General features: G+C 36.5%; 1 protein-coding gene across 1 annotated transcript; it reads left to right on the forward strand.

Annotated features, from left to right (window-relative positions):
- The first annotated feature begins 24595 nt into the window (after nucleotides 1-24595).
- Nucleotides 24596-46357, forward strand: LOC140842995 (UDP-glucuronosyltransferase 2B31-like). The gene is made up of 6 exons (XM_037026612.2): nucleotides 24596-25353; nucleotides 34368-34516; nucleotides 40941-41072; nucleotides 42987-43074; nucleotides 43533-43752; nucleotides 43927-46357. Exons 1-6 carry the CDS (start codon nucleotides 24630-24632, stop codon nucleotides 44204-44206), a joined length of 1593 nt encoding a protein of 530 aa, XP_036882507.2. The 5' UTR covers nucleotides 24596-24629; the 3' UTR covers nucleotides 44207-46357.
- Nucleotides 46358-72089: the final 25732 nt, after the last annotated feature.

Here is a 72089-nt window from a genome sequence, read left to right on the forward strand (position 1 = left end):
AATAAAATTATGATAATACTTAAGCTGGAGGATCCAGCTAGGTTCAAAGTCCTATGCAGATTAAGTCCATGGCTCACCCATTCCACAGGCAGTCAGTAGCTGAATATGTAGGGAGTTCAGAGCAATCATCATGTGGCAGCTGTAACCATGGGGCAGGTCTATGCCACAGGGACTGTAGAGGAAAATAACCTTAAAGGCAATAAGATACATGTTTTAATGATATAAACATGGGCTAATCTTGTCCATCAGGTAGGATGCATGCAAGAGAGTGGTCCTGTTGTAGGATAGTGGCAGGAATGGGAATTCACCCTGGTCAGGTATACCAGACTTTCACCCCCCTCTCTGTGGAAGTAAGAGATGGGTCACTATATAGGGCTACAGGAGGTATATGCATTGGCCATAAAGATAAAACAAAACTTCCCCACAAGATGCTCTTACCTTCTGGTTGTTTTGAGTACACTACCATGATCTTTGGGGGCCACTCTGGTGCTACTCCAGGAATACACACAAAGGCAAGCTTCCAGACCTTTTCCACAAGGTGCTAGAAGGGTGAGCCATCACTGGTGCATGTGTCAAAATACACAGGGCCATGTCTACTTAACAGAATCTCCAGGATTTAATGCATTTGGGTACAGCAGCAGGTTGATGGTCTCCTGGCCATATCCTGGCTTCAGTAATTCCTCTTTGGTTTGCAATTACCACTGTATAGGAGAGGCAGCAAGGTGTGTTAGCATGTCCACAGGGCTCAAGGCTCCTTTATGTGCTTCTCATTCAATGCCACAGCATTGTCCATAAATAAACTGACCAGTGCTATAGAATATCGGTGCCTGACTTCAGGCCAGATTTCAACAAACAATTGTACCTCTCTATCATGCCTGACCAGTAGGGTTATATGGTACAGAAACCCATTTTATTTGTAATTGCTGCACCCATTCTTGTAAGTCATGTCCAGTAATGTGGATGACTTGATTGCTCTCAATCAACTGTGGTTGGCCATGGGCTGCAAAAAGATGGTCTAGGCCCCTTTTGGTGGCTTGCTGATCTGCACAACATGCAGGAAAAGGAACCAACAGACCAGTATCTGTGTCCACACAAGTTATGGCATACTGATATCCTTCTCATATGGGCAGAGACCTAATATAGTCTATCTGCCACCTGACGAGGGGTATCGAACCCTTTACAATAGTCCCATGTTGCTGTGGGACTCAGTGTAAGTAACTCAGAGCATGCAAGGCACTCCTTCTGGGCTCTGCTGACTTCTTCAAAGGTCAACAGCAAGCCACTCCAGAAGTGACTGATTACTAAAGTGTGAGAGGCACTTTGCAACTGCTGCTGAGGGAAGGGTGATTGTCAGGGAAGCCATCTACCCATTTCAGAACCTGACATAACAATGTTTTCCACCTCCATTTTCCTGAGATGCAAAGGCCATGTAAGCAGAGGTTCCAATAGCTCCTGCCTGTACCAGATGCTCATGTCTACCAGCTCATCCTAAGTGTAGGGACAGAGTATGGAGTGCTTCACAACCTGGGAAGGGGTGACTCCTCTCCCTGAGGAACCCGCAGTTGTTGTGCTTTTATTTTCTTAACTACAACCAGGTGGTCCTTTAATACAGGAGAGACTGGTTCCTCAAGCAGTGGTCCTTGGCAACATATTGGCCTTTGGCCCCACTTCCTCATCCTCTTCCAAAATCTCCTCTACTATCCTGGGATTGAAGGCACAGCTCTTTCCTTCCCCTCCCCATGACCTTCTGTTATGTAGCTTCTTCTGCTGCCTTCTTCCTCATTGCTGCTAAGGAGTCTTCCAGCACCATGACCCATCTTCTCAATAACTCTCTCTCTTTGTTAAGGGCATCCCATAAGTCATCTCTGAGCTCCTCCAAGCAACGCAGCAGTGTGTCTCTCCTTCCAAAGTCTCTCTCTCTCCTCAATAACACTTCCCATTATCTCAATGAAAAGAGTTCTTACAATCCCAGCTGCTACACAGCCCCTCAGGGCCTCTAAAAGCACTCTTCTATATGATGGAGGGCTAGATCTGCAGCTTCCAGTGTCTCCACCCTTCCCCATTTCTGGGAAGGTCCCACCCCTCTAGGAGGTGCTTTACCCTAGGAGTTGCCCAATTGGAAGTCCCACAGATAGAGGGCAGCTCCCAAGTAAAGTTGCACCTTCTACCACTGTAGCCACTGGGGCCTCCCGACTATCCACAGTGTGCCTTCCAGGCATCTCCCCATCATCTTTAGGGGCAGCCCGCCAAAGTATCACACCCTTGTAGACAGATTTAGAGCTCAGAAGTCCTGCTGACTACTGCGATTGCAACTCTGGGGGTAAAAAACATGGGCAAAATACCTTTGAAACCAAAATCAGTCAAAGGTAGAAATAAAGTGGGAAAAACTGATTTATTTTTTACTAGAAGTCCACTTCTGCTCTCCCATGTCTCTCGCGATCCAGGTGCAGAAAAAGAGACCCCACCCAACATCTGGAGTCCAGATATGCCCTGCTCATCCTTGTAATTACCTACTGATGTGGAGATGGACTACTTCTTTCCACTCCTAGGAAACACCTATTGATACGGAGATGCACTAAGGCTTGGCGAGAGATTCTGGAAATATTGCAGTTTTACCCACAGCATTGTATATTAAAATAATGTTAAAACATGTCACTGAAATTTAATTAGCACTTTGATTAAAATTGGAAGGAACAACTACAGGAAGTTCTGAAAAGCTAGTATCTTAATATGAGATAAGATTAATATAATATGCCCAATGTTAACAGTGTATATATATCAGAAAGAAAAAGAATATCAAACTTTAATGAAATTTATTTTCATAAATTACTGTCTTTCTGTCAATTAAGGTAACATCACCAAAAGAAGGTTAATAGATCAGAATCTTAGCTGAAGCTTAATATAGGGATCCTGTCAGTAGTGGGAACTTACACCACCAGAAATTGTTCTGGGTAATAAATTGAGGGCACTTATTTATGTATATATAGGTGATTTAACAGGAGTATTTTCCTTCTTATATCAAAGCAACTATTTGTAACCTCATAATCAGGTCATATTATCATATGTAGGCTTCATAATCAGGAAAACCTACATACCAAAAGAGATTTCTGGAAAAATTGCCAGGAAAATAAGTGGATCAATTCAGTAACAAATAGATATTAGACATGAAGTGACATACAAATTCAAATTGTATGTCTAATTATATTTGATATACAAGTGACATACAAATATACATTAGACATGCAGTAACAAATACTTTCAAGGAATTCTGTCAGAAGTTCAGATCCTTTTGAATATTTAAGTCAATTGCCAGCTCTTCAAAAGAACACACACACACGTACACACAAACCTATTGATAAAGCAAATCTAGGTTTATTTGACTTACTTTAGGATGGGTAACAGCACCTTCATGGGGCTTTATTACTGTTTCAGAGGACAGAAGTCAGAGATCCTTCTAAGGTGTTGGGGCCTGGGTGGGTGATATGAAGGAGAGCTTTGTAAAGGAAGAAACTGGCTAGAACTGAGCAACGTTTATGACACAACCTTGGACTGCTGATCACAGTGACATAACCCCTTGAAACTTGTCTTTTTGAGCAAACTACATGCTTTAATGACTGAACTATTTCAGTCAGTCACATCCAGTCATCCTAGGAAAATTGCTAAGCTACTTTTGCTAGGTCTCAGTATTATTTACCATAAGACCAAGGGGAAAATTCCTGGTCCTGGTATTGTTTAACACATGGGATAGAAATTATGCTGTTTTTAGTACTCATTTAAGAAAATTAAATCTGCATTGCCACATGTGAAAATTAAATCTACAATTGCTACATTACTGTCACCTTTTGCTGAGGATTGGTAAATAAATCACCAGACTTCATTAGTAATCACTAATTATACATTGGTTAAAGAAAATGGATTTCGTATCATACATCTCCCTCTAAAGGGATTCAATGGTTTGGCACGTTAGAAGATGAGACTATTCTAAGAATTCTTCTCTCGTGTGGGTAAAATTGTAATATTTCTAGAATATCTCACCCAGCTTAAGTACATCTGCATATAAATAGGCGTTCAGAGGTAGAAAGAAGTATGGCTTTAGTGCATTTCTATCATTCCTCAGGGGTGGAGAGAAGTTCATCTCCACATCAATGGGTAATTACCTGGGCAACAGAGGGCTTATCTGTACCTGAAAGGTGAGCGGGAGGGCTGGTTTTGCTTCTGCTGGAGCAGGAAAGAGAGAAGGACCTGGACTGCAGTTCGTAAGCAATAAACAGATTTTAAACTTTATTTCTCCCTTTGATTGATTTCGGTTTTAAGAGATATTTTGTCCCAGGATTTCCTCTCCCCAGATTTACACTCTTTAGAAATGTATGTATTCATTTCCTTACAAACTACAAGAATGAACAACTGAAACAAAACAAAAAAATACCTGTGCTGATGCCCTTTAGTAGTACAACAAACTATTTATTTTCAAGAAATCAGAGTTTGCCCAGAGCTCTGGAGGAGATGGCATTTTAGTATTTAGTTTGAGGTCAATGATCCAAAATCTTCCAGAATAAAAGGTGAACATGATTGCCTTGGCCCTTATCCAGATTACCCAGAAGGTCTGATAAATTGACTTTGTCCTATAAAACTACTACAGTGAGTCTGTTAAAAGGCTATTGAGTGAGTCAATTAAAACAGTTTCTGCAAAGGAGAGAGAATTTCATAATACAATTAGATCAAAATGAATTCGTATATATATTTTTCTTTCTATGTCAAATTCCAAAATAGTGCAAAGGGGACCTACTGCTTAAATATTCCAGCTTAAATTTTACTTTGCTCTTGGATTCATTTATATCTTAGAGCTTATATATGAAGTCTCACTGTTATTATAAGAGTTTCCCAGGAACATGGTATACCCAAATTTTATCCAAAAAATCAAAGTTTTTACCAAAAAGGTCCTGCAGGGCTGTGGAAGTTAAGATCAGCAGAGAGGCACAAGTTACAGATCAGTTGGCAGCTGCATAAGACTCAATATTCAAAATAAAATTTTGAAATAGGCCTAGTGGCAGCATAAAGACTCAGATCCTGTCTCTGTTCCTGCTCCCTCTTCTCCCAAGATGAAAACAGTATATATCTTAAAACCAGCTCTCTGAGAAGAGACCAAGCAAGAAGCCTGGTCCTCTGTGACTGCACCTGATGTAGAATAGCAGGGAGGGTCTAAAGAGCAGGCCCAGAGGGGCTAGGCTTTGTGTCCTGACAGAACAGAAAAGGGCAACAGGGAGGAGGAGTGTGACTTTAGGTCTCTTAGTTCTGCTCTCTAGTAACTTGGACTAATTAACATACTGTTCTGACCAGCCCCATTCACAACTAGTTTCTCAGAGCTGGACAGGCAGGGGAGAGGCAAAATTGCGAAGGTGTGGGTAGAATCAGGTTTAGCACAGAGAAAAGTACAGAAATTCACCCTCTCATAAAATCCTGTAGTTATTTTTATGAAATTGTAAGATCAGTCTGAGCTATCTAGATGGGAACCACTTGTCACCTCAGGTATGACTTAAACCGCCCCCAAATGACCCATACTATTTTTATCCCTGTATTCCTGAAATCAGGGTGACTTCCTTGATAGATAATAGCCATGTACTGCAAAAAATGTATAAAATGCCCCACTAACCCAGGATTCCTTTAGACTTCATCCCATAAAGAAATCAGGATTTTAGCATTGTCATTCCTTAAGGCTGGCTGTAACATCTTTTGATACATGAAGCATTCCAAATTAGTGTTTTCTATAGTATAAAATGTAATTAGATCTAATAGCACAAACTGCTAGTTTCCTGTTTTAGCTTATTATGGTCAATGAAAATTAATGTGGTATTTTGAGTTTCTTTTTAAAAATGTTATCACTTGTCATATTATTAATTATGTAATTCTTAACTTTGTATAAAAATATGTAAAACTGTACATGGATAGTTTCACTATTAATGCCTTTGGGGGGAAAAAAAAGGAAATAATGCCTTGGAAAATTTCTACTTAAAAGGTTATAGGAAGCAGTGTTCTTCCAATATGTAATCTAAATAATTATATTCCCTCTATAAGCAGAAGCCAAATTATCCCTTTGTCCCAAGTAGAAGAAAGTATAATATTGCTGACAATATAAATAAAAATATAAATTTCCATCAAAATGCCTTTTGGAGAAAGTGAACATAAGCATATCCTCACCTACTCTCCTCAGAAAATTCTAAGCAATCTAAGCCTTTTCTAGATTGTTATGAGATACCCCAATGAAATAAAGTTGCAGAAATTTTAGTTAACTTTTGGTTACACTACAGTTCTAATTGATCCTTAAATGCAGTTAATGATTAAAATACATAATTTACAAAGTAATATCCCTGAGCAATTTAAAACTAATAATGGTGTGTTGTAGTAAACACTGAAGAAAGATAATTGATAAAGAGGTAACTAGATTTTGGGAACTTTAATTTTTTTTCACTATATAATAGTACTCATTATTTTACATTTCTGTGCAGAAGTGTCCACATCTGTAAATTGAAGGAAGCTGGGAAAGTTATTTCATAGTGGACTTTAATTTCTAAAATGCTTTAAGCCTGTCATCTTATTAATCTTTATGGGTGTGAAATGGTCTCTTTGTGGTCTTGACTTTTGATTCCCTTACGACTAATAATGTTGAGAATCTTTTGATGTGCATATTGACCATTTGTGTATCTTCCTTGCTGACATTTTTCTTCTAGTACTTTATGCGTTCTTAATTGGGTTATCTGTCTTACTATTGATATTAGGACCCTTATCTATTACATATACAAGTCCTTTATTACACATATGATTTACAAATATATTCTCCATTAGTAGGTTACTTATTCATTTTATTTTCTGATATCCCATGAAATATAATTTTTGTGTATTATGTAGTGCCTAGTATGGCTACATCAATTGGGCATTTTTAAAATTATCATTATGATCATTATATAAGCAGAGGATCTCCTAAAGGAATATATTTTGTATGCATTATCAATTAAAAATATAGTAGGACAATTGAATGACAAGATACTTTAAAAGTAAACAAGAAATGATAAAATGTAAACATAAAGTATGTTGGACAAATAGATAAGAAAATATGGAATAAGATAGCAGATGCAAATATAATAAATCGGCAATAGACTAAATAATTTAAACACAAAAAAACTAGATTTCAAAAACTTAAGACTAGACTTTAAAAATTAACTGTATATATTATTTACAGGTAATGCTTAAATATGTATCTACAAGAACATTGTAAGCAAAAAAAGATAGGAAAAGATTTATTTAAGTAGTCACCATAGAATGATGTTGTGGCTATACTAATATGGGATACAGTTAGATAGACTGAAAGTACTATTAAAAATAAATATGAATCGTTCATAATGATAAATAGGTTAATCTTTCAAAACAAGTATGTATCTACTAATAAAGCCTGAGAATAAGTAAGGAAAAAGTGGACAGGAAGAAAAAATATACAAATCTACAGTCAGGAAATTTTAAAATGCCTTTCTCAATAACTTGGAGAAACATGACAAACTATTGTATAAGTACATAAAAGATTTAAAGAATGCAATTAACAAATATAACCTAACAGATATATATTGATATATAAATATATAGATAGGTAGGTAGGTAGATAGATAACAATTGGTAATACACATTTTTCAAAAGCATAAGTAATAGAATCTACCAGAATTGACCATATATCTGGCCATAAACCAAGAGCCAGAAAATTTGAGAAAATTCAAATTTAACAGAATATATACTCTTGGCCATACTGTAAAACGTTAGATATTACCCAAAAATATTTTTTTGATTTTTTAAAATTAAAAGCCACTAATGTATACCTGAAACTCTGGGTAATACTAAATCTTATATTCACTGTATATTCACATACCTATGATAAGTTTAATATATAGTCACAGTATTAACAACAATAACTTCTAATAAAAGAGATTAACAACATCAATAATAAAATAGAACAACTATATTATATCATAATAAAAATCATCTGGATGTGTTCTCTGCCCCTAAAATACCTTGTACTGTACTCTCTCTTCTTGTGATGATGGAGTTGATAAAGTGCCTGTGTGGTGAGGTAAAGTGAATGAATGATGTAGGCCCTGTGCCACAGCATTGGGCTGCTACTGAGCTTCTGATGATACGTCAGAAGGAGGACCATCTACTTCTAGATCCAGTTGACCACAGGTAACTGAAACCTCAGAAATCAAAACCACTGATAAGGGAGACTTCCCTTATGTTAGAAGGGAGAGATATAGAGGCACAGGACTGGTTAGGATTCATTTCACCCTCTATGACACAATTACTCTTTAAAAACTATAAAAGCATTATTTTAAAAGTGCATTCCTACAATTCAACTTATATATAGCACTTAGAATGGTTCACATAAATTCTTCTGCTGGAAAAGATTTAGTTTTCCCATCATATCTTCCCACCATATCTTTTTAGATATTTGTCAGTTAGAAAAATTCCAGTTTAAAAACCAAAATTTCTTTGACAACCCAAATAAAAATAAATGATTACCTTTGTAGTTCTATGACATTTATTCTGAATCATTTGTATAACATTTTTCAAAAACCTTTCAAGGGGGAACAGTGAGCTATCATACCCTGATGGTGGAAATGGAAGTTGGTGCAGCCACTGTGGAAAATAATAAAGAGGTTCCTCAAAAAATTAGAGAAACACCATATGACACAGTAATTCCACTTCTAGATATTGTTCCAAAGAAAACAAACATTAATTTGAAAAGATATATGTGCCCCTATGTTTATTGCAGGATTATTTACAATAGCCAAGATACAGAAGCAACCTAAGTGATAACCAAAGGATGAATGGATAAGATGCGGTGTAGACACACATGGAATATTACACAGATTGTAAAAGGAACGAAATCTTGCCACTCACGACAACATTAATAGACCTAAAGGGTGTTAGTATTAAGTGAAATAAGTAAGGCAGAAAAAGACAACTGACATATGATTTCACTCAAATGTGGAATCTAAACAACAACAAATGAACAAAAACAAACAAAACAGAAAGGCATATAAATACAGAGAACAAGCTGGTGGATGCCAGAGGGAAGAGGAACAGAGGAGTGGGCAAAATAGATGAAGACAATAAAGAGGCACAAAGTTCCAATTATAAAATAAATAAATCATGGGGATGAAAAGTAAAGCATAGGGAATATAGCCAGTAATATTGTATTAACTTTATATGTTGACATGTTAAATACATTTATCTTGGTGAGAATTTCATGATGTATATCATCATTATCAAATCCTAGGTTATGCACCTGAAAATAACATAAAGGGTATGTCACCTACACTTTAATTTAAAAAATCTAAAAGAAACTTTCATGGGAATGATATGCTTAGGCAAATTAGCTTCCTTTCCATGTTTGTGTCTTTGTATTTTTCCTTCAGATATGAAGAGAATGCTATGAAATGATCAAGAATTTATCATGACAAGCCAATGAAACCTCTCAATCAAGCGGTCTCCTGAATCGAGTTTGTCATGTGCCACAAAGGAGCCAAGCACCTGCGGCCAGCCTCCCATGACCTCACCTGGTTCCAGGACCACTCCCTGGATGTGATTGGGTTCCTGTTGGCCTGTGTTACCACTGCTCTATTTGTCATCACAAAATGTCTGTTTTGTTGCCGGAAGTTTGCTAAAACAGGAAATAAGAAAAAAAAGGGAGTAGTTGTATCTGAGGCCTGAAGCTGGGATGCCTCACAGATGGATTTCCTCCAGTTTATGCCAGCAAGAAATTGTGAGGTAAGGTTCCCTTCCTTCTGTGAAAAAATGACTTTTCTCAAATTAGCTTCTCAGATCAAATCTGTTTTCAAAGGATTTACTATCTGTTTAAGGGCTGGAAATACGTGACACCAAAGAAAAAAACTGGAGGAAATGAAAATAAATTAAAACTATGTATTTATATTGAAATTCATACTTTTAATACACAAGTTACAACCCCAACATATTGTGTTTCTTACATTGTGCATGGGCAGAAGAACATGGAGTCCTCTCACAGTATCAATATTATTTTGCAAATATTTTAACTGAATTTTGGTGCAGAATTTTTTAGTTCTATTTTTTGCTAAAGAAACTATTCAGTAAGTAAAAACTGTGTTGTAAGAGAGTTCAATTTTGGTAGACCATTAACTCTTGATTGGCTTTTATTGTGTATCCAGCCCCAACATCAGTTCTGGATGCTGAAAGACATGTGAGGCATTGCTTTCAACCAGCTTAAATAATTTTCAGTGGATTGTAAGTGGGTTAGAAATAGAACTGCTACAAGCTTCCTTGTATACAGTTGAGCCATTGACAAAAGTATTTGGTTTCACTAACTTATACTCTTTAGCTCACAGCCCATTAAAAAGATTCACCTGCCTGTTTTCATTCTCATTTTTAGTCTTTGCTAACGGATATAAAGGCTCAGTTGTAGGTTCTGATAATAGAGAATCTGTATTCTAAAGGGACTTTTCATTCTCTCCAAGTCTACTTCTTTCAAAACAAGACACTATCACCTAATTACTTGCAGATATGTTGTGAATTCATTATGTGAATTCAGTAAATATGTTTATATTCATTGTGTTTGCTGAAGATGATTAATGATTAATATAATATTTAGACAAGCATATCTAATTCTTTCTTTCTTCAGAAGCCTCTTCTCCTGGCCCTCCCATTAACCTCCTAAAAAACATGAAATCCCCTGGATAACAAAAAATACTACAATCCTCATTTCTTTTAAACCTAGGTGCACTATAACTGACCATAATAAACAACAATGCGAAGGGTACAAAATTATGTATTTTTTCTTAAAATAGGTAAATCAAACCACAGGGATTCTCAAGGCCCTCCTAAAACCAACACATCATGGAATAACTTTATGATCAAAGTGTCCAAGACAGAAAAACACATCTGTTTTTATTGGTCAAGAACACTATCATTGAAGTCTCACAACAAACATTCTCTACTCCAAGGCATACATTTATTTTAAAAACAAATTAAAACTTTGATGCTATGGAATTAAAGGAAATGTTTAGCACAGAATTTTCCATAAAATTCTAGATAATTAAAACATTTTTAAGGAAAAAGAGAACTAACATAACACCATAATAGAGAATATTGTTAAATCATCCATATTGACTTAATTTTCCTCAAATTTATCCCACAACCAATACAACAGAAAAATTATTGGTACTCATTGAATACCAAGAAATATTACAGATCACAAACAGTAAGACAGTCCAATATGAAAATAGATGAAGAATCTGAAGAAAAACTTTACATAAGTAAAAATGTTTATAACATATAAAAGATGATAAATATCGCTGATACTGAGGAAAATGAAAGTTAAATCATTAATTGTTTTCCCACATAAGATTTGTCAAATATAAGAATCTGATAAAACTGTTTTTGAGGGAGTAGAATGTAGAATAACACTTTCAAATAAAATTTAAACACACTGTCAAAACCTGCAATTTTATATCTAGGAATCCATCATGCAGAAAAATTCATGGAGTTACATATTTATATGCAGATGTTCCCTCAAGAACTTGAATGGCTATCAGTCAATAAGCAAACTTCCAGTGAAAGGTGTAGGTATACAACAATGACAGAGAACAGGTAGGCTACAGGCAGTATTATTGAATGCTCTCCATGTCATATTGCTAAATAAATGATTTCCAGGAAATTGTTTTATGCTTCTTTGGATACATATCCTTGGAGAGGAAATAAAATATATATAAATTTGTATAAACACAGAAGAAATCATTTGGAGGAATACAGAGAATATTGAATAATGGGAACTAAATTTTTACTTTGCATAAGTTTTCAATATTTGACTTTTCACAATACTGTTTTCATACATAAATTATGTGGTTTAAAAATGTATTAGTTGACCAGAGAGCAAGATGGAGGGTGAAAAATTTCTAACATTCATTTCCCACACAAAAACAATAAAAGCAATGAATAAACAACTATAAGCCATGAAAATAGCTCCAGGAAAACTCTGGATTACAATGGTTAAGCAATAAAAAAAAAAAAAGAAATCAAGGGAGGCTACATAGAAAAACATGGGAAGCATTTTCAGTGTCACACCGTCAACCAGTCCAGAACAGCTTGATACCAGGAGGAATGCCTTCAGAACCTTACCCCACAGGGAAAAGGAGAGCAGGGGGATGCTAGCAGGCCTCAGTGCAGGAGACTTTTGCAGGCTTTGCTTCCTAGGATTTCCCCATGGTCCTCATCAATGCCTATCCCAGCTGACAGAACTGCCCAGAATCCCTAGCACTGCATCTGTCCTCTGAGTCTGCCTCCAAGGCCCCTGCATCTGCCTCCAGGTGTCCCTGTCACTAAGGTGCCTTGCTCTCTCAGATCACAACATAGTGCTTCAACATATAAAGGACTGGAGCTGCTAGTGCTCTGTGCTGTACTCCCAGTCCAAGATAACGGTTCTGTCTGACTATTATCATTACTGGGGCAATCAGTGCTGCACTGAGCCCTGCCCCTTGGGTTCCAAGTATCCCTTAACTGTCATTATAGAGGCTATGATGCCACTGTTGTCAGCCCTATGCTCTGGATCCCATCTCACCCATCATGGCTCATGCCACACTGCCACTGCTCTGCAACTTGCCCCTGGACCCCAGTAGATGCCCTTCAATGGGCACACAGGGGATGGGATACTGCTGGTCTGCAACTGCCCCTTGGGGCCCTATTTGGGGCTTGGATCCACCATCCAGGCTATGCTGCTACTGTGCCCTACCCACTGGGTCCATGTGCCCACTGCACCCTCTCATCCCAGAATCCATCTGCTGCTGAATTCCACCACCACCCCACCCACTACCAGCATGTCCTCTGGCAAGCTCCAAACCCAGATGTTCATTACCTGGGAGATCAGCATATGCCAGCACTTTAGACACCAGGATCACTGTAGCAAGTGTACTTGTGCCCCAAGACCCATGTGCTGCAGTAGCTTCACATACATCTATCCCAGGAACATCTTTTCTATTGTTATGAGATCTCACTCCCCAGATGGTATGAAAAGACATAACCCCTAAACTAGAGCTTCCTACCACAGGCACAAAAGGAGAACAAGAATACCCAGCAGCCTTCACTTCCAAGGCATCCCCTACTCATCATGTGTGTCCACAGGAAACATCCACATTTTAGCCGCAGGAGATCCTGAAATCTGCACCAATGTTGGAATCAGCTGATAGATTTCACAGAGACTATGGCAATGGTCCCTCTAAGGAACCAATGATATTGCACAACACACAGCCAATAATCTCAGAGCCACCTCTAGGTGAAAATCCTCCCCACTAAAGCCAGTCTGAACAGGCTGGAAAAGGTGACTATACCTGCAAAGGCACAGATATCAATGCAGTGCCATTAGAAACATTGAAAAGCAAGCAACATGTTACTACCAAGGGAAAAAAATAATTTTCTAATAACTGATCCCAAAGAAATTGGAATCGATGCTACTGGCAAAATAATTCAAAATAATTATTTTAAGGAAGCTCAGTGAGATTTAAGAGAACAAACACATGTAACTCAGTGAAATCAGGAAAACAATACATGAACAAAAAAGGAAGTTAAAAAAAGAGATAGAAAACATTTTAAAAAATGGAAGTTCTAGAACTGAAGAAATCAAATGAAATTAAAAATGAAATAGAGACTCAATAGTAGGCTCAATCAGGTAGGAGAAAGAATATTCAAAACTGAAAGCAGATCTCTTGACATTATCCCATCAGGAGAGAAAAAAAGAAATTAGAAGGAAAAAAGGGTGAAGAAATACTGCTTGAATTGTGATACATCATCAAATTTACAATTTTCCATTATGGCAATATCAGAAGGAGAAGAGAGAAAAAGGGCAGAAATCTTATTTAAAGAAATAGTGTCTGAAGACTTCCCAACTATGGAGAGGGACATGGTCAGCCAGCTACATGAAGCTCAAAAATCCTTAAACATTCAATCCAAACAGGTCTTTACCAAGAAACATGATAATCAAACTCTCAAAAATCAGAGAAAAAATCTAAAAGGAGCAAAAGAAAAAGACACAGCACATACAAAGGAATCCCAGTAAATCCATGAGCAGATTTTTCAGCAAAAACCTTGCAGGCTAGGAGAAAGAGGTACAATGTATTCAAAATACTCAGAAAAGAACTGCCAACCAAGAACATTTTACCCAGGAAAGTTGTCCTTCAGAAATGAAGGAGAGATAAAGATTTTTCCAGAAAAATAAAATCTGAAGGAATGTATAACAACTAGGCCTGTCTTTCAATAAATGGTAAAGAGAGTTCTTCAAGCTGAATCAAAAGAACACTAATTAATAATATGAAAATATATGAAAGTATGAAATTCACTGAAAAGGTAAATATATAGTCAAATTAAAAATTAACTAATGCTACAATAGCAGTGTGTAAATCACTGTGAATCTAGCATGCAGATTATAAGACAAAGGTGTTAAAAATAACTATATCTAAGAAATGTTATTAATGGATACACAATTTAGGAAGCTGTAAATTGGTATATACCAACATATGTGGAGGAGGAAAAGTAAGTGTGTAGGACTGTTTATGCAGTTGAAGTTAAGTTGTTATTAGCATAAAATAAATTATTGTAATTATAAGATGTATTATTACAATCTGAATAGTAATGATAAAGCAGAAACCTGTAATAGATACACAAATAGTAAAGGAAAAAGAATAAAAGTATACTGCTTAAAACGTCACAAATTCACAAAGCCAGCAAGAAAGGAAGAAAGGAACAAAGAAACTACAAAACAACCAGAAAACAACCAGTAACATGGCAGTAATAAATCCTTACCTATCAACAATTATTTAAATATAACTGGTTGAAATTCTCCAGTGAAAACAGAGTGTCTGTATAGAAAAAGCAAAAGCCAACTACATGCTACCAGATAGAGTTTTACTTGATATGCAAAGACTCATAGGCTTAAAGTGAAAGGATAGGAAAAGACATTCCATGAAAATGAAAACAAGAAGAGCAGAAGTAGCTGTACTTATTTCAGAAAAAATAGACTTTAAGTCAAAAGATGTAATAAGACATAAAGAAGGTTATTATATAATAAAAATGGTGTCAATTAAAAGGATAAGCAACATAAAATATGCATGCATCCAATATTGGAGCACCTAATTATATTAACCACTTATTAACATATCCTAATGCAAAAATAGACAGCAAGCAATAATAGAAGAGGACTTCAATACCCCACTTTCAAAAATGAATAAATCATTCAGATAGAAAAATCAGAAAGGAAATAATGGATTTAAACTATACTTTGGAACAAATGGACCAAACAGACATATAAAATATTCCATCCAATAGTAGCAGAATGCACATTCTTTGCAAATGCACATACAACATTCTATGAGACACATTATATGTGAAGTCATAAATAATAAAACAAGTCTTAAAAAATTTAAGAATATTGAAATCAAATCACACATCATTTCCAGCCACAATGGTATGGCACTAGAACTCAATTACAAAAAGAAAATTGAAAAACTGACAAATACATGAAAGTTAAGTAATGTCCTGAAAACCAACTAGTAAAAGAATTAATGAAAACTTATAAAAAAATTATCATGAGACGAGTGAAACTGAGAAGACAATATACCAAAATTTATGGAGTGCAGAAAATCAGTTTTAAGAGGGAAGTTTGTAAAAATAAACGCTTACATTAAGTAAAAAGAAAGATATCAAATAAACAAGTTAAGTTTATCCTTCAATGAACTAGAAAAGAAACAAACAAAACCAGATGTTAGCAGGAGAAAAGAAACAATAAAGATTAGGGAAGGAATGAAATAAAAAGTGACAAGAAAGAAAATAGAAAAAGTAACTAAATTAAGTTGATTTTTTTGTAAAGATAAACAAACTGAAAAACCTTTAGCTGAACTAGGTACAAAAGACAGCAAACAATTTAAAGGATCTTCTTACATTGGGAAAAGAGACAAAAATGGCATGAGAAGTGAGACAAAAATCTCTTCCTAAAACCACATATAACACAAAAATACAGCAAATGCATCTAATCCTGAAAGAGTGGTCTGAAGACTGCTGTAGGCTGCCTATATATGGGGAAAATAGAAGACCTCACTGAAAAGGGTAAAGGAGGAAAACCACGATCCAGTGGAAACCAGGCCCTCCCCCACAAAGCTCACTGGTGGGAGGAAGAGAAATGGAGCAGGGAGAGAGCAGAAGCCCAGGACTTCTAAAGATGAAGCTCTGGAGATTGGCTTGGGAAGCCTGAACCCACGTTACATGGTGCTCTGGAGATTAGTGGTGTTGGAAAGCTAGGACAGGCATAAACTTGGAGAGACTGAGATTCTAGCCACTTGTGGAGAACAGGTATCCACAAAGGCAACTCCAGGACAAAAAGCAGGCAATATGAAAGACTTGCCAACAGCGAGAAGGGTGCTACAGGGCAAGGATTACACAGAGTTTGCTGTTGAGGAGAAAGGACTGATGGACAAAATCTTCCAGGTATATTCTTTGCAGCAGGATGGGAACTTTGAGGAGCTTCAGACATTACATCCCCCTGGATAGCAATGCAGTGCCGAGGGTCCCCACTATGATACACAGCCTGTCACTTTTTCCTCCTGGCAGGCAACAGTCCAGAGACGTGCTGTCCCAGCCATTGTGCCAGGCCAACTGGAAGGTGACACCATCTACAACAGTAATGGGCAAAATGCAGAGCTCGTCCCTGCCTGCTCCGCCCACAGGAACTGGCAGTGGAGGCAGGCACTACAGCCAGCGAGCAGGAAAGAGCTCTTTCCTCCCAACAGGCATCAGTATCACATGCCTGCTACCTCTGGCATCACTCCAGGAACTGGACAGCACAGAGAATAGTGCATCTGGACATTGGACGGCACTGCCTACACAAACTTATTATTCCATATTAATCATTAGAAATATGAAATGGCAAAAGAATTTAGGTCAAAAAAATTACAAAAAAGACCTGAAAGAGGGCTTAGTGAAAATGTAATCACCAATATTCTTGATAAAGATTTCAAAATAAAAATCACAAACATGATTACAGAGCTACACAAAAATATTCAAGATTTCAGGAAGGACTATAAGAAAGAGATAGAAACTTTGAAAAATACAGTATCTGAAAGAAAACATAAAATGAAGGGGCTTAAAAGAAGATTATATGGGGTAGAGGAGACAGTAAATGAAATAGAAATAAGAGAACAGAAAAACAAAGATGCTGAGACACAGAGAGAAAAAAAGGATCTCTAGGAATGAAAGAATAAGAGAACCATGCAACGAATACAAACAGAGCAATATTCACACTCTAAGGGTAGCAGTAGAAGAAAGGAGAGAAAAGGAGATAGAAAGTCTCTCTGAAGAAATAATTGCAGAAAACTTTCCAAATCTGGGAGAGGAAATAATCTCTTATGTCACAGAAGTTCAGAGATCTCCTAACACAAGGGACTCTAGGAAGACAACACTAAGACATATAATAATTAAAAAGGCAAAGATCAAGGACAAAGAGAGAGTATTGAAAGCATCCAAGAGAGAAAAAAGATCAGTACAAAGGAAAGCCATCAGGCAATCATCCGACTTCTCAGCAGAAACCTTACAGGTCAGAAGGGAAGGGCATGATATATTTAATGCAAAAAAACAGAAGGGTCTCTAACTAAGATTACTCTACTCAGCAAGATCATAATTTAAATTTGAAGCAGGGATTAACCAATTATCAGATAAGCAAAAGTTGAGAGATTATACCTCCCACAAATCAGAATACAGTGTATTTTGAGGGGATTTCTATAGACGGAGATGCTCCAAAGACTAAATAGATATCACCAGAGAAAATAAAACCACAATAAAGGAAGTAGACCAATTAATTACTAACCAACTGCAAAATTAAATCAACTAACCACATAGTCACACAAGGAATAAGCAAAGAATACAGAGTATGACACTAATGTATAAAGATTGTAGGAGAAAGAAAAAGAAGGGGAAAAAAAGAAACCTTTAGATTGTGTTGGAAATAGCATAATAAGCAAGGAAAATTGGACTATTAAATGGTAAAGAAGCTGCCCTTGAATCTTTTGTAACCACAAATTTAAAGCCTACAATGGCAATAAGTAAGTATTTGTGAATAATCACCTTAAATGTAAATGGACTCAATGCACCAATCAAAAGACATAGAGTTACAGAATGGATAAAAAACAAGACCAATCTATATGCTGCCAACAAGAGACTCAGTTCAAACCCAAAGACACACACACCCTAAAAGGGAAGGGTTGGAAAAAGATATTTCATGCAACTAAGAGGGAGAAAAAGCAGGAATTGCAGTACTTATATGATACAAAACAGACTTCAAAAAAAGAAACTAACAAGACATAAAGAAGGACATTACATAATGATAAAGGAGTCAGTCCAACAGAAGGGTTTAATCATTATAAATATCCATGCACCCAATATAGGAGCACCAAAATATGTGAAACAAATATTAACAGAATTAAAGGGGAAAGAGAATGCAATGCACACATTTTAGGAGACTTTGACACACCACTCACTCCAAAGGACAGATAGGCCAGACAGAAAATAAGTATGGAGACAGAAACACTGAACAACACATTAGAACAGGTGGGGCTAACTGACATCTATAAAACACTCCACCCAAAAGCAGCAGAATACACATTCTTCTCAAGTTCACAAGGAACATTTTCCAGAATACAACACACAGCAGGGCACAAAAAGAGCATCAATAAATTCAAAAGGACTGAAATTATGCCAAACAGCTTCTCAGACCATAAAAGTATAAAACTAGAAATAAATTATGAAAAGAAAACGAAAATTCCACAAACACATGGAGCCTTAAGAACATACTCCTAAATAATCAATGGATCAATGACCAAATAAAAACAGAGATCAAGTAATATATGGAGACAAATGAAAGCAGCAACTCAACACACCAAACCCTGAGGGATGCAGCGAAGATAGTTCTAAGAGGAAAGTATATTGAAATATAGGCTTTCCACAAGAAAGAAGAACAATCATAAATTAACAGTCTAAACTAACAATTAATGAAACTAGGAAAAGAAGAACAAATGAGGCCCAAATTCAATAGAAGGAGTGATATACTAAAGATAAGAGCAGAAAGAAATAAAATTGAGAAGAGTAAAACAATAGAAAGAATAAGTGACACCAGGAGATGGTTCTTTGAGAGAACAAACAATATAGACAAACCCCTAGATAGACTTACCAAGAAAAAAAGTGTACACCCATAAATAGAATCAGAAATTAGAAAGGAAAAATCACTATGGACACCACAGAAATACAAAGAAATATTAGAGAATACTACAAAAAATTAAATGCTAACAAATTGGATAAGCTAAAAGAAATGGACAAATTTTTAGAAAAACACAACCTTTCAAGGCTGACCAAGGAAGAAAGAAAATCTGAACAGACCAGTTACCATCAAAAAAATTGAAATCATAATCTAAGATCTACCTAGAACAAAATGCCTGGAACAGATGGCTTCATTGCTGAATTTTATCAAGCATTTAGTGAAGACCTCATACCTAACTTCCTCAAAATTTTACAAAAAGTAAAAGAGGAGGGAATACTTCCAAATTCATTCTATGAGGCCAGCATCAGTCTAATACCAAAACCAAATAGACCACAAAAAAAAAAGAAAATTACAGATGAATATCCCTGATAAACATAGATCCAAAAATATTCAACAAAACATTAGCAAATTGAATTTAAAAATACATCAAAAAGATCATCCACCATGATCCAATAGAATTTATTCCAGAGATGCAAGAATGGTACAATATTCAAAAAAGTCATCAATATCATACACCTAATCAACAAAAGGACAATAATCCCATGATCATCTCAATAGGTGGTGAAAAAGCATCTGACAAAATTCAACATCCATTCATGATAAAACTCTCAACAAATGGGTAAAGAGGGCAAGTACTACAATGTAATAAAGACCATATATGACAAATCCACAGTCAACATAATACTTAACAGCAAATAGCTGAAAGCTTTTCTCTAAGATTGAGAACAAGACAAGATGCTCACTCTTCGCACTTTTATTCAACATGGTACAGGAAGTCCTAGCCACGGCAATCAAACAACACAAAGAAATAAAAGACATAGTAAGAAGGAAGTTAAACTGTTGCAGATGGCATTATATTGTACATAAAAAACCCTAAAAAATACACCTCAAAACTTCTAGAACTAATAACTGAGTTCAGCAAATTTGCAGGATACAAAATTAATACACAGAAATGTGTTGCATTCCTATATACTAATGATGAAATAGCAGACAGAGAAATCAGAGAAACAATTCCATTTACAATTGCATCAAAAAGAATAAAATACCTAGGAATAAACCTAACCACAGAGGTGAAAGATGTATATTATGAAAACTACAAGACACTCATGACAGAAATTAAAGAAGACAACAATAAATGGAAATACATCCTGTGCTCATGGATAGAAATAATTAATATTGTCAAAAATGCTATGCTGACAAAGCCACCTACAGATTCAATGCAATCCCTATCAAAATACAAACAGCATTCTTCAACAAACTAGAACAAATAGTTCTAAAATTCCTATGGTACCACCAAAGACCCTGAATAGTCAAAGAAATCCAGAGAGGGAAGAACAAATCTGGGGGGATTATGTTCCCTAACTTTAAGCTGTACTACCAAACCACAATAATCAAAACAATTTGTTCTGGCTCAAAAACAGATGCATAGATCAATGGAATAGAATAGAGAGCCCAGATACAAACCCAAACATATATGGCCAATTAATATACAATAAAGGAGCCATGTATATACAATGGGGAAATGACAGCATCTTCTACAACAGGTGTTGGCATAACTGGACAGCTACATGTCAGTGAATGAAATTGGATTATTGTCTAACTCCATACACAAATGTAAATATAAATTCAAAATGGATCAAAAACCTGAATATAAGCCATGAAAGCATAAAACTTTAAGAAGAAAACATAGACAAAAATGTCTTGAATATAAGCATGAGCAATTTTTCCTGAACACATCTCCTTGGGCAAGGGAATCAAAAGCAAAAATGAACAAATGGGACTATTCCAAACTAAATAGATTCTCTACAGCAAAGGATATCACCAGCTGAACAAAATGACTTTCTATGGTATGGGAGAATATATTCATATATGACATATCTGATAAGGGTTAACATTCAAAATATATAAAGAACTCACATGCCTCCACAACCAAAAATCAAATAACCCAATTAAAAAATGGGTGCAGGATATGAACAGACAATTTTCCAAAGAACAAATTTAGATAGTTAACAGGCACATGAAAAGATGCTCCACAACACTAATTATCAGGGAAATGCAAATTAAAACCACAATGAGATATCACCTCACACCAGTTAGGATGGCCATCATCCAAAAGACAAACATCAGTAAATGTTGGTGAGGATGTGGAGAAAGGAGAACCCTCCTACACTTCTGATGGGAATGTAAACTAGTTCAACCATTGTGGAAAGCAATATGGAGGTTCCTCAAAAAACTAAAAATAGAAATACCATTTGAGCCAGGAATTCCACTCCTAGGAATTTACCAAAAAAAAAAACCAAGTTCTCAGATTCAGAAAGACATATGCACCCCTATGTTTATTGCAGCACTATTTACAATAGCAAAGATATGGAAGGAACCTAAGTGTCTATCAGTAGATGAATGGATAAAGAAGATGTGGTACATATACACAATGGAATACTATTCAGCCATAAGAAAGAAACAAATCCTACTATTTGCAACAACATGGATGGAGGTAGAGGGTATTATGCTCGGTGAAATAAGCCATGCAGAGAAAGACAAGTACCAAATGATTTCACTTATTTGTGGAGTATAACAACAAGGCAAAGCTGAAGGAGAAAAAACAGCATCATACACACAGACTCTAAGAAGGGCCTAGTGGTTAGGAAAGAGTGGTATGGGAAGGTGGGTGGGGATGGAGGGAGAAGGGATTAAGGGGCAGTGTGATCTGCACATATAATACAACAGTGGCATGGGGAAAGCTGTGCAGCACAGAGAAGACACCTAGTGACTCTGTATCATATTACTACGCTGATGGACAGTGACTGCAATGGGGTGTGTGTGAGGGGGACTTAATAATATGGGTGAATATTGTAACTACAATATTTCTTATGTGAAAGCTGCATAACATTGTATATATATATCAATAATATATTAATTTTTTAAAAAGGGTCATAAATAATAATAAAGTAGTATTCATCCCTGGGAAGAAAGGATGGTTCAATATTCCTAATTCAATAAATGTGATACACACCCTTAACAGAATAAAGAATCAACAGAAAATCATATGATCAACTTAATAGACTGAGAAAAAAGCATTTGAAAAAATCAAAGTCCTTTCATAATAAAATTCTGAGTTAATTAGGTTTAGAAAACATGTAGTTCAGTAAAATTAAGTTTACATATGCAAGCACATACCTAACATCATATTCAAAGGTGAAAATTTGAAAACCTTTCCTCTAGAATCAGAAACAAGACAAGCATGTCCACATATGCTATTTCTATTTAAGATGGTAGTAGAAATCCTAACCAGACAATTAGGTAAGAAAAGTCAATAAAAGCCATCCAAATTGGAAAGAAGAAGTAAAATCATCTCTTTTCAGGAAATATGAGATTATATAAAGAAAACCCTATGATTCCAACAAAAAATGTTAGAGCTAATAAATGGATTCCGTAAAGTTGTGAAATACAAAAGCAATATACAAAATCAGTTTCATAAAACACATTACCAAAAAAAAAAAATCTCACACAATCTGCTTTAAATATGGGGAGAGGATCTGAATAGACATTTTTTCAAAGAAAACGTATAGATGGCCCAAATGGTACATGAAAAATGTCCAGCATCATGGATCATTAGGGGAAAGTAAATCAAAACCACAATGAGGTATTGTTGCCTACCTGTTAGAATGGCTATTATCAAAAAGACAAGAAATAACAAGTAGTGGTGAGGATGTGGATAAAAGGGATCCCTTGTACACTGTTGGGAAAGCAAACTGGTGCAGGCACTATGGGAAACAGTATGGAGGTTCCTCAGAAAATTAAAAACAGAACTACGGTATGACTTGGCAATTCCACCTCTGGGTGTTTATATGAAGAAAACAAAAACTAATTTGAAAAGATATATGATATGCACCCCCTTTTTCAATGCAGCATTATTTATAATATCCAAGATATGAAAGCACACTAAGAGTCCATTGATGCACTCACAAAGAAAATATGGTGTGGAGATATATATATATGTATGTATATATATATATATATATATATATAATGCAATATTATTCTGTCATAAAAAGGAAGGACATCTTGCCATTTATGACTATGGTTGGACATTGAGGACATTATGCTCAGGAAATAATTCTGACAGAGAGGCACATACATTCTACGATTTCAATTAGTGTGGAATTTTAAATGATCTCATAAAAACAGAGAGTAGATTGGGGATTGCTAGAGGTGAGAAAATGGGAGAAATGGATGAAGGTAGTGAAAGAACACAAGTGTCCAGTTTTAAGATGAATAAGTTCCAGTGCTCAAATGTACACCATGGTGACTATAGTTAACAATAGTTTATTTTATACTAGAAAGTTGATATGAGTACATCTTAAAATTCACCATAAAAAGTGTTAACTAGGAGACAAGATTGGTGTGCTAACTGATCTTACTGTATAACAATTTCAAAATATGTATGTGAAAACAATCATCACATTCACCTTAAATGTTCAATATATCAATTATGTATCAAAGTTTGAAAATAAATGTTTAAATAATACATTCTGCTAAGAAAAGTAACCAGTCACAAAAAAGCACTCAATATATAAGTACATTTCTATGAAAGGTTCAGTTTAGGCAACACTATAAGGCACAAAATAGATTAAAGGTTGGCCAGGGCTGGAGATGAAGAAAAAAAGGAGGGAGTTCCATCCACAGGGTAAGAGTTTCTTTTGGGAGTCATGAAAGTGCTCTAAAATTGCTTGTCATGGTGGTTGCACAATTCAGTGAAGATACTGTGACCCATTGAATTGTACACTTCAAGTTTAGCAGTTGTACACTTTGTGAATTACATGTCATCAAAGTTTTTATAAACAAAGCAAAGCAAATATCTCGTGAACCATCATTTCCAAGAAATTTTGATTCATCTGCATCCTAATTTATCTCTAGTTCTTGATTTAAGGAGAATACAGACACAATCACATTTCACTTGCCACCATTCTTGACACACTTCTAAAATATACTACATAAGACAGACCATTTGCATATTCAAGGTAATTGACTCCTAGCTAAATTGTGGCTATTATAGTAATAACATAAACATGAATCACATTCGTGTACAAGCAAGATCTACCGTTTTTTGCTTTTTCCACTTTCCATCCAAATGCTCTGTTCATATAATGTATTTACTTGGAGGTGGAGGAGTTATATATTAACTTCCTGATTGATTTCTCCCTGATAAAAGCAGCAGCAATGGTACTAGGGGACAGAAATTTGAAGAGAGACATTGTTCTCCACCAGGATGTCTATGAAATGGATTTCAGTTCCTCTGGTGCTACAGCTGGCTTATTACTTCAGCTCTGGGAGCTGTGGAAAGGTGCTGGTGTGGCCCACAGAATACAGCCACTGGATCAACATAAAGACAATGCTGGATGAACTTGTCCACAGAGGCCATGAAGTGGTTGTTCTGGCATCTTCAGCCTCCATTCTTGTTGATCCCACCAAATCATCTGCTATTAAATTTGAGATTTATCCTACATCTTTAACCAAGGTTGATTTTGAGAATCTATTGTGGCAATTAATCAGTAGATGGACATATGATCTTCCAAAACAGTCATTTTGGACACATTTTTCACTAATGGAAGAACTCATGTCAACATTTGGTAACTCTATTGAAAAGCTCTGTAGAAATGTAGTCTTGAACAGAAAACTTATGATGAGGCTGCAAGAATCAAGGTTTGATGTCGTTCTTGCAGATGCCATTGGACCCTGTGGTGAGCTACTGGCTCAGCTTCTTAACACACCTTTAGTGTACACGCTCCGCTTCTCTCCTGGCTATGAATTTGAAAAGTACTGTGGAGGACTTCCTTTACCTGCATCCTATGTACCTGTTGTTTTGTCAGAATTAAGTGATAAAATGACATTCATGGAGAGGGTGAAAAATATGATATATGTGCTTTATTTTGACTTTTGGTTCCAAACATTTAATAAGAAGAGGTGGAATCAGTTTTATAGTGAAACACTTGGTAAGTCGTTTTTTTTAGTAGGTAATACGACGTTCCAACTTTCCTAGGGACTTGGAAGGTAAGTCTGTATAAATACAAAGTCAGGAGAATTTGTCTTTTATAATTAAAATGATGTTTCCATCTCACAAATATTATGGGAAGGCTTATATCATAGGTTAGGTATGAACCTTGGGGTCCATTATTAGCACAGGACATTCCAGGAAGTCAAAACGCACAAATCAAAGCACTGAGAACTTCTTGAAGCAATTACGTACCATTCTTTGTTTGTATTAAGCTTTACTTTTTATTTTTTTAAATTTATCTAGGTATTTGATTCTCCTTTTATTAAAAATGGGGTCAAAATTATTAACAATTGTATACTTTATTTTTTAGGGTAGTTTTGAGTTCACAGCAGTACTGAGTACATATTTTTCATATACCTCCTGCCCCAACACATGCATAGACTCCCCCATTATCAACATCTCCCACCAGAGGGGACTATTGTTATGACTGATGTCTCTACATTGATACATTAGCATCCGAAGTGCACAGTTTACAATAGAGCTCATTCTTAGTGTTGGACATTCTATGGGTTTCCACAAATTTATAATGACATGTATCCACCACTATTATATCATACAGAGTAATTTCACTGTCCTAAAAATCCTCTGTGCTGTGCTTATCTGACATACACATTTTACTAAACTTTTTCCATCTTTAAGAAGACACTAGAAATTTCACTAACAATCTTGATCAAAGTACACATGTAGATTGAGGAGTTATATTTTGCTAGCACCACTATTGCAGAGCATTGAAAATATTCTTTTATGTGTTCTTCCTCAATTTCTTTATTTAAAGATAAACTGTTTTGCCATATAGGCAGGATTCTTTCACAATGAAGAGATATAACAGTTCTATCCCAGACTCAGAAATCTGTAATTTGAGGTTTCTAATTATTATACATTCATTCATAAGTGCCTACAAATCATCTGTTTTAAAGGCCTAAAATCTTGACAAAAGGTAGCCATATACATTGTTAGTCTATATGTTTTGAAAATTGTCTTTCCATTAAATAAAAAATAATCCAAACTTAAGTTCTTATCTATTTCCATACTTTTTTCCACATTTTATTTGCAAATATATTTTTTTAATACACAAATTTTATTAAGCTCCTAACATGAACCAGTGTAGTCATAGGTACAAGGAACTGAGCCAGAGTTTCTTGGAAAAAACTTCACACTTTTGGAAAATCTAGGATCAAGGAAATAGCTTGCCTAACTGTAGAAACTAGACTGAGTACTCTAGGGAAAGGTGTTTCCATGGGTGTAATGGGGTTAACTGACTGAGGAAATGAAATTGTTTAAATTTGTATGCATTAGTTTTGTAGCTCATGGAGTCAACAAATGCTTGTTTAATTCTTTAGTGGCATAGAATTAATAATAATTTATGACTATGAATGTACTGATGTACTATCTGTGATGAAAGTGCCTTACATTTTCTCTTTTGTGTGTGTGTGTGTGTGTGTGTGTGTGTGTGTGTGTATATATATATATAAACATCATACATATAAAATGCATAAATATTTCTTTTCTATATATGTGTGTGTGATCAAGCCATATTTTTTGTTTTTCTTATTTTATTTATATATTTCATTTTTTATATTGGAGTATGTATTATACAATGCACACATCTTAGTATACAGCTTGATGAATTTTGACATGTGTATACACTCAGGTAACCATTGCCCAGACCAATATATCAAACAACCTCACTAATATTCTCCCTTCACATATTTCAACCATGCCTGCCCCCACAACACTCACCTGAAGGGCAATCACCAGTTTGTTCTCTGTGCCCATGAGTCTATTTCTGTTTTGCTTATTAGTGCCCTTGTTTTGTTTTTTATATTACACATCTAAGTGAAATCATGGGGTACTTTGCTTTGACTTATTTCACTTAGCATAATACACTCCAGGTCCATCCATGTTGTTTCAAATGGCAGAACTTCATTTATTTTTATTTTTTGTAGCCAAGTAATATTGTACTGTGTATATGTGCCACATCTTTTTTATCCATTCATCTTTGATGGACATATAGGTTGCATCCATTTTTTTAAATAAACCTAGGAGTTTATGTATTTTTTTAGGATTAGGGATTTTGTTTTTTTCAGATAAATTCCCAGAAGTATAATTGCTTGGTATTTCTATTTTTAGTTTTTTGACAAACTTACATACCGCTTTTTATTGTGGTTGCAATACTTTGTAAACCCACCTGGAGTGAATGAGGATTCCTTTCAATTCACATCATTGAAAACACACCTTATTTCTTATTTCTTGTTGATATTAATCATTCTGGAATGAGGTGATATATCATTTTGGTTTAGATTTGCAATTCCCTGGTGATTAGTGATAAGCATTTTTTCATGTGTCTGTCAGCCATCTGTGTTTCATCTTTGCGAAGGGTGTCTATTCAGGTCCTCTGTCAATTTTTTAAAGAGACTATTTGTTTCTTTGGTGTTGAGTTGTATTAGTTCAGTATATATTTTGGATATTAACCACTTTTTGGATATATCGTGTGAAAATATATTCTTCCATACAGTGGGTTGCTTTTCATTTTGTTGGTTTCCTTTGCTGTACAGAAACTTTTTAGTTTGATGTAGTCCCACTTGTTTATTTTTGCTTTTGTTTTCCTTGCCTGGGGAGATGTACCCAGAAAAACATTATTAGCACTGATGTTCAAGAACTTACTACCTATGTTTTCTTCTAGGACACTTATGGTTTCATGTCTTACATATGGGTCTTTAATCCATTTAGAGTTTATATTTGTATTATGTAAAACTGTAATCGTTTCATGATTTTGCAAGTAGCTGTCCAGTTTTCCCAACACCACCTATTGAAGAGACTGTCTTTAGCCCATTGTAATATTCTTGCCTCCTTTGTAATATTAGTTGACTATATAGGTGTGGATTTATTTCTGAGCTCCCATTCTTTTCCATGGGTCTATGATTCTATTCTTGTGACAGCAGAATATTGTTTTGATTATTGTGGCTTTGAAGTATAGTTTGAAAGCAGAGCATATACCTGCAATTCTTTCTCAGTCTTTGCCTATTAGGAGTGTTTTGTGGTTCCATACAAATTTTAGGATTATTTGCTCTTGTTCTGTGACAAATACAATTGGCATTTTGATAGGAATTTAACAGAATCTGTAGGTGGCTTAGGGAAGTATCGTTTTTTGTTTGTTTGTTTTGTAGGTATTGTTAGTTTTACTCATTATAGGTGTGGAAACGAAGGTACAGAGAGGTTAAATACATACCTCCAAGATTACAAGACTATCAGCAAGGCCAGTATATGAACTGGCTCCACAGCCCTTTTTCTTTTTTACATATACAATATTTTATTAAGGTATTATTTATGTACACTCTTGTGAAGGTTTCACATGAAAAACAATGTTGTTACAACATTCACCCATATTATTGAGATTTTCCCGTACCCCATTGCAGTCACTGTTAATCAGTGTAGTGAGATGCCACAGAGTCACTACTTGTTTTCTCTGTGCTACACTGTCTTCCCTGTGACCCCCCCAACACTATGTGTGCCAATCATACTATACCTCTATTCACTTCTCCCTACCTTCCTACCCCCAATCCTCCCCTTTCACAGCCACTAGTCCCTTCTTGGCGTCTGAGAGTCTGCTGCTATTTTGTTCTTTCAGTTTTGCTTCATTGTTATACTCTACAAATGAGGGAAATCATTTGGTACTTGTTTTACTCTGCCTGGCTTATTTCACTGAGGATAATACCCACTAGCTCCATCCATGTTATAAATAGTAGGATTTGTTTCTTTCTTATGGCTGAATAGTATTCCATTGTGTACATGTACCACATCTTCTCTGCCCATTTATATTCCAATGGACACTTAGGTTACTTCCATATCTTTGCTACTGTAAATAGTGCTGCAGTAAACACAGGGGTGCATATGTCTTTTTGAATCTGAGAACTTGTTTTCTTTGGATAAAATCCTTGGAGTGGAATTCCTGGCTCAAATGGCATTTCAATTTTAGTCTTTTGAGGAACCTCCATACTGCTTTCCACAATGGTTGAACTAGTTTGCATTCCCACCAGCAGTGTAGGAGGGTTCCCCTTTCTCCACGTCCTCTGCCAGCATTTGTTGTTCTTAGACTTTTCGATGCTGGCCATCCTTACTGGTGTGAGGTGATATCTCATTGTGGTTTTAACTTGCATTGCCCTGACAATTAGTGATGTGGAGCATTTTTTTCATGTGCCTGTTGGCCATCTGAATTTATTCTTTGGAGAATTGTCTATTCATATCCTCCATCCATTTTTTTAATTGGGTTATTTGCTTTTTGGTTGTTGAGGAATGCAAATTCCTTTATATATTTTGGATGTCAACACCTTGTCAGATATGGTGTTTACAAATATATTTTCCAATACATAAGGCTGCCTTTTAGTTCTGCTGATGGTGTCCTTCACTGTTCAGAAGATTTTTAGTTTTATGTAGTCCCTTTTGTTCATTTTTGCTTTTGTTTCCCTTGCTTGAAGAGATGTATTCAGGAAAAAGTTGCTCATGTTTCCATTCAGGAGATTTTTGCTTATGTTGTCTTTTAAGAGTTTATGGTTTCATAAATTACATTCAGATCTTTGATCCATTTCAAGTTTACTTTTGTATATGGGGTTAGACAACAATCCACTTTCATTCACTTACATGTAGCTGTCCAGTTTTGCCAATACCAGGTGTTGAAGATGCTGTCATTTCCCCATTGTATGTCCATGGCTCCTTTATTGTATATTAATTGACCATACATGCTTGGGTTTATATCTGGGCTCGCTATTCTGTTCCATTGGTCTATGGGTCTGTTCTTGTACCAGTAACAAATTGTCTTGATTACTGTGGCTTTGTAGTAGAGCTTAAAGATGAGGAACATAATCCCCCAGCTTTATTCTTCCTTCTCTGGGTTGCATTGGCTATTCGGGGTCTTTTGTGAGTCCTTATAAATTTTAGAACTATTTGCTCTAGTTCATTGAAGAACTCTGTTGGTATTTTGAAAGAGAGTGCATTGAGTCTGTAGATTGCTTTAGGCAGGATGGCCATTTTGACAATATTCTTCATATCCATGAGCACAAGATGTATTTCCATTTAATGGTGTCTTCTTTAATTTCTCTCATAAGTGTTTTGTAGTTTTCAGAGTATAGGTTTTTCACTTGGTTAGGTTTATTCCTAGGTATTTTATTCTTTTTGATGTAATTGGAAATAAAATTGTTTTCCTGATTTCCTTTCTGCTAGTTCATCATTAGTGTACAGGAATGCAACAGATTTCTGTGTATTAATTTTGTATCTTGCAACTTTGCTGAATTCAAATATAAGATCTAGTAGTTTTGGAGTGGATTCTTTAGGGATTTTTATGTACAATATCATGTCATCTGCAAACAGTGACAGTTTAACTTCTTTACTAATCTGGATGCCTTTTATTTCTTTCTGTTGTCTGATTGCTGTGACAAGGATCTCCAGGACTCTGTTGAATAAAAGTGCAGAGAGTGGGCATACCTGTCTTGTTCTTGATCTTAAAGGAAAAGCTTTCAGCTTCTCGCTGTTATGTATGATGTTGGCTGTGTGTTTGTGATATATGGCCTTTATTATGTTGAGGTACTTGCCCTCTATACCCATTTTGTTGAGAGTTTCTATCATGAATGGATGTTGAATTTTGTTGAATGCTTTTTTGGCTCCTATGGAGATGTTCATGCAGTTTTTGTCCTTTTTGCTGATGTGGTGGAAGATGTTGATGGATTTTTTAATGTATTACCATCCTTGTATCCTTGGAATAAATCCTACTTGATCATGATGGAAGATCTTTTCTTTTTGATATATTTGTAATTCGGTTTGCTAATATTTTGTTGAGTATTTTTGCATCTATGTTCATCAGGGATATTGGTCTTTAATTTTCTTTTATTGTGTTGTTTTTGCCTGGTTTTCATATTAGAGAATGAGATTGGAAGTATTCCCTCCTCTTCTACTTTTTGGAAAACTTTAAGGAGGTTAGGTATTATGTCTTTACTAAATGCTTGATAAAATTCAGCAGTGAAGTCATCTGGTCCAGGGGTTTTCCTCTTAGATAATTTTTTGAATATCAATTCAATTTTGTTACTGGCAATTGGTCTGTTCAGATTTTCTGTTTCTTTCTTAGTCAGCCTTGGAATGTTGTATTTTTTGAGAAAGTTGTCCATTTCTTCTAGGTTATCCAGTTTGTTTGCATATAATTTTTCATAATATTCCCTAATAACTCTTTATATTTCTGTGGTGTCTGTAGTGATTTTTCATTTCTCATTTCTAACTCTGGTTATGTATGTAGACTCTCGTTTTTTTCTTAATATCTCTGGCTAGGGATTTATCTATTTTATTTATTTTTTCAGAGAACCAGCTCCCACATTCATTAATTCTTTCTATTGTTTTAATTGTGTTGATTTTATTTATTTCTGCTCTCATATTTATTATGTCCCTCCTCTTACTGAGTTTGGGCCTCATTTGTTCTTCTTTTCTTGTTTCATTAATTGTGAGTTTAGACTATTCATTTGTGATTGTTCTTCTTTCCTGAGGTAGGCCTGTATTGCAATATACTTCCCTCTTAGCACGGCCTTTGCTGCTTCCCACAGATTTTGTGATGTTGTATTATTGTTGTCATATCTCTCCATATATTGCTTGGTCTCTGTTTTTATTTGATCACTGATCCTTTCATTATTTAGGAGTGTGTCATTAAGCCTCCATGTTTTTGGGCGATTTTTAGTTTTCTTTGTGTAATTATTTCTAGTTTTATACTTTTGTGTCTGAGAAGCTGGTTGGTACAATTTCAATCTTTTTGAAGTTTTTGGCTCTTTTTGTGGCTAGTATGTGATCTATTTTTGAAAATGTTCCATGTGCAATTGAGAAGAATGTGTATCCTGTTGCTTTTGGGTGGAGGGTTCTGTAGATGTCTGTTAGGTCCATTTGTTCTAATGTGTTGTTCAGTGCCTCTGTCTCCTTACTTATTTTATGTCTGGTTGATCTGTTCTTTGGAGTGAGTACTGTGTTGAAGTCTCCTAAAATGAATGCATTGCATTCTATTTCCCCCTTCAATTTTGTTAGTATTTGTTTTACATATGTAGGTGCTCCTGTGTTGGGAGCATAGATATTTATAACAGTTATATCCTCTTGCTGGACTGACCCCTTTATCATTATGTAATGTCCTTCTGTGTCTCTTGTGACTTTCTTTGTTTTGAAGTCTATTTTGTCTGACACAAGTACTGCAACTCCAGCTTTTCTCTCCCTATTAGTTCCATGAAATACCTTTTTCCATCCCTTCACTTTCAGTCTGTGTATGTCTTTGGGTTTGAAGTGAATCTCTTGTAGGCAGCATAAAGACAGGTCTTGTTTTTTTTTTTTTTATCAATTCATCGACTCTATGTGTTTTGACTGGTGCATTCAGATGATTTACATTCAGGGTGATTATCAATAGGTATGTACTTATTGTCATTGCAGGCTTTAGATTCATGGTTACAAAAGGCTCAAGAGTAACTTCCTTACTATTTGACAGTCTAATTTAACTCACTTAGAACCAAGGAGCTGAGCACACAGGTGTAAGCCTCTATGCTTTGCATTTGTAGCCACCATAGGTGGGACTTCTGTCAGGCTGTCCTGATGCCATGGTAGGGGCTGCCGGTATGCAAGCCGGTGTGGTCTTGCTTGGAGGAAGGCACAGCAGACTGCATATTTTGTTTGGCACCTTGGAGCTGTGTATCCAGCCAGGAGGATGGAGCGCTTGAAGATCATAATAGTTCCCAACCTGCTGGGCAGAGTGCACCAGGACAATTTTGTCCCCCTATCCTTTCTCCTGAGCAGTAAACTCTGTGTAATCCCTGCTTCTCACTTTTAGGAAGTCTCTCAGACTTCCACCTTTCTTTTGTCCCAGAGCAGCTGGATGTGGATGTGCTTTCCTCAAGTAGCTAGAGTCTCAGTCTCTCCAGGTATTCTGCCTGTCTTAGCTTTCCAAGCTCACTAATCTCCAGAGCAACATGGAATGCAGATCCATGCTGCCAGAGCAGATCTCTGGGGCTGGGTGTTCAGCAGTCTTAGACCTTCCCTACCCACTCTGTTTCTCTTCCTCCCACCAGTGAGCTGGGGTGGGAGAAGGGCTTGGGTCCCACTGGAACATGGCTTTGGTATGTTACCCTGTTCTGTGATGTCTGTTCTTTTCTCCAGGTATATGCAGGCTAGTTCATCCTTCTTTCCTGTTGCCCTTTCAATATTAGTTGTATTAATTATATTTGTGTATTGTATGTGTATTGTATGTGGTTTTTGGAGGAGGCCTCTGTCTCACCTCTCATGCCACCATCTTTTGGAACTATGGCTATTTTAACCACAATAATTCTTCCTATCCATGAGCATGGAATAAGTTTCCATACATTTGTGTCTTCAATTAATTTCATCAGCATCATAGTTTTCAGGGTATAGATTTTCACCTCCTGGATTAAATTAATTTTAATCAAGGGATTTTATTATTTTTGATATAATTGGAAATGGGACTGATTTCTTAACTTCTCTTTCAATTAGTTCGTTATTTGTGTATAGAAACACCAAATATTTCTGTATATTGATTTTTCTGAATACATTTATTAATTCTAGTAGTTTTTTGGTGGAGTCTTTAGGGTTTTCAAAATATAGGATCATGTCCTCTGCAAATAATGACAATTGTACTTTTTCCATACCAGTATGTATGCATTTTATTTATTTTTCTTATCTGATTGCTATGGATAAAACCTCCAGGGCAGTGTTGAATAAAAGTGGTGAGCATGGACATCCTTGTCTTGGTCCTGATCTTGGAAGAAAAGATTTCAGCTATTTGCCATTAAGTATCATGTTAGCTGAAACCACAGATATTTTTTAACATTTTTGGCTACAATTATTCCAAATGTTTTTCAGTAAATTTCCTAGTTTATCCATATTACATGCTCTCATTTTCTTTACATTTTGTTTGCTTTATCCTTTCAGGAAGACCCACTACACTTTCTGAGTTAATGGGGAAAGCTGATATATGGCTCATTCAAACCTATTGGGACTTTGAATATCCTCACCCAGTCTTACCCAATTTTCAGTATGTTGGAGGCCTCCACTGCAAACCTGCTAAACCTCTGCCTAAGGTATCTGATTCCTTTTTCCTTTTTTTTTTTTTTTTTTGTTGTATTTGCTTTGAGGAATTTCAACAGTATTCTGGCTTAAAAGAAAAACCACTCCTCAACAATATGAAGGTGTTTCCTAACACTATTTGGAGACAAATCTAACATTTATTTTCTCTCATTCTAGTATTTAAACAATTTATCATTTGTGACCCCAGAGTCTGACATCCTACAGCATTAAAGGCATTGCTTAGCCTATTGAAGCAGGTATTTTCTACTATAAACCATGTCTGGACAAAAATCTCTATAAAGATTTATCCCTTGGGGTACATGGATTTCATCATCATAGCTGACTGGTAAAATGAATACAGAGGAAATGTAACTTCATGTATAATAAGAACCATTAATTCTGAATATTATATAAACACCAAGTAATTTCTACTCCTCATATCTGTAAACCATCATAGTATAAAATTGCAGAAGATTCTGTTGGCATATAGGATGATACTCCTTAGGGAGAAAAGCAATAATCTACTATTTTGAATTGATATAGGTTTAAATCATAATTTTTTAAAAAGCATCGTTTATTAAATTATTTTATGGTCTCTTCAATATTCTGTTTGTTTGACAGCAAGAGAAAGTGAAGATCTTATTCAATGGCTAATCCAATATTGATTTTGACACAAAGTGTTTAGTTATATGTGGTAGTTTACACAATACCTAAGGCCTGAGGTAAAATTAGCAAAAGTTCTATTCAATCTAACCCTATTGGATTCTTTTTCAGATTTATTGAAGTATAATTGACATATAAAATTGTAAGATATATAATGTGTACATTCTGGTGATTTAATATACATACGCATTGTAAAGCAATACCCCTCATGTAGCTAATTAACACATCTGTCACCTCATCTGTTTATCTTTTTTTATGTGTGTGTGGGAACATATAAGTTCTACTGCAAACAATTTTTAATTTTTAATTATACCATAAAGTGATATCAAACTATCATCACCAGGTTATACATTATATCCTTAGACCTTATTTATATTGTAGAGGAAAGTTTATGATCCATCAATCTCTTCCTATTTCCTCTACACCCAGTTCCAAACAAACTTTTCTTCTCTCTTTTGCCATGAGTCTTTTTTTTGTGAAGACGACATATATAAGTAATCGTAAGCAATATTTGCCTTTGTCTGGCATACTCAACTTAGCATAATGCCTTCAAGGTCCATCCATGTTGTTATCAATGCCATGATTTCTCTCTCATGGCTGAATAATATTCCTCTGTGTGTGTATATATGTGTGTGTGTGTGTGTGTGTGTGCACATGTGAATCACATCACATATTCTTAATCCATTAATCCATTTACAGATATTTAGGATGTTATTACCTATCCATTGGCTGTTTTGATGTTTCAATAAACATGAGAGTTCATATATCACTTTTATATCCTGTTTTCATTCTCTTTGGATACCCAGAACTAGGATTACTGGATAATATGATAGTTTCTATTTTAATTTTTGAGGAATCTCTATGTTGTTTTCCATAGTTGCTGCACCAATTTGCATTTCCACCAATAGTGCACTGGGATTTCCTTTTCTCTACATCCTCACCAAATTTGTTATCTCCTCTCTTTTTGATGATAGGCATTCTGACAAGTGTGAAGTGATATGTCTGGTTTTGAATTTCATTTCCCTGATGATTAGATAACGTTGCATCCCATTTCATGTACTTGCTATCCATTGTATGTCCTCTTTGGAAAATGTTTATTCAGTTCCTCTGCCTATTTTTACAACTGGATCATTTGGTGTTATTCCTATGAGTTCTGTGAGTTTTATATATATTTTGAGTATTAACTCTCTATCATATATGATTTCCAAATATTTCCTCCCTTCTGTAGGGTGTCTTTTAATTTTGTTCAAAATTTCATTTCCTATGCAGAAGGTTTTAGCTTAAGATAGTCCCACCTGTTGGTTTAGCTTTCACTGCCTGTGGTTATCCAAAAATTAATCACCAAGGCCAATATTAAGGATATTTTGCTTTCTGATAGCTCATTGTTAGTGTATAAATATTCAATGGAATTTTATGTTGATTTTGCATCCTGGAACTTTACTGAATTTGTTTTAGTTAATTCTAATAGATTTTGGTGGAGTCTTTAGGGTTTTATATATATATATATATATATATATATATATATATATATATATATATATATATATATATATATATATATATATAATATCATGTTGTTTGTAAATAGACACCATTTTGCTTGTTCCTTTCCAATTTGGGTGACTTTTATTTCTTTTTCTTGCCTTGCCTAATTGCTCTGGCTTGGGCTCCCAGTTGTAATGTTGAATAAAAGTGGTAATAGTAGCATCCTCGCCTTGTTTCTGATCTTATAAGAACAGCTTTCAGCTTCTTAACATTGATTGTGGTGTTGGGTGTGGGCTTGTCATATATGGACTTTATTATGGTGAGTTAGGTTTCCTGTAAACCCGGGTTGTTCAGAGTTTTCATACTGAATGGATGTTGAATATTTTTCAAATGCTTTTTTGGTATCTATTGAGATAATCATGTGATTTTTATCCTTGATTCTATTAATGTAGTATATCACATTTGTTGATATATTTACCCTGAACCATTCCTTGCATCCCTGGAAGAAATCCCACTTAGTCAGGATGCATAATCCTTTTACCACCTCTATTTTTTAGAAAAGCTTTTGATAGGATTGGTACTAATTCTTATAATTCACCCATGAAGCTATCTGGCTCTGGCCTTTTCTTTGCTGGAAGATTTCTTTTATTACTGACTCAGTCGCGAGATTCAGTCACATGACTAGTCTATTTCCATTTCTATTTCTCTATGATACAGTGTTTGTAGGTTGTAAATTTCTAAGAATTTATCCATTTCACTAACTTGTCATATTTGTTGGTATACAGCTGCTCTCATATAGCTCTAATTCATTGTATTTGTATGGTATCAGTTGTGATATCTTATCTCTAATTTCAAATTTGATTTATTTCCTTCCTGTCCCTTTATTTCCTAGTATATCTAGGTAAAGGTTTGTCTATTTTGTTTATGTTTTCAAAATAAAAGCATTTAGTTCCAACAATATTTTCTATTGAATTTTCAGTCTCTCTGTCATTTGTGATATTATTTCCTTCCTTCTAACTTTGTGCTTGGTCTCTTTTTATAGTTCCTTGAATGTAAAGTTAGGTTATTTATTTGAGATCTTCCCTTTTTCTTATTGTAAGTGTTTATCACTGTGAACATTCCTCTTAGAATTCCCTTTGCATCCTCCCATAAATTTTGCTATGTTGTATTTTCATTTTCACTTGACCCATGATATTTCTTTATTTCCCTTTATTTTTTTACCAATCGGTTGTTCAGTAGTATGTTGTTTGGTCTCCACATATTTGCAATTTTCCAGTTTTGTTATTATAATTTATTTCTAGTTTTACTTTATTGCAATCAGAAAAGATACTTGGTATGATTCCAATATTCTTAAATTTATTAAGACTTATCTTATGAACTAACTTATAATCTATCCTTGAGAATGTTCCATGTGTGCTTGTGGAGAATAGGTATTCTGATTAGGTTAGATAGAATGTTCTGTAAATATCTATCAAGTACTTCTCCTCTAATATAGCTAAAGACTAATGCTTCCATGTTGGTTTTCTGTCTAAATGATCTATCCTTTGTTTAAAGTGGGTATTGAGTCCCTAATATGATTGTATTACTATCTATCTCTATTCAGGTCTGTTACTATTTGCTTTCTATTTAGGTGCCCCTGTGTGAGGTGTGTAAACATTTGCAAATGTAATACCTCTTGTAAGATTTATCCTTTTATCATTATATATGTGAATATCATTGTCTTTTGTGGCCATTCTCATACTAAAGAATATTTTGCTGATACAAGTATAGTTACTTCTGGTTTCTTTTTGTTTCCATTTTAATGAAATACATTTTCCCATTCCTTCACTTTGAGTCTGTCTGTGTCCTTAGCACTAAAATGAGTCTCTTCAAAGCAGCACATAGTTGAGTGCATTTTTTTATTTTTTAGTCATTCAGTCATTCTGCGTATTTTAAGTCCATTTACATTTAAAATAATTATTGATAGGTATGTCATTTTTTTCCAGTCTTCTGCTATTTTGTTATTTCTTTCCTCCTTCTATTGCTCTCTTCCTTTGTGATTTGATGATTTTCCTAGGGGTATACATAAGTTCCTTTCTCTTTGTCTTTTGTGTATATGTATCTACTATAATTTCTTGCTCTGTAAGTGCCACGAGGCTTACATAAAACATCTTGTATTTATAGTAGTTTATTTTAAGCTGATAATGACTAATTTTGAAAGGCATACTAAAACTCTGCACTTTACTCTCCTCCACACACATATTATGTTTTTGGTGTTACAATTTATATTATTTTGTTCTTGTATCCATTAAAAATTTATTGTAATTATATATATTTTTAATATTTTTGTCTTTTAATTTTCATTGTAGAGTTATAAGTGAATGCACCACCATTACATTAGAGTATTCTGAATTTAACTATTTACCTTTACCAGTGAGGTTCACACTTTCATAATTTTTCCTCTTACTAACTAACATCCTTTCATTTCAGCTTGAAGAACTACTTTTAACATTTCTTGTGAGACTGTGCTGATGAACTCCTTCAGCTTTTGCTTGTCTGGAGTCCTCTTTCTCATTCAATTAGGAAAGACAACTTTACTGGGCAGAGCATTCTTCACTAGCAATTTTTTTCTTCTAGTACTTCAAATCTATCATGCCAGTCTCATTTAGGCTGAAAAGTTTCAGCTGAAAAATTTTCTGATAGTTTTATGGTGGTTCCCTTATATATATAGCAAGTTGTTTTCTCTCCTGCTTTCAAGATTTTCTCCTTATCCTTACCTTTTGACAGAAATGTCTTGCCTGACACCTCAACCATTATGATAGCTCCAATTTATCTCACGTGTGAGTTCCAACTAAAATATGCATGGGAGGTGCTAACATGTTAGGGTGTTTATAACTGACAATAACTCTGGCATTAACATGTGATCACAAAAAATATATATTTAAGCGGTGCAGTGTGAAGCACTGTGCAGGGAATAGCACATTCTAGTGGGACATCAATTTTACAGTATGATTTCACTATAAAAAAGGTCATACATAACAAAGGTAGAAATATCATCACTCAAATATTTACCTATACACACACACACAAACATGTAAAGGTATTATTTTTTTAGGCTATCTTGTGGAAATGGAAAACTATAAAAGACTCCTTATTACTAGTAATTATTAACCTCCAGCAATTAAATGATTTAGGGGAAATGCTTGAGAAATTCTAATGAAGTATAATGTTAGAATTATAGAACTGAAAGAAAACTATATTAAGTTTTCCCAATCATAATGCTTAGTGCTTAGTCCGAGAAATAAAATACTAATGGATAAAGTAAAATAATTAACCAGTTTGGAATAAACAAGATCCTGCTGTGTGGCTTCTTTCCAGAGTCTACATTTATATTAGTAATTAATAATATTGTAAATGAAGAGTCTTGGTATAATACTAATAGCATTACCTTCTCAATACAGTGTACTACTTCTATTTCATTTCTTACTTAGATAAGCACACATGCCTTGCAAAAATATATATAATAAAGAAAATCAACTTCATATTACATATGTCTTTTCAAATAAATTGAAGGGTTAGTCTGTTTTAAAAAAAGGTACTGAAAACAGGAGTAAAGTTCATCAAAAAATTTAAACTATAATTACTATTTAGTCCAACACATCCATAATCTGGTATACATCTGAAATAATTAAAATCAGGATCTCAATCAGGTACTTGCACACCCATTTTATAGTAGCACTATTCACAGAAGCCAAAAAGTAGAAGCAACCCAAATGTCCACTGACAGATGAAGCAGTAAGAAAAATATGGTATTTACACACAGTGGGATTTCACTCAACCATAAAATAGAAGGAAATTCCATGATTTGACATGGAAGAGCTTGAAAACATCATGCTGAGTGAAATGGGCCACTCAAAGAAAGACAAATCTGCATGATTCTACTTACATGAGGTATCCACAGTGCTCAAATTCATAGAAACAGAGACTAGAATGATGGTTTCCAGGGATGGTATAGGATAAAATGGAGAATTTTACATAATGATATAGAGTCCTAGTTTTGCAAGATGAAAAAGTTCTGGACATTGGTTGCCCACCAATGTCATTGCACATACTACTGAACTGTATACTTAGGAATAGTTAGCATGGTAAGTATTATGTCATGTGTAGTTTACCAGAATTAAAAATAAAGGGTAACATTCTAAAAATTCCTGATTATACTTGATTTCTGCCTTTAGTTTTTTGTAGCAATCCTTTCAGTAGTGTTTGCTATGATGTTGCTTTTTTGTGATGGAACACATGTTTTCTACACAGGAAATGGAACAGTTTGTCCAGAGCTCTGGAGAAAATGGTATTGTGGTGTTTACTCTGGGGTCAATGGTCAGCAACATGTCAGAAGAGCGAGCCAATGTGATTGCATCAGCCCTTGCCCAGATTCCACAAAAGGTTAGATAAAGGATCTTAATAGTGTGCAACTACCTAATGAGTCTGTTCAACTCCTTAAAGGGCCTGCTTACAGAAATTTCCTGCATGACACCTAACCATTATGATAGCTCCAATATATCTTAGGTATGAGTTCGAACTGATATATTCATGGCAGGTGTTAAAGTAGTGCTGAGGGTGTTTTTGACAATAACTTTGACATTAACATTGTGTTCACTAAAATATATATATTTCAGAGTTGTGGTGAGAAGTTTTGCTACTATAATAGTATTGGAGGCAGGTACAGATACCACTGAATTCTATTCTATCGATTTTCTCTTTTCCCTGTAGGATTCCTGAGGGTTGCATACACACTACAGATGTACCCAGAAAGGTGTTAAATCTTAGCAGTGACATTAAGCACAAAATAATAAAGTCTGAAAGGCGTCATGCAGTTTAGGTTTGTCAGGTCATCCTGGCCTCTCATATTTCCCCTAAATTTTGGAATAGGCCCTTTCAGTGTGCTTTTCAGGGTCCTATTCAGGAAAGGATGGCCAGGGCTCCCCAAGCTGCATTAGGTAACCATCCAGCCACGATGATTTAGGAGAGGAAAACTGACATGTCCTGATGGACTGGGCCCTATACAGAGGGAAGGGAGAAGGTAAACGAGGAGGGAAGTAGGTCCACCCTCAAGGTGACCCCATGCTTAATAACATGTGGCCCTGGAAAGGACTCTGCTTTAACCTATCAGAATAACAACTCCTCTTGTTTGAAGAAGAAGAGAATATATGAAGGAGCCAACCAGAAGCAAGCCTAACATGGGAAAGTTTCAGATGTCCCCTCTCGTAAAATACAGTAGTATATGGTTTCTGATGTGTAGACTATACCTGCTCTATTGGGGTATTTGTGAACTACTTTGTATTTTCCTAACTGAAATAGCTTTTCCTTATCCCTTACACAATTTTTGGCTGAGAATATGGCAGATACGTATTACCACTGTAAATTATAATTTGGTTTATAAGCATCACTCGAGAACTCCAAAATCAGAATCTATTTTGGCACGGGGCATGGAAATTGCCTGGCTGTGGGTCCCATATTCATCAGTGTTGTCCATGCTCTGTACTACATCACTGAGGTGTGTACAGTCAGTTGAAAGAACTTTAGCATTATCACAACTTTCAATTTTTTTGCAACAGCTGTACTGTTATTTATGAAGTACTGACAGGCTCTTCTCTCTACATTTGAAAAATTTCCACACCTAGAAATAGTAATGATACACTGGATTCATGTGAATAATCACCTCTTAAAATTTTTCTTGCAAGTAGTACCTAACAATCATAATCTAGCAGCTAGATGCACTTACTAAAGAGAAATTATTTATATTAGTAAATTATTGATAAGCAGAGTTATTTATTTCTCATAAGCATTAGATGGCATAGATTAGACTTCCTGTAAATCAGAAAATGTAAAACTAATAAAACAACTTATGGATCAAGCAGATATAAGTAATTTTCTTTAATATGTAACACTTAAAAAGTGTTAGTGTTACATTGGAAGATAACAGCAATTACAATAAAAAGATAAAACAAAATAAATGTATACATCTTAGTAATATCTTACTTTTCTGCACTAGAATTATAATGACTACCTAAAAACATCTTTAATACTTCATCATTGATAATCTCAGTTTCCTAACCTCTATGAGGGAAACATCATGATTGCATTCATAACCTGACTGAATATCAAATAAATATACAATATGTGGGTATTCCTATTATATCAGGGTTTTATATTCTCATTTTTAACATCTCTTCTCCTTATCACTTATGGGTCTCTGGAACGGGTTTAACTAAATTATCTCTTACTTTCTTTAGAATTCTCTCATGCTATAACTGCAGAGTTTGCCTCAGAATATAGTTATTTTCTTCACCCTAACAGGTTCTATGGAGATTTGATGGCAAAACACCAGATACCTTAGGGCAGAATACTCGGCTGTATAAGTGGATGCCCCAGAATGACCTACTCGGTAAGAATTGAAAAAAACACTGAAATGAAAGTAACTCCAGCTGGTGATAACAGTTCACCAGGGAACAAATTTACTGAGCATTAATTATTGAAAAACTCAAAAACAAAACTTAACTTCCTTATATTAATTTTGCGGTCCTGGGGGGAAAGGATAAGCTATAACAGCTGTCATTTTATTATCTAGTCTCATTAATTATACTGTCTCCTTATGGCCATAACCACACTGCCTTTAGTTCAGGCGTAATTATTTCTCGCGGAGAATTTTTCAATAGTTACTTGGATCTTTGCTCTGACTCCTAGTTCTCCCACTATGTGTCTATCTTTTCCCCTTCTATGTGGGAATTTAGGGCCATCTGTGATGTAGAACACACTGCCTCTTTCAGTGCCTTCTATTTTCCAAGTCTCATTTTATTTCTAAGATTCATAAATACTGATGTGCTGAAATTCACCTAATCCTAGGTCATCCAAAGACCAAAGCCTTCATAACTCATGGTGGAACCAACGGCATCTACGAGGCAATCTACCACGGGATCCCGATGGTGGGCATTCCTTTGTTTGCAGATCAACCTGATAACATCGCTCACTTGGAGGTCAAGGGAGCAGCTGTCAGACTGGATTTGGGGACACTGTCCAGTACAGATTTGCTCAATGCATTGAAGAGAGTCATTAATGACCCTCTGTGAGTATCCCAATTTATGAAGACCTAATTTGGAAGTGTACTGCTTCTTCTGAAACTTTATAACACTTTTTAAAAATCATTTATAGGATATTTTTCGTACACCTTTTATAGGAATGATATGCTTGGGCAAATTAACTTCCTTTCCACGTTGCTATCTTTGTATTTCCCCTGCAGATATAAAGAGAATGCTATGAGATTATCAAGAATTCATCATGACCAGCCAATGAAACCTCTCGACCGAGCGGTCTTCTGGATCGAGTTTGTCATGCGCCACAAAGGAGCCACGCACCTGCGGCCAGCCTCCCATGACCTCACCTGGTTCCAGTACCACTCCCTGGATGTGATTGGGTTCCTGCTGGCCTGTGTGGCCACTGCTCTATTTGTCATCACAAAATGTTGTCTGTTTTGTTGCCGGAAGTTTGCTAAAACTGGAATGAAAGATAAAAAGGAGTAGTTGTTTCAGAGGTCTGAAGCTGGGAGGACTCACAGATGGGCCCCCTCCAGTTTATTCCAGGGAGAAGCTTCCTCCTGTGAAAAAACGAATTTTCTCAACTTTGCTTTTCACATCAAATCTGTTTTCAGGGGATTTACTATACCTGTTTAAGAGTTAGAAATATATCATGCCAAGAGAAAAAAATTGCCATAAAATCGAATAAAACTCTTTTTCTAATTTAAATGCTATACCAACAAAATTGAGCTTAGGTGTGTTTCCAACTATGCACATGGACAGAAAAGCCTTAAATAGGCTACTCACAGTGTCTATTATTGTTCAAAGACTCAGAATATTTTAATTTCCTTTTGTTACAGAATTTTATAGTTTTATCTTTTGCTAAGGAAACTTCAATAATTGGAATTCAATAATTGATCAGTTTTACTGTGCATCTAGCCTCAGCATCACTTGTTAACTAGAAACGTGGCAAGCTGTATGCCTTCATCTAGTTTAAAGCACTTCCCAGTGGAAGGTTTCTGAAGTTAGAAGTAGAACAACCATTCCCTGCTTCCTATTATAAGATGAGCTATGTGAAAGTCTTTGATTTCATAATCTAAGTCTCCTTTCCCCATGATCTTTAAAAATATTCACTTGGTTGCTTTCACTCTCACATTCAGCCTTAGATAATGGATGAAAGGTCTCAAAAGTAGATTAATAAACCTGCACATTAAAGGGACTTTATGAATTTTCATTCTTCCCAAATGTACATGATCATATATACACCTGCTTCTTTTGAAACAAGATACATCATCACTTAGCTACTTATAGATATGGTGTAAAGTTCAGGTTGTTTGTTGAAGTTTGAAATAATGACTGTAATTCTATTTAACTGAACTCAGGGGAGCCTGTCTCATGCTTTTTTCTCCTCTCAGGAGCCCAAGGCCCCATTGCTCCCACAGCTCTTATATGTGAACATTAAGTCCTTTGTCACGACAGAATATAATCATTGTTTTATTTAAACCCAGGCACCTTATAACTGACATAATCAGTAAAAATAAGAAGAATACAAAAATCATGTTTAATTTTATGGAGTATTGTCAAATCAACGGAATCTAAAGACCCTCCTTAAAACCACACATGAGGGACTCACTTTATGATCAAAGTGTTCCAGGTCAGGAGAAGCATACCTCTCTGCTGGTCAAGAAGATAGAGTCCAAGTCTTACAACAAACATTCTCTAGCCTAAGGCATGAATTTATTATTTTTTACCTTAAAACTTGGATACTTAGGGAATCATAGGAGAAATTTACCACATAATTTTCTATACAAATTCTTGATAATTGACCATAGAACTAATAGAGTGCCATAATAGATAATATGGTTTAATCATGCATATACACTCAAATAATTTTCCTCAAATCGGTCATGCAGCACATGTAACAGGAGAGCAATTGTTATTCATTGTATAGTGAGAACTACTTCAAATCTGTGATGAAAAGTCAAACAACTAAGTATGAAAATACATGAAGGATATGAACAGGAAATTCACATAAGCAAAATAGCTAATAACATATATAAAAGATGACAAAGGTCACTGGTGCTTTGGAAAATCAAATATAAGTCAAAAAATAATTTTTCTACAGATGACTTGCCAAGCAAATATCTGGTACAATTCTTTTTGAGGAACAATAATATGGAAAAGCCCTTTTAAATAAAATTTAAACATACTGTTTGACATCGCAATACTACATACAGAAATCTATCACTTAGAAATACTTTCACATGTTCATAATTATATTCAGAATGTTCTTGCTAGCACTTACATGGCTACAAGGGAACACACTTATCTACAACACATGTATAAATTTTATAGTCTTTGGAAAAAAAAGATTACAGGCAATTGTTGCATAGTATCCATGTCATATTCTTAAGAACAAATTCCAGAAATTAAAAAATAATCATGGTACTTTTTTTTTGGAAATAAAGTAAATATGTATCTGTAAATTTGTATGACCATAGAAGAAAATATCTGGAAAAACCCATAGATTTTCCATTGATGAGATTTTAATGTCTTATTCCATGTAATTGATTATTTGAACTTTTGCAATAAGTTGTCATTTATTAATAATGTGGTTTTAAAAAATAACTAGTGAAATAAACATATGAATTCAAGATATCAAGTTCTAAGTAGTAGTTGTTCCAGCCCTCCAGAAGTTTGAGTTTTCTCCAGCCAATTACCAGATATCCAGTGATTACAGCCAAGTCACCATATGGCTGTAACCACCTGAGAAACCATGTATAAGAAGCACCTAGCTGCACCCAGCCAACACCCAAATCTCTGAGAGAGGAAAATCAAGTGAGTATCGTCATTCTAAGTCCCTACATTCAAGGGCAGTTTTATGCAGTAACAAATAGGGATAAAATATTTCTACATACTTTTAATTACATCTTTGTAATAATATTTCAATATAGATATAGGTACATAAATGGGAATGTAAATGCTACATTTTGTAAATAACTGTAACCCAGGAAAGGGAGTCACCATAGCATCATGGTTAAGAGCTTGAAGTCTGGACCTAGAAAGCATGGGTGCAAGTCCCTGAACCCCACTATAGAGTGATGGGCCTTAGGCTAGTCAGCTCACTGCCCTGTGCCCCAGCTTCCCCACCAGTGAAACAAAAATAAACTTACGGTACTTTGCCCCTCATGGGGCTGCTATGAAGATAAGTGTGTTAACATTGTAAAGCACTAAAAAGAGTTGCTATAAAACTAATATGTAATTTGCATTAACTATTATCATTTAAATGAATAGAAAAATTTCCACAATGACGTTAGTCTTCACATAAGTTAATATATTTTAAATGCAATATGTTTCAAATGTAAATGATAATAATAACATAATTTCCTCTTAAATATTCAGAAATTAAATATGTACAAAATAAATGTGTGGTACAAACAAAGGGCTAACAAACTTAGGCCACTTCTGGAGAGACATTTGTGTTTTTATCATTGGGGTAAAAGTCATATAACATAAAATTCACCTTTTGAAGGATTCTAAAGTGTACAATTCAGTAGTATTTCATACATTCACAATGATGTACAACGGTGACACCTATCTAGGCCCAGAGCATTTTCATCACCCAGAAAACAAACTATATACCCAATAAACGTTATTTCCTCTTCATCCATCCCCTTGGCTCTAGCAAATTGACATTGTGCTTGCATCATTCTATAGACAATTAGTCAATAATAATAATAAATAAGACATACAAGACTATACCTCAAACCAGGGGTTCTTTCCATACTTTTCACATGTCTTCTTAGTTATTAAATAGAAATTCTCTGATGTGTAAAGTATGGACAACTCCAGGATTGCCCTTTAACAGAATGTATAAAAACAGCCAGCATAATGTAGAGAGAATTTCAAAGAACACCTGAACCCCCCACTTCCTAAATGATAGCATTACACTCTCCATGGATCAGCTCCCATGTAAAGCAAGCATAAGTAATGAAAATTATTTATAAGGCAACCATTTAAATTATCTAGGAAATGTCCTGAAGATACATGGCAAATAAAGACTCACTTAAGCAAGCAAATGTAATAAAATCAGTGTGGCATTGAAACCAAGGCCTGCTTTGTCCCCACCCTCCTTACTCAGAGAGAGAGGGACTCCATTGCAAGTATGTTCTGAAAGAACACGGAGCTTCCACTCCCCACAGCTCCCACTTGAGTGTTACGGTATCTTCTTAAAAGGGTCAGGACACGCAAATTTCTCACACACACATACACACACACACACACACACACACACACACATGCATGCACATACCCCGCCCCAGCTATGTGTTACAGAGGCTAAACTCCAGACAAGTGTGGCCAAGAAGGTTCTCTCTCCTTCTGCCCAGCCCCACTCACAGGGCAGAGTTTTATTAAGGTGCAGCACACTAAGAATACCGAATCCAAAGGGTAAGTGCCCAGCTCGTTCATATGGGCTGCAGTGATGGAGGCAGCAAACTAAAAATGGCCGCTACTACCTTACTGCTAAAGCAGGGGTGTCACTCAGAAGGAACTGTAGCACTGTCACTACCCCCAGGCCTGGGAGCAAATGTCCAGACATAAGGAGACTCAGGACATAGACCAGAGAGCTCCAAAGCTATCCCCAAAGGAACTCACTTCATCTGAAACAGACTGGGGGAAATTCAAACTTTACATGTGGTATCTAGACTAATCAAATTCATAGAAACAGAAAATAGAAAGATGATTGCCAAAGGCTGGAGAACAGTTTTTTAACTTCCAGTTTTACAAGATGAAAAATTTCTGGAGATTTGTTGTGCAATATTTAGGAATAATTAAGATGGTAAATTTTATGTTGTTTTATTTTACAACATTTTATTAAAAAGCAGGTAGTACTCTAATAATTCCTGATTACACTGGATTTCTCTCTCTAGCTGTTTCTAGCATTCCTTCCAATAGTGTTTGCTATGCTGTTGCTCTTCTGTGATGTTTTCTCCACAGGAAATGGAACCGTTTGTCCAGAGCTCTGGAGAAAATGCTACTGTGGTGTTTACTGCAGGGTCCATGGTCAGTAACATGTCAGAAGAGTGAGCCAATGTGATTGTGTCAGCCCTTGTCCAGATTCTACAAAAGGTTAGATATAGGACCTTAATAGTGTGCATCTACCTAATGAGTCTGTTCAAGTCTGTAAAGGGCCTGCTTACAGAAATTTCTTGCATGCCACCAAACCATTATAGTAGCTCCAATTTATCTAGGTATGAGTTCAAACTGATATATTCATGGCAGGTGCTAAAGTAGTGCCGAGGGTGTTTTTGACAATAACTTTGGCATTAACATTGTGATCACCAAAAATACATATTTCAGAGCTGCCATGTGAAGTTTTGCTACTGTTACAGTATTGTAGGCAGGTACGGATACCACCGAATTCTATCCTATCACTCACTTTATACACCTGCAGGATTGTTGACGATTGTGTGCACACTACAGATGTTCTCAGAAAGCTGTTAAACTGTAACAGTAATTTAATGTGAAGCAAAATTGAAAGTCTGAATGTGTCCTGCAGTTTGCAAGTGGTGTACAATCACGGCCTCTCTTATTTCCCCTAAATTTGGTATAGGCCTAGTCAGTGTGCTTTTCAGGGTGCTACTCAGAGAAAGGATGGCCAGAGCTCACCAAGCTGCATCCAGGTACCCAAGATAGCCATGGTGATTTAGAGAAGGAAATATCAGCCTGCCCTGGTGACTGAGCCCTGCCAACGTAATTCAATCAGGTAAAAAAGAGGGTGGAGATGGGCCCCACCATTCAGGTGAACCCTGTGCATGACAGAATCTGGCCACAAATGGACTCTGCTTCTAACCTGTCAGATTAACCTCTCCTCCTGAGTGAGGAGGGAGAAGGGAATGTAAGGAGTCAAGCAGGAGGAGGCCTGGCATGGAAGAGTTTCAGATGCTTCCTTCCCCATAAAATGTAGTAGTAATATTTTTCTGATATATAAAACACACCAGTTGTCTTTGAGTATTTGTAAACTACTTTTTAATTTCCTATGTAATACAGTTTTCTAATCACCTATGCTAATTTTTGCTGAGTACCTAAAGTTACATAACAAAGAAAAGTTAATTGAAATAAATTATAATCTGGCTTATGAGGATTGATTGAAAATTCCAAAATTGGTAATTTTTTTGCTACTAGTTCTATCAGCCATATTCATCAATGCTTCAATGCTCTGTGCTTCATTCTGAATGCTAAAGGTCCATTGAATAAATTTCAGCATTACAATTTTGGAATATTTTCAACATCCATATCATTATTTCTAAATTACCAATAGGTTATTATTTACTAAAATCAAATAATTTTCAAACCTAGCAATAATAATACACTAGGTACATGTTAAAAATTATGAATTAAAATTTTTCTTGAAAGTAGTGCTTAACAATTTGTATTTTTAAAAATGTCATATTTACTATTTAATCAAAATTTATTATTAACACATATAACGCTGGTGGGGGGAAATAAGTTCCCATCCTGGGGCAAATTACCTTTGAAACTGAAATCAGTCAAAGGGAGAAATAAAGTGGAAGAAAACCATATATTATTGCTTGTAAGCAGTCGCCCACTTTTGCTTGTCCATGTCTCTCATGACTGGCTGCAAAAAGGTACCCCACCCAACCTCTCTGGTCCAGATATGCCCTCACTCCCTCTTGTGATAACCTACTGATATGGAAATGGCTACTTCTCCCCACCCCTTAGAAACACCTATTGATGTGGAGATCCGCTAAGGCCAGGCAAGAGATTCTGGGAATGCTGCAATTTTACCTACAACCCACCCTTCTGGAAATTTTGCCTCACAATTCACTCACTGCCCAGCTTCTACAATGGCCCCTGTGCAAGAAAACTGGAGCACTGTAACCAGACTAGTAACATACAAAGATAACAGCAATAATATCATGATAATCCTCAAGCCAGAGTATTCAGCTTGGTTAAAAGTCTTATGCAGACTAAGTGCATAGCTTGCACATTCCACAGGCACCAGTAGCTGAACAGGTACGGAGTTCAGAGCAATCAACACGTGGCAGCTAAAGCAAGGGGGTGGATCCAGGCTACTGGGACTGCAGAAGAAAATAAACGTAAGGGTGATAAGATACATGTTTTAAGACACCAGCTTAAGCAAGTCTTGTCCCTCAGGTAGAATGCACGCAAGAGAGTGGTCCTGTGATAGAACTGTGGCAGGAATGGGATCTTATCCTGGTCTAGTGTAACAGACTTTCACCCCCCTTCTTGTGTGAGTTACAGATGGGTCAATATATAGGGCAATGGGAAGTATATGCATTGACCATATAGATAAACCAAAACTTCCCCACAAGATGGTCTTACCTTCCAGACGTTTTGGCTATAAGACCATAATCTTTGGGGGCCAGTCTTCTGTTACTCCAGGAACACACAGAAGGACAGCCTCCAGGCCTTTTCTCCAAGGTGCCAGAAGGGTTAGCCAGCACTGGTACATGTGTCAAAATGTCCAGGCCCATGTCCACTAAACAGAGTCTCTAGGGTTTAACACAGTTGGGGTTGGCAGCAGGATGTTGCTCTCCTGGCCACATCCTGGCTTCAGTAACTCCTCTTTGGTTTGCAATTTCCGTTGTATGGGTCAGGCAGCAATGTGTGTTAGCATGTCCACAGGGTTCAAGGCTTCTTTAGGGGCTTCTCATTTAAATGCCGTAGCACTGTCCATAAGTGAATTGACCAGCCCCATAGACTTGGTGTTTGATTTCAGGCCAGATTTCAACAAACCATTGTACCACTCTGTCATGCCTGACCTGGTAGGGTTATATGGTACATGAAACTTCTACTTTATTCCTAATGGCTGCACCCATTCTTGTAATGCATATCAAATAACATGGGTGCCTTGATTGCTCTTAATCACCTCTGGCTGGCCATAGGCTGCAAAGAGGTGCTCTAGGCCCCTTGTGGTCATTTGCTGACCAGCACGACATGCAAAAAAGCAATCAACAGTCCAGCAGCTGTGTCCACACAAGTCACAGCATACTGATATCCTTCTTATATGGGCAGAGGCCCAATATCGTCTATCTGCCGCCTGACAAGGAGCATCGGCCCCTTGATAGTTGTCCCATGTTGCTGTGAGACTTGGTGTAAGTCCCTCTTAGAGCACACAAGGCATTCCTCCTGGGCTATACTGACTTCCTCAAAGGTCACCAGCAAGCCCCACTAATTGGCTACAGCCCACATTGTCTTTTGACCCACTTTCCACAAATGCTTATGTTGCCATTGGGCTATATCAGAGACAAGCTTTCCTTCTAGCCAATGCACCTGGGTCAATGTGTCTGCTTCATCATTCTCTGGGCATACCAAAAGCAGATGGCCAGTCATATGATATATGGTAACAGCCTTAGTCTGATGAGAGGTGCATAGGTTTTGCCACAACTTTTGCCCACAAAGTGGGCAAGTTGGCCAGCCATCCAGTTGGCATGGTACCATGTCTGTAACCACAGGGATAAGCCCTGCGGTTACAGCTGTCAGTGCAGACAACTATAAGGGAGGGTTCCTGGGTGATTATGAGCCATACGGCCCAAAGCTGAGCCTGTTAAAGTATGAGTAGCCTTACTAAAGGGCTGCCCTATGTGGGGGGCAAGAACAGTCACTAGGGACCCAAAGAGAGATGGAGGAGCCATACGGAGCAGCAGATTTCTCATTCCTATGGAGAACAACCCCTCATCAGGGCCCTGGGTGTCCATATTATAACTGATATTTTTCTGCCCAGCTCCTGTAACACCTGCTGGAGCTCAGCATATGTTTTCCAGCTAGTGAGTAAATATGGCAAATCACCCTGCTTAGGTCATTCTGCCCTGATGGCTGCTGTCAGCCAATCCAGAAGTGCCTGATTCCATGAGGTGTGATGGACATTTTGCAACTGCACCCAGAGGGAAGGGTGATTTGTCAGGGAAGCCAGTCTACCCATTTCAGAACCCAACATAACAATGTTTTTCACCCCCATATCCTGGAGATGCAAAATCCATGTAGACAGAGATTCCAATGGCTTCTGACAATACCAGATGCTCATGTCCACCAGCTCATTGTGGGCATAGGGTTTAGTATGGAGTGCTCCACCACCTGGGAGGTGGCTGCTGCTCCCCCTAAGGAGCCAGCAGTTGTTGTGTTTTTATTTTTTAATTACAATCGGGTGGGCTTTTAATTTGGGAGAGGCTGGTGCCTTGGGTGCTGGCCTCAGCAACAGCTATGCCCTCAGCCACACCTCCTCATCCTCTCCTGACATTTCCTCTACTATCTCTGGGCCTGAAGGCAATGCTCCTTCCTAACCCTCACCCATGCCCTCCTGCAACACAGTTTCTCCTCCCTCACTGCTAACGTATCTTCCAAGAGTGCAACCTGTCTTCTCAATAACTGCCTCTCTTTCTTAAGGGCAACCCATAGGTCAGTGCTTCGCTCTTCCAAGCAATGCTGAAGTGCATCTCTGTCCTTGATAACCCTTTCTGCTATCTTGAGAAACAAACATCCCACAATCCTGGGCACTCAGGGCCTCTAAGCAGTCTTGTATCTCACAGAGTTTAATTCCACAGCTTCCAATGTCTCTACACTTCCCAATTATGGGGAAGGCCCCACCCCTCTAGGAGGTGCTTTACCCTAGACAAATTCCCCACTAGGAGCGCCCCAATTGGGTACCCCTCTGATAGGGTGCTCCCAGATGAAGTAGGACGCTCCACCACTGCAGCCACTGGGGCCACCCCATCAACCACAGTGTGTGGTTCTGCATATTTCTCACCATCACTAGGGGCATCCCAGCTAGGGTCACACCCATGAAGACAGATTTCAGGTTCAGAGTTCCTGCCAACTACCACTAGATGTAACTCCAGGGGAAAATATTTTCCCAACCTGGGGCAAAATACCTTTGAAACTGAAATCAGTCCAATGGAAAAATAAAGTGAGAGAAACTCATTTACTTCTTACAAGCAGTCATCCACTGTTGTTTGCCCATGTCTCTCATGACCCAGCTGCCAAAAAGAGACACCAACCAAACTCTGCGGTTCAGATATGCCCTGGCTCACTCTTGTAATCACCTATTGATATGGAGATAGACTACTTCTCTCTACCCCTTGGAAACAACTATTGATATGGAGATGTACTAAGGCCAGGTGAGAGATTCTGGAAATATTACAATTTTACTCACACATGGTAGCAAGAATAGTTGAAATGACTACTGAACAATTGAAGGTAATGTCTCTAGAGTTATGGACATTCAGATAATGGGAGAAGTAGCACATGGCATTCTTTTCTAAAGGGAGCAGAAGACAATTAGACATCTGAGTCTGGATTTTGGGAGAGAGGTCTGAGCTGAAAATAAAAATCTGGAAATGTCATTGTAGGGATCAAGGGCAGGCCATGCCAAGATATGCCACTTCGGCAAGCTGATTATTTTGAGCTGAAAACCATCAAGGCCAAAAAGATGCAAAGATACTTTGACTCCCAGCCCTGCAAATGCATATCAAGAATTCAGATACAGAAACTGTCCCAGCAGGAGAGCCATCACCATAGACAGCTGCATATAAATGAGCGGTAGTAGAAAGGAAAGAAGGTGACCAAACTTGATAAAATTTGCATCTGAGCTCCACTGTTTCTGTGTTTCCCATCAAGTATTTTGTTTACCAAACACCTACTGTTTTCGTATTCCTGTGAGTCACTCCCCTTTTCCTTTGTGGTGTCAGGCCCCCTGCCCCTTTCTCCTTGGTTCAGGATAATATATATATACCTTATTCTCCCTATCTTTGGAACCCATGTCTGTGGCTTCCTCCTACATACGTATTTATATTTTGATTTTTTTCTCCTGTTAATCTGCCTCATGTCAGTTTGATTCTTAGACCAGCTAAAAGAACCTCAGGGGGTAGAGGAAATTTCTTGCTCCCCAACATCATCATGTAGATAGTATTTAAAACTTAACACCAAAGAAAGCTGGGAAATGGGATTAAAGATATTGGTGTGAGAGGAGAGACAGAGGCTTCCTCCTAAAACTGGGTAAAATTAGAAAATTTAATTGGTGCAACTAATCCTGAGAGAGCAACAGGAAAGAGGACGGCGTCAGACTACACAGACCTGGAGAAAAGAGCAGACCTCACTGAAGGGGGTAATGTACCAGATCTGTGGCTCCACGGGACCCAAGCCCCACCCCCACCCCAGTTCACTGGCGGGAGGAAGAGAAACGGAGCAGGAAGGCAGTGGAGGGCATGGGACTGCTGAATACCTAGCTCTGGAGATCTGCTCTGAGAGCACAAACCTACATTTCATGGTGCTTTGATGAGACTCTCATGACTACTGGGTTGGAAAGTTAATACATGCAGAGTTCCTGGGGAGACTGGGTTTCCAGCTGCTTGTGGAAAGCAGGGAGCCATATCCAGCTGCACTGGGACAAAAACATACCTGTGCAACCAGCCCACTGGCTCAGGCAGTGGAGACAGACACAGCAGCCAGGAGGCAGGTAACAGCTCTTGCCTCCCCAGGCATCAGTACTGCTCCCCTGCAATCCCCGACATTGCTTCAGGGGCTGAGCAGCTCCAGAATAGAGCTTCTGGACACTAGAGGGCACCATATACAAACATGAAACACCAAATGAACCTTGTCCAGAGTAAAATTATTATTACAACTCCCGAGAAAGATTTAAATGATATGGACCTCATGACTCTTCTTGAAAGGGAGTTCAAAATAAAAATCATCAACATTCTAATGGAGGTACGGAAAGACATCCAAGAACTCAGGAATGAATTCAGGTCAGAGATCCAATAGTTGAAGAGCATGATGGAGGGTATTAAAAGCAGGTTGGATGTGGTGGAGGAGACAATAAATGAAAAAGAAACTAGAGAAGAGGAATACAAAGAAGCTGAGGCACAGAGAGAAAAAAGGATCTCTAAAAATGAAAGAATATTGAGAGAACTATGTGACCAATCCAAATGGAACAATATTCGCATTATAGGGATACCAGAAAAAGAAGAAGAGAGAGAAAGGGATAGAAAGTCTTTGAGGACGTAGTTGCTGAAAACATCTCCAGTCTGGGGAAGGACATAGTCTCTCAGGCCATGGAGATCCACAGATCCCCCAACACAAGGGACCAAAGGAAGACAACACCAAGACACATAGTAATTAAAATGGCAAAGATCAAGGATAAGGACAGACTCTTAAAAGCAGCCAGAGGCAGAAATAAGATCACATACAAAGGAAAGCCAATCAGGCTAACATCAGACTTCTCAGCAGAAACCTTACAGGCCAGAAGGGAGTGGCATGATGTATTTAATGCCATGAATCAGAAGGGCCTGGAACCAAGATTAATTTATACAGCAAGATTATCATTTAAATTTGAAGGAGGGATTAAACAATTTCCAGATAAGCAAAAGCTGAGAGAGTTTACCTCCAACAAACCATCTCTGCAGTCTACTTTGGAGGGACTGCTAAAGATGGAACTGTTCCTAGGGTTGGATAGCTGTCACCAGAGGTAGTAAAACCATGGTAGGGAGGCTGGATCAGCTGATTGCGAGGCAAATGCAAAATTAAACTGACTATCCCCAAGGTCAATCAAGGAATAGACAAAAAGTACAGAATTTGATACCTAATATATATAGAATGAAGGAGGAAGAAAAAAGAGGAGAAACAGAAAAGAACCTTTAGATTGTGTTTGGAACAGCATACTAAGTGAGTTGTTAGACTCTTAGATACTAAGGAAAGTAACCTGGAACCTTTGGTAACCATGAATCTAAAGCCTGAAAGGGCAATAAGTGCATACCTATCGATAATCACCCTAAACGTAAATGGACTGAATGCATCAATCAAAATACATAGAGTCACTGAATGGATAAAAAAACAAGACCCATCTATATGCTGCTTACAAGAGACTCACCTCAAACCCAAAGACATGTACAGACTAAAAGTCAAGGGATAGAAAAAGATATTTCATGAAAACAATAGGGAGAAAAAAGCAGGTGTTGCAGTGTTAGTATCAGACAAAATAGACTTCAAAACAAAGGAAGTAATAAGAGATAAAGAAGGACATTACACAATGATAAAGGGCTCAGTCCAAAAAGAGGATAAAACCATTATAAATATATATGCCCCCAAGACAGGAGTACCAGCATATGTGAAACAGATACTAACAGAAATAATGGAGGAAATAGAATGCAATGCATTCATTTTAGGAGACTTCAACACACCATTCACTCCAAAAGACAGATCCACCATACAGAAAATAAGTAAGGACACAGAGGCACTGAAAAACACACTAGAACGTATGGAACTAATAGACATCTACAGAACTCTATACCCAAAAGCAACCCGATACATATTCTTCTCAAGTGCACAGGGAACATTCTCAAGAATAGACCACAAACTAGGCCACAAAAAGAGCCTCAGTAAATTCAAAATGATTGAAATACTACCAACCAAGTTTTCAAACCACAAAGGTATAAAACTAGAAATAAATTGTATAAAGAAAGCAAAAAGGCTCACAAACACATGGAGGCTTAAAAACACGCTTCTAAATAGTCAATGGATCAATGACCAAATTAAAATGGAGATCCAGCAATATATAGAAATAAATGACAACAACAACACAAAGTCCCAACTTCTGTGGGATGCAGCAAAGGCTGTCTTAAGAGGAAAGTATATAGCAATCCAGGCATATTTAAAGAAGAAAGAACAAACCCAAATGAATAGTCTAACATCACAATTATCAAAATTGGAAAAAGAAGAAAAAATGAGACCTAAAGTCAGCAGAAGGAGGGACATAATAAAGATCAGAGAAGAAATAAATAAAATTGAGAAGAATAAAACAATAGAAAAAATCAATGAAACCAAGAGCTGGTTCTTTGAGAAAATAAACAAAATAGATAAGCCTCTAGCCAGACTTATTAAGAGAAAAGAGAATCAACACACATCAACAGAATAAGAAACAAGAAAGGAAACATCACGAGGGACCCAACAAAAATACAAGGAATTATTAGAGACTACTATGAAAACGTATATGCTAAGAAGCTGGAAAACCTAGAAGAAATGGACAACTTCCTAGAAAAATACAACCTTCCAAGACTGACCAAGGAAGAAAAACAAAATCTAAACAAACCAATTACCAGCAAAGAAATTGAAGTGGTAATCAAAAAACTACCAAAGAATAAAACCTCCGGGCCAGAAGGATTTACCTCAGAATTTTATCAGACATACAGAGAAGTCATAATACCCATTCTCCTTAAAGTTTTTCAAAAAAATAGAAGAGGATGGAATACACCCAAACACATTCTATAAAGCCAACATCACGCTAATACCAAAACCAGACAAAGACCCCACCAAAAAAGAAAATTACAGACCAATATCCCTGATGAATGTAGATACAAAAATACTCAAGAAAATATTAGCAAACCGAATTCAAAAATATATCAAAAGGATCATACACCATGACCAAGTGGGATTCATCTCAGGGATGCAAGGATGGTACAACATTCGAAAATCCATCAACAACATACACCACATAAACAAAAGGAAGGGCAAAAACCACATGATCATCTCCATAGATGCTGAAAAAGCTTTCAACAAAATTCAACACCCATTCATGATAAAAACTCTCAGCAAAATGGGCATAGAGGGCAAGTGCCTCAACAAAATAAAGGTCATATATGATAAACCCACAACCAATATCATACTGAACATCGAGAAGCTGAAAGCTTTTCCTCTGAGATCAGGAACAAGACAGGGATGCCCACTCTCCCCACTGTTATTTAACATAGTACTGAAGGTTCTAGCCATGGCAATTAGACAAAACAAAGAAATACAAGGAATCCAGATTGGCAAAGAAGAAGTTATACTGTCACTATTTGCAGATGACATGATATTGTACATAGAAAACCCTGAAGACTCCACTCCAAAACTACTAGAACTGATATAGAAATACAACAAAGTTGCAGAATACAAAATTAACACACAGAAATCTGTGGCTTTCCTATACAGTAACAATGAACCAATAGAAAGAGAAATCAGGAAAACAATTCCATTCACAATTGAATCAAAAAGAATAAAATACCTAGGAATAAATCTAACCAAGGAAGTGAAAGACCTATACCCTGAAAACTATAAGACACTCTTAAGAGAAATTAAAGAGGACACTACCAAATGGAAACTCATCCACATGCTCTTGGCTAGGAAGAATTAATATAGGCAAAATGGCCATCCTTCCCAAAGCAATATACAGATTTGATGCAATCCCTATTAAATTACCAAGAACATTCTTCAACGAACTGGAACAAATAGTTCAAAAATTCATATGGAAACACCAAGGACCCCGAATACCCAAAGCAATCCTGAGAAAGAAGAATAAAGTTGGGGGGATCTCACTCCCCAACTTCAAGCTCTACTACAAAGCCATGGTAATCAAGACAATTTGGTACTAGCACAAGAACAGAGCAACAGACCAGTGGAACAGATTAGAGACTCCAGACATTAACCCAAACATATATGGTCAATTAATATATGATAAAGGAGCCATGGACATACAATGGGGAAATGACAGTCTCTTCAACAGATGGTGCTGGCAAAACTGGACAGCTACATGTAAGAGAATGAAACTGGATCACTTTCTAACCCCATACACAAATGTAGTTTCAAAATGGATCAAAGACCTGAATGTAAGTCATGAAACCATAAAACTCTAAGAAAAAAACGTAGGCAAAAACCTCTTTGATATAAACATTAGCGACTTCTTCATGAACATATCTCCCCGGGCAAGGAAAACAAAAATAAAAATGAACAAGTGGGACTATATCAAGCTGAAAAGCTTCTGTACAGCAAAGAACACCATCAATAGAACAAAAAGGTACCCTACAGTATGGGTGAGTATATTTGTAAATGACAGATCCAGTAAAGGCTTGACGTCCAAAATATATAAAGGGCTCATGCACCTCAACAAACAAAAAGCAAATAATCAAATTAAAAAATGGGCAGAGGAGTTGAACAGACAGTTCACCAAAGAAGAAATTCAGATGGCCAACAGACACATGAAAAGATGCTCCACATCACTATTTATCAGAGAAATGCAAATTAAAACCACAATGAGATATCACCTCACACCAGTAAGGATGGCTACCATCCAAAAGACAAACAACAACAATGTTGTCGAGGTTGTGGAGAAAGGGGAACCCTCCTACACTGCTGGTGGGAAAGTAAATTAGTTCAACCATTGTGGAACGCAGTATTGAGGTTCCTCAGAATGCTCAAAATAGACTTACCATTTGACCCAGGAATTCCACTTCTAGGAATTTACCCTAAGAATGCAACACTCCAGTTTGAAAAAGACATATGCACCCCTATGTTTATCGCAGCACTATTTACAATAGCCAAGAAATGGAAGCAACCTAAGTGTCCATCAGTAGATGAATGGATAAAGAAGATGTGGTACATATACACAATGGAATATTATTCAGCCATAAAAAGAAAACAAATCCTACAATTTGCAGCAACATGGATGGAGCTAGAGGGTATTATGCTCAGTAAAATAAGTCAAGTGGAGAAAGCAAATACCAAATGATTTCACTCATCTGTGGAGTATAAGAACACAGGAAAAACTGAAGGAACAAAACAACAGCAGACTCACAGAACCCAAGAATGGACTAGCAGTTATCAAAGGGAAAGAGACTGGGGAGAATGGGAGGGTAGGGAGGTATAAGGGGGGGAAAGAAAGGGGTATTATGATTAGCATGTATAATGTGGGGGTGGGGCACGGGGAGGGCTGTGTAACACAGAGAAGACAAGTAGTGATTCTTCAACATCATTCTATGCTGATGGATAGTGACTGTAATGGGGTTTGTGGGGGGTGGGGGCTTGGGGTAGGGGAGAGCCTAATAAACATAATGTTCTTCATGTAATTGTAGATTAATGATACCAAAATAAAATAAAAATAAAAAATAAAAAAAAACAAAAAACAAAAATCAAAAAACAAACAAAAATAACAACACTAATGGGATCACCAACGAAGAGGAACAAAGTCTTAGCCCTGGAGTAAACCAATATTAAGAGATTAAGGACAAGGGTAGCAGCCAGAAAATGAGACCAGCTTGTGGATACAAGTCTGAGAGCAGCAGGCAGTCAGAGGTCTTCAGTGTCCTGGATGAGAGCAGGTGGTTTATGAAAGGGGCTTAGGGAGATCAACTGTGGCAAATTCTACTGATAAGACCTAAGGTGGGAATTCACCATTAGATTTAACAATATGGAGACTATAAATGTCCTTGCAAAGAGCAGCTTTAGCAAAATTATGGGGTCAAACTTTGAAATGTGCTTAAGAAATATTGGAAGATACAGTACATAGTAAATATAGACTGATTTTTTTCAAGACGTGCTTGCTAAGTCTTACAGCAGCATCTAGTGGAGAAAGTGGAGTCAAGATAATTTTTTTGGTTTTTTAAAATAGAGGAAATTAGAGAAAGTTGTTTCTGTAAGACATGAACAGACGAGTGACTGGAACGAATTCCTTAAGTAAGAGAAAATAGGATCTGAGGCTCAGGTGTAGGGATTCATTTCATTCAGGGTACCTGGGACAACAGGTAGGTCAAGTGTGCAGGTGCAGCTACTCATGAGTAGGGGTGGTGGAATGTTTCTCAAGAATGCTTCCATTTTCAGTGAAGGAGGTAAGCAAGGTCATCAGTGGAGAACAGGAATGGATAAGGAGGTTTTAGGGGCGTTGAGGAGAGGAAAAGTTGCAAAATAGACATCTAGGACCGTGGAAAGGTGAACAGAGAATCATAGTATTGTTAGGCAGAAAGACAGACATGAGTGGGATGGAGAGAGTCTAAAGCCAGTAAAACCCACTAAAAGGAACTCAAAGAGTGAACCAGATAAAACCAGAGAGCCAGAAGGACTCGCAGAGTTAATTAGTTAATTAGTTGGTATTTCAAAGGCCAGGAGTGACTTGGAATGTCTGGATATTCCCCAGGTAAAAAAGAATTCCCCAGATAGAGAGAAGCATCAGAGTGTAGCGCATGTCTTCCTTGTACCAATTAGATCATGCCACTGCAAAAACTACTTAGCCCTCAAAAGAGCCCCAGCTTATTCTTCACCTTAATCTGTATGCTGTTCTTCCTCTTCTTCCAATGCCTTAATCAATTAAGTAACTTTGTAACCAGGACAGGAGATAGACTTTTGAAGTGTAAGTAAACTTATGTGGATAAAAAATGGTGAGATCCGGACCCAACGCAGTCACCTAAACAACACTATTCTTAATACAAAGCTTCAAGGAACAGTGAATCACTTGTATACATCATGCCTTATGCTGACTCCTACCCAAAAAGCCCTGTAAAGCCCCAAACCCTAAACCCATAAGGGCGCTTCCTCTCTGAGGTTGGCCACATTCCCCTTGCTCCTAGCATGCACTATTTTGCCTTAAATAAAGACTTCTTCCTGCTCAATTTATTACATTTTGTCTCTGTGCTCTCCCAGTGGTAAATGTCTTTGTCACTTTTCTATTTCATTCTGTTCTCCAGAATTAAGCACACGTTTCCACTCTGTCTCTGTCTACTTCAGAAAAGCAGGGAGGGGCTGCCTAAAGCTCTGATTCGGGCTTGCAAGTTCCCATCACCTGGGTGACCCAGACAGGATTGCAGCTGTGCAGTCGTGCTCTTAGTAGCCTGCCTGAAAATCTCCTTTCTCTGCCTTTGGGAAGTTCCCAGAACATAATCTAAACTCCATCCAGTGCTCTGTGGCTCCCCCAAATCCTGGCATAGTAGGGACTTAGTTCCCACACTGGGAAGATTCCAGTGGGCCCTGAATACCAGGTGCCCCTGGCTTTAGGAGTTGGCAAGAGATTTGCCCTATGCTGAGCCAGACTTCAACGAGCTTCCCTTTCCTCCCTCTGTAATTCCTTGCTCTCTGCTGCATGCAAGGCAGCTGCCATTCCCTGCTCTTCTCACTTCCATAAATTCTTTCCACTTGGACTTCCCTGCACCTCCGAACTGAATTCTTTCCCTAAAGTATGATGGTGGGGAAGCATTAAGGGCCCATTGGAACACTATGATTGTGAGTTTGAAGTTAGATCTGTCAGAGTATTAGTATATATTTCATCTAAACATGTTCAACTACATGGTATAGGAAAAGAGTAGGTGGAGATATGGATTTTATCAGGGTTGTGGTACAGTGTCAAAGGACGGTGAAGCAAGAGAGAAACACAGGAGTAAAGGGTATTTGCAAGACAGAGCTTACAGTGATTGACTGTGGTATTTATTAGACTGGATATGACTATGCCAAAGAGATACTGATTCAGAAGTCAACTTCAATAAGGGAGATCGCATCACATTTCTCAGGCCTCTGTCTTTCACTCCACCTTGAGAGTTGTTTAATAAAAATTATTTTAGGATCAGAGAAATTATAGGGTCATGGTTATAAAAATTAAGACCAAAAATATTGATGGATTATATCATTATATTGGAATCCATTCCACAAGTATGGGTAGAAATTGAAGAGATGGGTCAGAAAACTATTCAATATATTGTATATCAGGAAATAAATTCAGGCATAAGGATGGATCATCATATGAACCACGTCTTTAGTCTGTGTCTGATGTGTACCATATGGATGTAGAGAACAAGATTTTATGTCAACCAATATGATATACTTGCAGGTACAGTGATAAAGTCCAGAATCAGAGAAATTAGGGTTTATATATTCATGAAGGCAATACTATTAAATTTTTCTACCCCAAGTAATTCCTTCTTTTTCTTTTCATATATATTGCATATTTGCTTTTTTCTCACTATTCTCACTCTTTATTTAATAAATATTTATTGAGCATATGCCATAAATATTTCATCAATGAACTCTGAAGTTTACAAAAATAAATCAATCATGATCCCAACTCCCATGGAGGTTACAGTCTAATTGTTCAAATCAGATCTATTCACATGGGTCTAAAAAGCATAGCTACTAAGGTTTAAAAAATGGAAGGAAGCCATCTGAAAAGAATATAGCAGTTTCTTTAAACATGTACCATATGGCCATTAATGTACAATAGGCCATTAATCCCAGAGCAATGAACACTTACATTCACACAGAGACCTACACACCCACACACAAATGTTATAGTAGCTTTATTCATCATAGTCAAAAGTTGTAAACAACCTAAATGCCCTACAACTGGGTGAATGGTTAAACAAACTGGTATATCTGGACCATACGATCCTACAGAGCAATAAAAAAAGAATGAAGTAGTGACACATGCAACTTGCATTGATCTCAGCAGAATTATGCTGAGTGAAAAAGCGAAACTCCAGAGGTTACAGACTGTATGATGCCATTGATATGCCATTCTTTAATTTACAAAATTGTAAAGATGTAGAACAGATAAGTGGTATCAGGGGTTAGAGACTGGGGATAAGGGTAGGCAGGGAGTCAGGTGGCTGTCGGTAGCATGAGGAATCCCTGTGAGCTAACTATCCTGTATCTTGACTGCAGGGGTGGTCACACAAATCCACACATGATAGTTACATTGAACTAGATATACACATAAAACATAATTGCCTCTTTTTAAAACCAGTAAAATCTGAATAAGGCTGATGGATTTTCTCTATATCAACTTCTTGGTTGTGATACTGTACTACAGCTAAGCAAGATGTGAACATTGTGGGAAACTGGATAAACGGTACACAGGATCCTTCTGTATTATAGTTTAGAACTGTATGCAAATCTACAACTATCTGAAAATTAAGTATTTTTCCTTAATGTTAAGAAATTTCAGAAGAGGTTATGTCCACTTGAGTCAAGGAAAGTTTCAGTGAAGACGCATCATGTGAACTAGATCGTAGATCTTGATATAATCTAGTCACTCTATGTTAATAAAGTTTAACCTTTTTAAAAGGTGAAATGAAAAATTAGAACAACGTTCAGAGATAAACTTGACAATATGTTTTGGAATGATCCCAGTAAAACTTCTTTTGTAGAGTCAGAGGTAAACAAGAAAAGAGCCCATTTTGCAGATCTAGTTATCTCTTCATTTCAAAAATATTTATTCAACCTGCTATGACCAAGTACCAATTGTATAAAGCAAGGCTGTAATTAAATTACAACAGTTATAATAACTACCATTTCTTGAGCACCTAGTATATTCTAAGAACTGTGCTAAGTACTTTCAAACATTATCTCATTTTAGTCCCTAAAACAATCATTTGAGGTAAATATTAATATCCTGTCTTCTAAATGAGTATATTGAGACTTCGAGTATTTAAATAACTGGTTTAAGCACACAGTATAAAATCTGGGATTACTTCTTAAAATCAATGTGTAAACAATAATAAAGCTATGTTTTCTGCATAATACAAAAATCAAAGAAAGGTTCGAAAACATTTATTGAAAAACTATTACTTACAGAACATTTTTTCAGGTGCTGTGGGGAGAAATACGGTAAATACAGTAGAGAAAGTGCCCGCCTTCTTGCACAATTAGTAGATCTTTCAGTCATGACTTCTTAACTTCTGCCAATGAAATGGTTATAACAGACATGTGCCAAATTGCTGAAACCCTTTATGTGTTATCTTTCAAAAAATTTGCCATTTTAAAAGCATGTATTTTCTTAACACATTTAATCTCCAGTTATTTAATATACTGTATTATCTATTTCTCTGTGCACACACAGTTTGAACTATGGCTCATATTTTCACTGTGACACAACCTCTGTTTTTCAACTCTTTCATAAAAGAAAATATCAAAAATGCCTGTGAGTAATATAATGCCATTGTGAAACCAAAGTTCTGAAATTTCTCCTTAAACTAAATCTTCAAATTTTTTTGCAGAGAAAATTCTTCATATCTTATGTTACAAATTTTATGTTAGTTTGGAAACTCACCTCCAGGAATCTGGAAAATACTAATCATGATGCCAGTTAACATGGATTCACTTTTAAATGCCTTTCCAAAGATGAACTCTATTCTTTGGGTTTCACAAGACCCTAATGTAAAATTTCAACTACAGTGCTTATTACTTGAAGAGCCAAAGGTCTTTCTTCCCTCTTCTTCTCCAAGCTATAGCTGCGGGTGCCACCTAAAGGTCTAACTGCAGAATACACTGAAATCAGGGGGAATGCATTTTGAATGAAACCGTCATTTAATTTAGTTTGATACGTTCTTAAATTTTTGCTTGAAATTCACTACTTGCCTCGATTTTGCTTTATTTCCAAAACATTTCATTAAAGAGAACAAAAATCATTTATGCAAAATATGGACACTGTCAACAATTGTCAGTTTTCATAATCTTTTTGTCAGTCAAATGTCTAAATTTTATCAGTTCATGTATCAATGTTATGTCAATAAGGTCAACTTTTACTATTAACGTTTGTTTTCAAAGATGCTATAGTACAACACAGAGCTTTTCTGAACAGCTGTTATGAGGAAAGGACATAGAAAAACTCAGTGAAATATCACCATAATATCATGTAGAGTTTGTGTGATTACTGTAGATCACAATAAAACAGCATCTTACCCATATTTATCTCTGTAGTTGTTTGTTAGAAATGAAAATAAAGCTATCTCTTGGTTTCTCTGTATTTCCCTAACTTAGGTTCCCTTCTTTCTCCATCATGAAATGTTTGGTATTTTAGTTTACTTATGATCATTTTCCTCATTGCATTAAGGGAAAAAAAAACTAACACATAGATAAAAATGTTGTACTTCCCTTTTATATTTCCTTTCACTCTTTGTCCTGAGCCTTGAGGGTGGAATTTATTGACATGAGAGAAGCTGGGGAAGTGAAGGAAGGAATCACTTGAAATTGCATAGAGCATGAGAAATTCATGTCACCAAGTTGGGACAAAGTCCACGTGGCAGAAGCAGGATCCTGGTGTGGAGCAGCGCTAGGACGGAAACCCATGCTTCCCGCAGACAGGTTTAGTCAGATCGTCTGATCCAAGCGACCTGCGAAGCTGCTTCTGCCGTTCTGGGTCTCTAGAAATGGCCTATGCACACAAAAAGTGTTCTGTTCTACTAGGATTTTCTCTCTTAGGTATCACTTCTGGAAGAAATCCAGTCCGAGAGAGCAGTCACTCTGGTATAAACACCGGGCTTATTGGGCTGCCCACACTCATCTCCCCAGCTCACTATGCCGGGAAGGTACCAGATATCTCTAGCATCCGGACTAAACAGGGGTCCTCCAGAGTCACCCTAAAGAAGAGGGAGAGCTTAGTAAGCAACAGTTCAGTTCATTTTAGAGGAGTCTGCTCTTTTCCTAACTTGAGTTTAATACAAGTAGCAGTTTTTAAATCTTCAGTGTGCTCAAGTGCAGAAGTGATTCCCTCTATGTCATTCACTCAAAAACGAGGAGCTCCACCAGACAGGGAGAGAAAAAGGGACCAAAGTAAGGAAGCAGAAATGAGTGACGGAAAAGGAGAAGAGGGGACAGTCAGCATATTTCAGGATCACAGAACCCAGCAAAGGAGATCACATTTTAAGAAGTCGTAGCCAAATGCCACCAAGTGGGAAACAGTGGAAGACTCAAGTAAAAGTTTTTTGCATACAAAGTTATTGATGATTTTTGAGATATGAAAATATATGGAGCCAGTCAAGCTGCAAAAATTGTGAGTTCTAGAGAGAAAAGGGGGAAGAAACAGTTGCCAGTGCCTCCAGAGATAGGAAAGGAGGGTATTGTAATCACAAGGCTAACCCTGCTTCCTCATTTCCTCAAATTTGTAAGGGACTTTTACCTGCAGTACCATCAGGGAAATGGCACTGTAGAGGAAGGGACATATTTTCCGATGAAATTGTATGACATCTGGGATTTATTTCAAGACCAATCTGGAATTTAGAGTGGAGAGGGGAGAGTTCATGGGATTGTGTTAAGATATATAAGAAAAAAATGATATTGGTCAGGAGTTGATCATTATTGAAGCTGGATGATGAGTACATGGGGGTTCATTATACAATTCTGTCTATTTTTGCATTTATTTGATATATGTTTTAATAAAAATTTTAAAATAAAAGACTAAAGAGGCATACATCTATTCCTCTGAAACATTTAGGAAGGAGGTTACCATAAATATAGGTGGAAATATTTTACTGAAAAAAGAAATGGTAATTACAAATATGAAAGTACAAGACATTTTCAACAGTTTTAATAAAGATGGAGGCAAGTAGGCTGAGAAATGATCTAGAATAATATCTAAACAATATTTGTTTGCCGAGAAAACAAAATAAAGTTGATTCTTATTATTCACAGTAGTTATGTTCTATGATGTTGCCATAAACCCTGAATCAGTGAATTTTGAGTCATTCTCCTGGGGGAAAGACGGGGTTAGATTTCCATGAGTCTTTGGTCAGATTTTCATCAAGTGATCAATACAAAATCATATTTTATGTGTGTTTCTTTCTAAGGACACCTTATTTAATATATAGTATTAGTTTGGTAACATTGATCTCACAAGAACAGCACTATAATTCTTGCCTCAATGAAGATTACCTAAGACACGTCTTTTCTCTGTAAAGTGTACATCATAGCCTTCTTGTACTTCACTGGAGCATTACACTTGGGAACCATTCTAAAAGGCTATATCATGAACAAAACGCATAAAACAGTGGAAAATGTGGCATTACACAGACCACAAAAAGGACACAAGTTTATGGTGTGAAAACTGAAACAAGAAAGCAGCATCTCTTTGTCAGACCCTGGGTGGAGTGTGCACATTGGGTAATTACAGTTATTTGCTACTCTGCACATGTTTGCATATGATCACAACAGTGCCTTGGCGATTAACTTTGGGCTTACAAGCAAATTTTAGCAAGTAAGTGAATTCACAAGTATGGAATCGGAAAATAATGAAGATTGATTTGTATTTTCAAGTGGTCTTCTATTAAAATTGTTTTTATTTTGGTAGGTTTATTTGCAGAGCCAATTTGAATTTTCTGTAGATCTTTATACTGGGATCAATCTATATTGTTCCATGTCTTCCTCCAGAAACAATCACGGCTTTAGAGCAGAAAAAGAAACTCAATGAAATAAGTCTAATCTTGAGCGCTTGCAAGAAGAAAAAGCTCAACTGGGTGAAAGTTTAATGTAGCAAACTGAATAATGCTGAAGTGTCTAAGAGGTAAAAGTTGGGAAAGGACTATGGTAAAATCAGCTAGGGATTAAGGGAAGTGGAGCTAGTGAAGGCAAAAAACAGGTGCAGTGTATGTATGAGAGAGAAAACACATGAAAAATGTAAAAAACAAGAATCTCAGAAATGAATGACATACTAAGGATCCAGATTGGAAAGCACACAGATTAACATGGAATTTCAATGACCAATATGGGGCATAGGGAGTACACTAAATATAAGGTTTATCAAATTGCAAAATAGAAAATGTACTAGTACTTAGGGGTGTCCATAAGGAATCACTTATTGGTCCCCTCAAAGGTCTTATCAGCATATATATGAAGATGTAGTGGTCATAGTTATGACATCTGGCAAAGACATGGAGTTGATGTGCTAGTCTAGGTACTTACTGGAGAGAAAAATCAGGTTTCAAAAAGATCTATGCTCTAGACCAAGACGGAATAGACTGACTTATTCCTTTTACCCAAACTAAACACATTTGTTCTTCTAAGTTTCATTAATTGTGAGTTTAGACCATTCATTTGGGATTGTTCTTCTTTCTTGAGATAAGCCTGTATTGCAGTATGCTTTCCTCTTAGAACTGCCTTCACTGCATCCCACAGGTTTTGTGGTGTTGAGTTGTTGTTTTCATTTGTGTCCACATATTGCTTGATCTCTGTTTTTATTTGATCATTGATTCATTGATTATTTAGGAGCCTGTTGTTAAGCCTCCATGTGTTTGTGGGGTTTTTTGTTTCCTTTGCATAATTTATTTCAAGTTTTGTACCTCTGTAGTCTGAAAAGCTGGTTGGCACAATTTTAGTCCTTCTGAATTTACTAAGTCTCTTTTTATGGCCTAATGTGATCTTTTCTGGAAAATGTGCCATGCCAAGTACTCTGTTCTTAACAAGGCCTACCCTCAGGGAAACTAGCTAACCAGTGCATAGTATACTGGGGTACTATCAGAGCCTAACCAACATGGGGGAAGGGAAATAGCCAACTCCAGTCCTTCCCAAAATTGCAAACTGATGTGCCCAATGACAGGTCACATATCTCTGTGTGATACATTCTCCCACATAAGGTAGGAGAAAAAAAATGAAAAACATTTGTGAAGTTCACAGTTTAGTGGCATAGACTCACTAAAATATTGAGACCTAAGCTTAGTTAGGATTATAGGATGCTCCCCCCTTCTCCCAGAACTCACCACCACATTAAAAAGGCTTATTTACAATAGTTTATTTTACCTACTGCATCATGTCTGGCTATCAGAAAAACATTATAAGGCCTGCCAAAAGACCAAAACACAGTTTGAAGAAACAAAACAATCATTAGAAACATAGACAGCAAGGATACTAAATTATCAGACCAATCATTAAAATAGAATTATTTTAATTTAATATGTTAAATATTTAATAACTTAATATGTTAAAGGCCTAACTGATAAAATAGACTCTATGTAATAATTGATGAGCTGTGTAAGCAGAGAGAGAGAGAAATCCTGAGAAAACCAAAAAGAAGATTAAAAACTCTGCAACAGAAATGCAGAATACATATTATGCCATTAGTAGTGGATTGGCCTATCATTTTCAAACTACAGAACATCAAAGATAAAGAAAAAAACACTGAAAAGAGCTAGAACAGTAACAACAAAAAAGCCTTTATCTATAGCAGAATAAAGATAAGTATATCTGACTTCTTTTAAGATCAAGCAAGCAAGAAGAGACTAGAGTGAACTATTTAAGACATTGAAGATATAAAACCACTAATCTGGAATTCTGTGACCTCCAAATTAACCTTCAAATGTGAAGGAAAGATAAAAACTTCCTAATACAAACAAATATTGAGGGAATTTCCTTCCTGTAGATATGCCTTGCAAGAAATGTTAAAAAAAGTTTTTCAGAGAAAAATAAAATAATATGAATCACAAATCCAGAACTACATAAAGGAAGGATTATCACAAGGAGAATAAATGAAGGGAAAATAAAATGTTTTATTTTCTTTTCCTTAATTGACTGAATAGATAACAGTTTGTCACATCTTATGCATATGTGTGTATACACACACACACACACACACATATGCTTATATATAAGTGAAATGAGTGATAGCAATGACAGTGAAAGGAGGGAGCTATTTGTATTATTTGGTTATGTTATGTATAATACTTGTGAAGTAGTATAATGTTATGTGAAAGTGGACTTGAATTAGTGGTAAATGTACATTGCACATTCTGTCCACTAGAAAAAGTAAAATAAGAATTATAACCAATAAGGTAAGGAGAGAAAATGAAACCATATACAATATTCAATTAAAATACAAAAGGCACAAAAATAATGCAAGACAAAAATAGGAACAAAGAGCAGGGGTAACAAACACAACAGAAACAAATAAGATTGATAATAATCCTGCTACACCAGTGATCACTTTAATGCAAATGATCTGAATACAACATTTAAAAGGCTAAGATGGTTAGAGTGTGTCAAAAAAACAAAAAAGGCTAAGATGGTTAGAGTGTGTCAAAAAACAAGACTCAACTAAGTCATCTACAAGAAACCTAGTTTAAATATAAAGAAACACAGAAATTAAAATTAAATGGATGTGGAAAAATTCACCATACCAACACAAATAAAAAGAAAGCCCAAAGAGCTATATTAATTTTAGACAGAATGACTTCAAAGAAAGGGACAATATCAGGAAAAAAGAGAGGTGTTACATAATAATAAAGGGATCAATCCTCCAAGATGTAAAAATTCTTAACATATATGTGCCTAACAACATAGCATCAAGCTGTGTGAGGTAGAAATGAATAGATTTGCAAAGAGAAATAGATGAATCCACTATTAAACTTGGAGACACCAACACCCATCTATTAGAAATGGACAGATCTAACAGACAGAAAATCAGTAAGTACATAGTTGAACTCAAGAACACCATCAAATCAACTGGATATAATTGACATCTAGAGACTACTTAATCCAACAAAAGCAGAATACACATTCTCAAGTTCACATTGAACATTAACCAAAATAAATCTCATTCTGAGCCACAAAAGATACTTTAATTAATTTAAAGAATAGAAATGTTACAATGTCTGCTTGGACCACAGTGAAAATAAACTAGGCATCAATAATAGAGAGATAACAAGAAATCCCAAAGTAAGTGGAGATTAAGCAACACATTTCTAAATGGCATATGGGTTAAAAAGAAATCTCAAAAGAAGTTTTAAAATATTTTGAACTAAAAGTGTAGCATGCGGCAAAACAGGGCTTGGAAGAACATTTATAGAATTGAATGCAGATA

Source organism: Manis javanica, chromosome 5 (assembly GCF_040802235.1).
Source record: "Manis javanica isolate MJ-LG chromosome 5, MJ_LKY, whole genome shotgun sequence".
Lineage (NCBI taxonomy): Eukaryota > Metazoa > Chordata > Mammalia > Pholidota > Manidae > Manis > Manis javanica.

Coding starts and splice junctions, on each gene's coding strand:
- LOC140842995 (XM_037026612.2), top strand. CDS start 24,630: ATGTCTATGAAATGGATTTCAGTTCCTCTGGTGCTACAGCTGGCTTAT. Junction 41,073..42,986: donor TTGCCCAGATTCCACAAAAG/GTTAGATAAAGG, acceptor TCACCCTAACAG/GTTCTATGGAGATTTGATGG. Junction 43,753..43,926: donor AGAGTCATTAATGACCCTCT/GTGAGTATCCCA, acceptor TTTCCCCTGCAG/ATATAAAGAGAATGCTATGA.